Source organism: Labeo rohita, chromosome 6, assembly GCF_022985175.1.
Source record: "Labeo rohita strain BAU-BD-2019 chromosome 6, IGBB_LRoh.1.0, whole genome shotgun sequence".
NCBI classification, from domain to species: domain Eukaryota; kingdom Metazoa; phylum Chordata; class Actinopteri; order Cypriniformes; family Cyprinidae; genus Labeo; species Labeo rohita.
In genome coordinates, this window is record NC_066874.1 from 22,444,023 (window position 1) to 22,516,111 (window position 72,089).

Below are 72,089 nucleotides of genomic sequence, written 5' to 3' on the forward strand. Positions count from 1 at the left end.
TGACTAGCTATATATAGTAGCTGACATATCGCTGTGGAAAGTGCAATAAAGTGTTCGTTTACAAATAATGAAAATATAAATGGACTTTCTAAGTCGTTTTTTACTAAATATTTATGTGACGTATATTTTAAAGTTTAATTCTAATAGACCAATTATATGTTTATAAACATTTGGGATGCACGCGCATCATGGAGAATCACACAGATACGGTACAAAATAGTTAGATTTAAAAAGATTATATATTATATTGATTAGATGTCAGTTTCTAAATGTTCTCCGCATATTACAAGAACTTGTCACACAGCAATAAGCACTGTTATTCAACGAAATTGACGTTAGATAGTGGTACTGTCTTACAGATCCGAAACAGGGATGATGTTTTTTGTGGTGGCAGAAAATTTTTCAAGTAGTGACCTATTGATTTAAATGTCTGCGTCTGCAAATGGCATCTTTGACGCAAAAAATATTTTTGACAAAAATATATTTTTGACAAAAATATATTTTTTTCTCTTATTCAATAGATTTTACCCATATACCTCGACTTGTTACCAGTGTTTTTCTGCAACCACTATGCACGTGCAGCTGCAATGATGTAACTGTGACATCTACTCCAAATATTATATATTAAGCTATCAGACAACACATTCTCATCAAAAGCAGTCTGATCTGGCCGTGATTTAACTACAGAATGTTGTTCCTTGCGCCACCTGGTGGATACTGTGTAAAGCACAAGAATGTTTTTTAAAAAATCTGAAATGGAGCCTACAAGGAAGCTCCATAATCACACGTGACGAATTGCAGACTGCTGCGTGAAAAAAACATGCATTCATGCTACATCACTGCTTGTTTAGCCCTGCCCGCACACTAATTCATGCTACATCACTGCTTGTTTAGCCCCGCCCGCACACTAATTCATGCTACATCACTGCTGGTTTAGCCCCGCCCACAGATTCATGCTACATCACTGCCTGTTTAGCTCTGCACACTAATTCATGCTACGTCACTGCTGGTATAACCCTGCCCACAAATTCATGCTACATCACTGCTTATTTAGCTCCACCCAAAGATTCATGCTACATCACTGCTTGTTTAGCCCCGCCCACAAATTAATGCTACATCACTGCTGGTTTAGCCCCACCCACAGATTCATGCTACATCACTGCCTGTTTAGCTTCACACACTAATTCATGCTACATCACTGCTTGTTTAGCCCTGCCCACAAATTTACGCTACGTCACTGCTGGTTTAGCCCCACCCACAGATTCATGCTACATCACTGTCTGTTTAGCTCTGCACACTAATTCATGCTACATCACTGCTTGTTTAGCCCCGCCCACTAATTTACGCTACATCCCTGCTGGTTTAGCCCCACCCACAGATTCATGCTACATCACTGCCTGTTTAGCTCCGCACACTAATTCATGCTACATCACTGCTTGTTTAGCCCCGTCCACTAATTCATGCTACATCCCTGCTTGCTTAGCCCCGCCCACAAGTTCATGCTACATCACTGCTGGTTTAGTTCCACCCACAGATTCATGCTACATGACTGCCTGTTTAGCCCCGCCCACCGATTTGTGCAGTTAGTGTAAATTATGAGAGAGGTGAACACAGGTCTATGCAGAAACCAAACACTAAATCTGGCTCAGAAGACATGAAGACGCTGTGCAGTGCCAAGTTGTGGAAAAACACAATCTCTGCATTGCCTTCCTTCTGATTCTAACATTAGGAAAGAGTGGATGAACTTTATTTTAAATGAAGATCCAGTCCACATCAGTTAAAACTTAGTCCTTTGTTCACTTCATTTTACAGCAGGTTAATTTACAAAAAAAGCACAGTTTGACTAAGGATTTTCAGAAAGATTGAAACTAAAAGACGATGCTGTGCCGACTATGTTAGATCTGACAGTAATGTCACACCACACGTGTGAGTAACTTTTTATTACGTGGTCACTATTGCTTTGTCTGTTATAACAGGTCGTTTGATATATACTGAATATTTATGCGTTCATCTATGAAGGATGTAGGCTGTCAAACATACACAACTGTCAGCCAATCATAGCAGTGGGCATTTACTTCCGAGCCTACAATCCACCACAACTATTCAAACAGAGCGTTCACATGAGGAGGGTCAAAACAAGACAGAAAATAGCCTGTTACTTCTAAATTATTGTTTTTTGATGTAAAAATCTTGGTAACATTATAAGTGGACCTCAGAGAACAGAATAAAATAATAAAAAAAGGCAGTTCATGACCTCTTTAAGAACTAATTAAATTACAGAATTGGGAGTCGTTGCTTTTTATGAACGTCATACTAAGTAATCAAGAATGCCATTGATTGGATTCCCATTGATATTAATTTAAGAAAGCCATAGAGAACTGGTAATGCCAGCCTTAGGTAGTAAAACACACAAGCTACACACCTTTTTAATATGAGACTCAATTATTGCAGTACACTTGAGTATGGACGCTGGTAGTAGTATTTATGAAGCCTGAACAGGCAAAATCCATCAATTTCCAGCAAGTCAGAAGACTTTACATAAAAATGATCTCTGTTTGGTGTAGTTAACATGCATTTACTGTAAACATAAATGACAGTATTTGGCTAGGTGGAAATCATTGTTCTGTCTTTGCAGAAGTGCTTAAGTCTCTCCAGATGCGTCTCCGTTGTTCATCGTAAAGATTCAGTCATCATATCTGTGAACTGCATCCCTGATAACTGCTTTCTGTAATGCTCATTAGCTTGGCCCCTTCTGTCGCCCCTTTAAATGGATGTTTTTGCTGGGCCCTTTCTTGAGACATATCACAGCTGACTAATCAATAACTCATTTAACTTTTGGTTATCTCTGAATGGAAAAAAAGTTATCTAACTTTTTTCTTTCGTGGCAGTTTCACTATTTGTTCCTTAATGATGTGGCTTACTCCGTCTCAAGGTGATCTTATGAAAAAGTTGAGGAACTAGTCATCAGGTATTTATGCCAAAAAGCAGCTGAAACCGCTCCTACGTGGGCTTTCTTTTTAATGCGTTTTTTTTCCTCCAGACATGCAAGTTGTCAAAGCTTTTCTCGTAGATGAATTGGCTCTCTCAAGGAATCATTTCTTAGAGAGACTTGCCTGCCAGCTTTTTTAAAAGCAAATGTATAGGTGAGGTGATGTACTGATATTTATTAAAAACCATGTATCTTTTATATATTTTAATGGTGTATTAAAGGGATAGTTCACCCAAAAATGTAAATTCTGTCATTAATTACTCACCCTCATGTCGTTCCAAACCTATAAGATTTTCATTCATCTACGAAACACAAATTAAGATATTTTTGATGAAATCCAAGAGCTGAACCTGCATAGACAGTAATGCAACTACCACTTTTAAGGCCTAGAAAGGTAGTAAGGATATCATTAAAATAGTCCATGTGACATCAGTGGTTCAACCATAATGTTATGAAGCTACAAGAATACATTTTGTGTGCAATGGAAATCTTCCATGTCTAATGATGTCCTTACTACCTTTCTGGGCCTTGAATTGTCAGTTGCATTGCTGTCGATGCTCTCGGATTTCATCAAAAATATTTTAATTTGTGTTCTGACGATGAATGAAGGTCTTACGGGTTTGGAACGACATGAGGGTGAGTAATTAATGACAAAATTTTAATTTTTCAGTGAACTATCCCTATAAACTCTTATGACTGTACGTGTGTGTACATGATAGTTTTTCAATACAATTTAAAAGAGTAGTTCACTTCCAGAGCAAAAAATTACAGATAATGTACTCACCCTGTTGTCATCCAAGGGTGTTCATGTCTTTCTTTCTTTTGTCGTAAAGAAATTGTTTTTTGAGAAAAACATTTCAGGAATTATCTCCATATAGTGGACTTCTGTGGTGTTTTTCATCATACCCTAACTGTATTAAACCGGAATGCACAGAGTACACGCAGAGCTAGACTTTTGACATTTGAGGTTAAAAAGTATATACATTTTTATTTATTTATTTTTTATTGTTTTTAGAAAAGGACCGATCGTTTCACTAGATAAGACCCTTCTTTCTCAGCTGGGATCGTTTAGAGCCGCTGCACTGACACTGCATTTTGGAAGTTCAAACTCGTGGGCACCATAGAAATCCACTATATGGAGAAAATTCCTGAAATGTTTTCCTAAAAAAACAATTTCTTTACAGCTGAAGAAAGAAAAACATGAACATGCTGGATAACAATGAGGTGAGCACATTATCTGTAAATTTAAGATGTCAAAGCCTCTATGCAAGTTATGCGCAATTCAAGCAGTTAGAGATATTTACAGACGCCACATAAAAATGACTTTTATTTCGAATATTAACAAATTCATGTTTTATACATTTTTAATGGACATTACCTTTGTAACTTGTCACAAATAATAGTTTTTATAAAAATAAATGTACATGAAACAGCATATATACTGTAATAAGTACCTTGCTTATGGTGTTGTGATTTTTAGATTTCCTCCTACATTCATATTCCAACAAATACCGTAAAAATAGTTTGAATCCATCTATTGTTGATTAGGATACTGATATTTTTGAGAGTTACAGTGTTGACAGACAGCATAGAAAAGCCGAAAAAAATGAAAATAATTAGGAATTCTGCCCAGACACAGCAGGAACCCCTGATTACACTAACAAGGTTTGGCTCACCATGTGTTTACGGCCTCCGTTATGCTTGCAGAGAATAAAGAGGTGAAAATAAAAGTCACTTTAAAAATCAAGATACTGTTCCCGGACAAGTCCTACTGCAAACGTTGTTTATCGGGACTGGGGGTTGATGTTAAATTCTGCAGTGTGCCGTGAAACTGAAATGAGGTCATCACGCTGTGAGTTATTGTAAATTGCAGTTAAGAAAAGAAAAGGCAAAAGGTTTGGCCGTTCTTCTGAAGCGGCCCATTACATCAGTGGCTCAAACAAACACCAGACCAGAACCGAGGCATCGCCATCAACACTGTATCCCAGCAGCTGTCCGATGTTTTTCGAGATAGTAAATCAAGCCATTTAACTACAGTTACTGAAATAGCTACAAATATACTGCTACCTTGCAGTGCCTTTTTAGCTACATAGTTTGGTAGTTTCATACTCCATTGAGTTGGGCTGCTTGGCGCTGAAGGCCTGAAGAGCAGTCTGGATTCGCACCACGTCAGTGGTGGAGAGTTTGAGACGGTGGCGTAATAAGCAGGCGAACAGGTCCAGAGGTTGTTGGCCTGGCGGGGAGAGTCGGTTGACCCGGTCTCGGATCTCCAGCAGCTGGAGCAAGGCCGAGTCCTGCGAGCCCTGCGTGTACGGGTAGTCCAACTGCAGGATCAAGTCCTGAATGGCATCTGGATCAAAGTGCATACTATATCCGAACACCTGCATACTGTTGATTTTCATGTAGCCCAGGTTGCGGGACGAGTCCATGTATTCCAACGGCTCGAAATGGACGCTGCCGTTCCCCTGAGTTGACGCCGTCTTGACGCGGCTCCTCAGGTAAATGTGAACCGTCTCGAAAAAGGTCTTCCACTTGTTCCCCAGAGTCAGGGTCCAGTTATAACAGTCAAGTGGGATGTCTAACTTGGTCCTTTCCCAGTCAGGGTAACTGTTCTGGTCAATTGGCATGATCCAGCTCTCGGAATGACTACCTCCGAATGGATTGATGTAGACGGACAGCACGGGTTCCAGGGTGCTGTTTTTAGTAAGGCATATCTGCAGGGAGATCCCTAGGAGCATGTGAACGTGGTTCGATTTGAACTTGTTGCTCTTCAGCGTCAACAGCATCCTCTTCCTCCAGCTGGGATCGAACCAGTTGTTGAGTCTGACGTCATTGCTTATGAACATGGCGTGAATACTGATCCGCCCGTCTTTCTTTTGCAGCAGGTAGCGCAGCTCCATGTCCTGAAGGTCCGTCTCGAACCCGATGTAGTTGTCGGTAGAATCCGGGATGGTATTCCTACAGGTCCCTTGGCTCAGCATGTAGCCGGGGTTGCAGCTGGCACAGCGAGAGCGGTTCTCGTAGGAGCAGGAGGAGCAGTGAGAGCCGTCGCCCACGGAGCACGGGATGACACCTTGGCAGGACGGGTGCTCGTAATGACAGGAGCAGGTCCGCGTTTCCTCCATGTAGGAGCCTATCTGATTGTTCTCACTGCAGTACATGATGGAGAGGATATACCTCAGCCAGTAGCTGAGAGGCCTATGGTGAAGGAATGAATGGAATAAGTCAGAACGTCTTGAAAGTCTTAAATGAATTTCATCATAGATAAAGTCTAAAGATAAAGTACTGTAAGTAGCAATATAAAGATGTCACAAGAATTAATCAGGGTACTTGAAGCTCAAGGGAACAGGTTTTATTTTGCTCAATCTCCAATAGCTAAGAGCCTAAAAGCTTTTTTACACAGTACACACTAGGGCTGGGCGATATGGCAAAAAAAAAAAATCTCATTTTTTTTTTTCTTTCCAGAATGTTTGACTGATTTGCATTTTCTTTCATGATTTTGAACATAATTCATGTAACTTTTTCTTTATTGACCCTCTAGGAAAAATCTATTCCAAGTGCACCACACATGAAGTTGTCAACATGAATTAAATGTTAAACAAATCACTTTTTAAATATCTTTGCAGAAAAGATGCATGAACTACAACTACATCTTGTACAAACTTGTCTTATGCATATTATATGTTAAGAAATAATATAAGGAAAATGCTTTTAAATAAAACCTCAAAAGTCAAGGTAATTCAAAATGACTGAAGGTACAACACCAGTAGACTATTATTAACTATAAATATTCTTTCAAAACAATGAACAGCAGATTTCAACCTGTCATCATGATGCAAACAATAAATATCAGACATGTAGTAGTACTTGTTCACAAGTTTTTTTTTAATCCGATTACACTGCTTTTCCATTGTTTTTTCTATGTAAACATGGACCTGTTTAAATCTTGCACTTGCATCTCATGCATGAAATGGCACTAAAACGCTTAAATAAGTTCACTTATAGCTTCTTGCATTTTTCCCATTCCACTGGCGTCGCATCTTTGTCAACACAAGAGCGCAAATGGCGCCTAGCAATATAAGCGCGTCACATGTGAACGGTAGATCATGTGCACCAACATGCGGTTGGATCGTTCTTTTCTCTTTACCGTTATCATTAGCATATAATATATATATAGTGCCTAATTCTAATGTTTGGTAATATTTCTATTCAAAACCGAGATTCCTTGATTTCTAAAAAATAAAATTGTGGCAAAACATTACATTCAAATTAATTGATAAAAGTACACACATGGATTCTCACACAATCCAAAAAAAAATTGGCAAAACATATAATAATATAATATAATAAAATATAATATAATATAATATGTGACCTTGGACCCCAAGACCATTCATAAGTAGCACTGGCATATTTGTAGCAATAGCCAACAATACATTGTATTGGTCAAAATTATCGATGTTGTTTATGCTTAAGATATTAAGTAAAAGTCAAGAAGATATTTTGTACATCTCTACAGCAAATATATCAAAACTTATTTTTTGATTAACAATATACATTGCCAAGAACTTCATTTTGGACAACTTTAAAGGCAATTTTTTTGCACCCTCAGATTCCAGATTTTCAAACAGTTCTATCTCTGATAAATATTGTCCTATCCTAAGAAACCATACAAATCAATGGAAAGTGTATTTATTCAGCTTTTCAGCCCTTATGACTGGTTTTGTGGTATAATATAATATAATATAATTAATATATAATTAACTAATTATTATTTAATTATTATTATTTTTATTCTGAAATTAATCTTTACTAATCCCACCTAACATTAAAGTTTCTAAATATATAGCACTTTTATATTGCAAAAAATTGACATTTAATCTTCAAATTAATGTAGAAACAACATGAAGACAGTATATTTTTTTTAATATTTGTTCAAATCTTTATGACTGAAGGTATCACTGGTGTCTCTAGGAAAAATATTTTTTTCCTAATATTTAAAAATTGACTATAGATATTCAACATTACATTTTAAATGAGAGCTGTCAATTTTAACATTTATTAGACTTTAAAAAATAGCAACTAATTTAAGTAAAATTACTTTTCACATAACCCATTATTTACCTGTGCCCTTCAGCAAGTAGAAAATATACAGAAACTGAAAAAGTTATTGATTTCCTCTTTTTTTTTTTTTTCTTTAGTTCTTTGATTAATAGACATCACAGCAGCAGGGTTATTAGCTTATTTGACTGCTACTACTTTAAGAGCTACCACCACTGAGCATGACACGGATCTGCAACGCATACTCATAGTTTAAATCACTTTAATGTGAAATGATACAGGCTAGAGCGCACGCCACCGTATTTCTGCTTGTATTTGAAGCGCACGTGCTACAAGCACAGTATAACGGCTGACAGGACAGGCAAATTAATTTTTACCGACAACATTTCATCTGACTGCAGTTCAAAACTGTGCTACTGAAGCTCCTTCATCACCTTTACCTTTCCTGCACTTGTTTGACTAGCGCCTGGCGCTGAGGTAAAGCTGGAGCACACGTCTGAAGTCTCCCGTTTGATGTGGACGCAAAAACGTTCTGCGACTACATAAACGCACTTCTTGTCAAGAAAAAAAGAGACAGAAGCAGCAGTTGTGAGTGGGTGGCCAATAGCACCACCCCTGCGTTAACTGTGTTAAACATTTTTAACGCCATTAAACTGGAAAATGTAATCGCCTGCGTTAATGCTAATTTTGATAGCACTTGAAGCATTAAAGCACTTTATTTTTTGAAAAATACTTGTTTTTTTTCTCATAATAGATGATTTCAGAAAAAAAAATCATTGCTTAAAAAAATAATAATAACACGGCACTAAATTATTTCCAAATAATTTCATCCATTTTGTAGGCATGAAAAATGCCATCCTGCAAAAATTAACATAACATGCATATTCAGACACTGTAATGATTCTCTCTGCAGCCACTGGCAAATGAACTCAGTGGAGTGGATCAGCACGATCTGTCACATGGAGTCAAATTGTAAACATCAGCTAAAATGTACTTGTTTCCCAATTTCCACTTCACTTTGTTTTTCCAAGCATAATAACAGAGTAAAAATTCAACTCATACAGCATTTATAAAGCCTAAGTTAAAATGACATGTCTGTCGTTGCACCAAGCCTGTGAAATTAAGCCATACTGGATGTCTTTTTTGACATGTATTAATGTCACTGGTTAACAATCTTCACTGAAAGATAAATCATAGGCTGATAATATTTGTGCATATAGTTTAAATAAGGCCCAATATATTCCCCTCTGAACTGGCTTACAGATAAACAACTTATTATTTTCAAGGCTTGACTTATGTGGCAACTCTCCTTTTCACAGTTCAAAAATCTATTTCAGCAATTGCAGTCCCTTTTGTTATGCTATCCTGCGAGATAGCCCAAGATATTCATTGCCGTGGAAATTTCACTTGCGCAGAGAAAAACAGTTTACTCTGGATTAAAACATAAGTGATGGCAACAGAATGTATAAATATTCATGGCACCAGGCTGCCTGAGAGACAGTCAGTATGCAGGTGGTTGGCAATGGAGGAAATCTCAGCAGCCTGTCAGCATATTTCACTGACAGCGAAACGGAAATTCACACCAGAGACAAAACATTCGCATGCACATTTATTCCATGAGAAAACAATTTCTCAAATTTCCATATTTTTAGACCGTAAAAACATCTGATGGAAGAACAACAATAGCTTAAATACGCATTTTTGCTCTTCTTACAGAAACTGCGGCCATGAAGGAATATGCATTTGTCAGGCAGCCTAATCACTTAACACCTGCTATCAGATTCAGAAAGGTAATGTATTTGATTATTATTTTAAACCATCTATTCTAGTGGTGAATAGACAAAGTAATATGCAAACATAAAGCAAAACAAACCTTCAGATATATGGGAATGCAGTTTATGAGCAAATATATCAAGCAGTTGATAAATTCTGCTTGACAAAATGAATGGAAAAAAAGTAATTTAAAGTAAGTGTGAAAATCAAATAAATCAAGTATGACTGATGAACTGACAGAGAAAACAAAACAGTAAATCAGGAACTCAAAAGCAGTCTAATAAAATGTCTTTTCTATTTGTCTGCTTTATTTTTCTTGCTGTAACTTGAATCATATGTTATCAAAGAAGAAGGATGCTCTTGAAGATAGATCAAGGCAGATTGCAGAAACATTTCAAACACATGCTGTTATTGTTCTTCTGCCCTAGACTCCTCAGTCCTGAGATGGGAAACTTTGGAAAGTATGAGTATACTGTACGTTTGGACTTGAGAGCTGGTGTTATTCTCATATATGGAGAAGTTTGTTTTCACCAGTGCAGCAAAATAAAGTCAAGTACAGCACTTTTTCCATTTACTTCTCATTTTTAACTAATGGGTAGACTAAATGTAAGACAAGACTGAGTAATATTAAAATAATCATTAATTATACATGCTTAATACCATAATTAATCATGTAATTATTTCCTGAAATGACTTGCACATTGTTGTTGTTAGTGCAATTTGCGTTCAATATGGACACTAAAATATCTAGTGTACTGGTCAAATGTTTCAAACTGTAAATTGGTGTAATAAAAACAACTTTTTTCCTCCCACTGCTAAAATCTGCCAAAAAAAAAATCATAACAGTAACATTGTACATTGGCACAATCAATATTTGCACAATCAAATAAGCTAAAATATGAAATCATTTAAAAAGTGCCTTTTTAAAAAAAATTGTACAATTAATAAATCTATATATTGTTAAAAATTAAAAAAAAAAATATATATATATATATAAATAATAGCAACTTGCTATATCACAACTGACTTTTTTTTCTTGCAATTGTGTGTTTGAATCTCACAATTTTTTTCTCAAAATGACACACTCACAATGGCAAGCTATAAAATCAGAATTGTTTGATATAAATTTTAAAATAAAGTCAAAATTGTGAGATATAAACTGGTGTTTTAACTGCAATTTAATTTTTATTTTTCAAATCTGCCTTTTTGCGTTTCTTTTTCATAACAGTAACATTGTACATTGACAAAAGCAATATTTTAAGTAAAATCATTTAAAAAAAAAAAACAAAAACTATTTTTAGAATTTTTATTCTATTATTTTTGTTGATTAAAAAATTACCAAACAATATAATCATTAAAATGTATATAGCTGTTGCCATATGCCAAAGAAAATGTACAACTTTTTGAGAATATTACATGTTTAAAAACCTACAATGATATTTCGGGTAAAATACGCTATCATTTAAAAAAGTCTTTTTAATTTCTATTTTATAATTTTATTTTTATGCTGATCACAAATTTGACTAATTAATATGATCTATAAATTGTAGAACTGTTGCCTTACACCAAGAAAATGTAACAAGTTTTCCAATATACATATTGGAAGCTTGTTTCTGCCACTGAATAAAAAAAAAAAAAGTTTTTTTTTTTTTTTTTTTTTTAATGTAACTTTTTATATCACAATTTTGACTTTTTTTTTTTAGTTGTGAGTTTGAATCTAACCATTTATATTTTTAGAATTACATAAACTCATAATTGCAAGGTATAAAGTCAGAATTGCGAGATGTAAACTCACAATTGCGAGTTGCAAAATCAGATTTGTGTGATATAAACTTGCAGTTGAGAATTACATATAAAGTCATAATTACATATCAACTCACAATTTTAATAAACAAAGTCAGAACTGCTAGATATAAACTGGTGTAATAACTGCAATTTCTTCTTCTTCTTTTTTAATCTGCCATTTTATTTTTTATTTTTTTTTATAACCGTAGTATTGTACATTGACGAAAGCAATATTTCAGGCAAAATATGCAATAATTAAAAAAAATATCCTTTTTAAAATTTCCATTCTATTATTTTAATGCTGAAAATATAAACACATTTTCCACAGCTTTTCCAGAAACTTACAAAGATATTTCAGGTAAAATATGCCATCATTTAAAATTTCTATTTTAATATTTTATTTTTATGCTGACCAAAAATGTGACCAATTAATATGATCTGTAAATTGTATAACTTGCCATACGCCAAGAAAATATAACACACAAAATCTGATTTGTGATATAAACTTGCAGTTGTGAGTTACAGAGTCAGAATTGCGTATAAACTCAATTTTGATAAAAAAAAGTCAGAATTATGAGATACAAATTGGTGCAATAAAAACTCTTTTTTTCCTTTTTTTCAAGTCTGCCATTCCCTTTTTTTCATAACAGTAATGTTGTACATTAACCAAAATCAATATTTCGTATTATTTCATTCCATCATAAAAACAATGCATAAAACTTTCTATTGTACATTTCTATTGTATTATTATTTTATTTTTATGCCGACCAGTTATACGATCTGCAAATTCCATAACTGTTACCGTACATCAAGAAAATATAACATACATTTTCCTGTATACTAGATGCTTCTAGTGCAAAATTGCAAAGCTGAAACTCAGATGTTGAAACCCTTCCAAGGAATATCAGAGGATTCTATTGGCATCTCTATGTTGCTGCATCTGCAGCATCTGTATTACATGTCATCCCAAAGCACCCAGCCAGTTTAAGTGATAATATGGGGATATCTGAATAGTGTCTTTGAGAAGTCAATATGAATATTAATGAACCAAGAACTTTCAACTGTGAAGCTGATCATCGCTTTAGGCTTCACTTTCACCTCATCTGACTCAAGTAGTTTCCACTTGACTTGGCTGCTTGCGTGGTTTGCATAATTCTCATTTTTGCACAGCCCTGACCCACTACCATCTTTGAACACTCCGTTTCAGACCTCAGTCGTGAACTTTCTCCTTCCTCAGCCCTTACCAAAGGCACTGCATTATCATGCCAGTGCAGAGCCCATAAATTACCTGTTTTCCGTGTCTTCCATTAAAACACAACCTGCACTTTAGCCTAAAGATGGGAAGATAAAACCTATTCATCCACTAACTCCTGAAATGATTAGATGGGACAGTCTCTATCATTTCAGAGAGGCTGGGACTTCAGCCAAGATACTAGACTTAACACAATTATGCTTGCCACAATTGCCCTCAGATATGGACTGAGTAGTGTGTTAAAGGCATTTCTTAATTAATTAGCTCGGAGGACATGCATTTTAAATCTCCTATTAGTTCATCCATTTGGAAAAAGATCAAGAATAAAGATCCAGTGCAACAGCACAATGTATGTACGTGACGTCGTCACAAATAAAGATGTTACAGGAGAATTCAGGGTTTGGCCTTTATATAAAAATGGGTTTCTCAACATTTTGTGATTCTGTGAAAGAAAACACTATCAATAATATTTTACAGTAAGGTCTGCTAACATCATTTAATGCATCAGGTATCATGAACTGATAATAAACAATAATTTTACAGCATTTTATTAACAAGCAGTCTTGGTTAATGGTAATTTCTACATATATATTGATACATTTTTAATATTTCTAAATCTAAATCTTGTAATGTATTTAGATAAGAAAGTGTCCTGTTCCATTTTATTTTTTTCGGAGCAAAAATAATGACTTTCATACATTTTTACCAGGATAGAATCATAAGATGTCATTAAATGACTCTATTTGAAGAGTGCAGCCCTCAAAAAACTAATTCATTGTCATGTTAAATCTTTTCCAGTCTTTGCCACTGTCCTTCAAATCCACTAGGTTTTACCCATTTGTCAGGATTATGGTTTTAATCATTTAAAATATAATGCAATTTATGATCTCTTTTTCTTCTATACATTTTAATAATATATAAAAGTAATATATAAAGTAGAGGTCAGGAGAAGTATGCGGTTATATTATTAGATAAATCTGTTACGGTGAATGACAATGGAATTTTGATTTCATTTTCACAAAAGTTATTTGAAACATTAAAGTACATGCTTAACTTGCATTTAATATCCTTTCTATGTATTTAAAATAACTTTTAAAAATGTAATTTGATGCAGACACCAAAATGGGAGTGAACAATTGTTTATTAAATAATATCATTAATATTATAAATAATAATAATAAAAAAATTTGGTTGTTTTCATAGCCAAAATCAAACGTCAGTAATTAAAATTTAAAGATATTTAATAACCATTTTTATGGAGTCAAATCAATTGCAAAAGAAAATGAAGTATTGTGAGGAAAAAAAAAAGTTTTACAAACAAAAATGAAAAATTGCAAAAAATAAATGAAACAGAACAGAACATACCAACACTGTAAAAAAAAAAAAAAGTATTTGTTGAGTCAACTTAAAATAATTTGTTATCCGACTCAGTCAACTCAAAAAAAGTTTAGTCAAATTGAACAACTTAGATTTTTGAGTTGATTCAACTTAAAATTTTAAGGCAGCTAGGTAACTTACCCAGCTTTTCAGTTTAAGAAACCTAATTTTTTAAGTTAACTCAAATATCTAAGTTGTCACTTAGTACAACTTAACATTTCAAGTTGACTAAACTTAAAATTTTAAGGCAGCAGTGTAACAAATTATTTTAAGTTGACTCAACAAATTGTGTTTTTTACAGTGTACTAATTTATTTGCAACACTGATTTTATTTTGCGTTTCAGTCAAGCCTGAGCTTGTGATAGTTTTTTCCAATTTTTTTTAAAAAGTCTTTATTAAAAACTTGAATAAAACTCTCTAAATGGTATCAGCAGAATAAACTAGAACTGTAGCTTAATAAATGCTATAAGAACTATTTTCAATTGTTTGTTCATGATACCTAATTAATTACTGTTAACAAATGGAACCTTATTGTAAAATGTTACCAAAACAAACCCCTAAATCCTTTAGGAAGCACCGAGAAACAAGTTTTTCCTTTTTATCACTTTATAATCCCTAGAAATTAATTAAAAACCTTTTCAAAGGTATCAACAGAATAACAGTTTTTAAACTAGCTTAATAAATGCTGTAAACAAAACTGTCGTTAATGGTTCGTTTATGATACCTAATTAACTAATGTTAACAAATGGAATATTGCTGTGAAATGTTACCAAAAAGGTCTGTTCAAGCCTGAATCCTTCAGGAAGCAATTACAAACTATTTTTCATCTCTCATCACTTTACAATCAATTATAAATACGGACATTTCCATTTATAACCCGTTAGGAACATGGCTCATCTCTTACCTCTCTCTGGGCACAGATATTTTGGGCTGAGTCCGACACCTTTTGCTGAGTTTGAAGAGTTTGCCGACAATCCGCTGTGCTTTGCTGAGCAGCTGTTGAGTGCTAGTCTCCAGCAGTTGAAAGCGCTGCTGAATGCCAGGGTCCATCTTCCAAAAGTACTGCACGGCAGATGTGTTCAGAGCATAGAACGTTGGTAATCTCCTCACAAAATTTTGGAAGTCCTCTAGAAAGGCAGACAAGTGTTGAGAATAAATTACTGGAATGACTTTGCCTCATGTCGGGGAAAAAGAAATCAGTCATGTTTGATAAAAATGAGTCAACAGAGAGACTGGGGGTGGAGGGGGGAGCAGGTGGAACGTTATTTTCATTCCTTTGATGAAAATTGAAAATTGTCCTGTGTGATTGAACACTGATAGGCGAGGACAGCAGGGTATTTTCAATGAATTGCTAAGCCTGTTCTAAGAAGGACAGGCTGATTTTGAAGGAGCGCATGTGGTTCAACTTGAACGACAACAAAAAAAAAAAACCATTAAGTTTTGAAAGTATAGCAAGTCGTTAAGGCAAAGCAGAATCATCTCGGCCCCACACAAATGTCTTCCAGCGGAGGGAAGTTCATTTTCATTCGTGGCGAGAAAAATCGATAGCCGTGTTATGGTGCTCGACGCCCCAATCAATGCTACCTAACATCTAACAAGAAATGATCTCAGTGGCTATAATTAACAACACAGATCCTCATCATAGCCTGACAATTCCAGTCTGTGCAGAATTGGATTTTTCATGCAATCAAGCATTAGGTAATTGAAAATATTACAAGTTCCATTTTTAGATATCCATTGATCTGTACAAGTCGCCAAGTTTTGTTTTGATTAGGAATTTCATTTCGAAACAAAAACTGTGCGATGCCCCGACCGAACTGAGAAGAGGACTGTAGATGATCTCGCTGCAGCAGATGATTGTTGTTTATTTATTTGGTTTACAGTCATTAGGCAGTGGTTTTTTCACTCCCTGCTGTTGCTGCAGGAGGTAGAGCTCCAACATGGCTGTGATGCACACAAAAACCTGCTCTGTGCTGGCTCAGTGCCTAGCTTAGGGACAAGTAAGCCTGCCAAGTCCAAAACGCTGCTTTACCACAATGACAATGATACTAGATCCCAGGAAGCACTTCCCACTATTTCCTTGTCAGCCATCAAATGTAACAAGGTGACAACAATCACTGTGTAATGTCACCCCACTATGCGTCAGGGATGTTCGCAGATCTACGGAATTAACTTGGTGCTGGCACACCTCGGGCCTTTCTGCATTAAGACTAATTTCCAAAAAAAAAAAAAAAAAAAAAAGTTGCAACCATAAAACCTCATTCAAGGTAAAATAATGCGTACATTTATTTCTTACGTTTTTACTCACCCCAATATGACAGATTTTTTAAAGAATTGTACTTTTTGCTTCTTTCTATGCAATTATTCACCATGGGGACTAATAGTTTTAACTCCAAAAGGAATAAAAGAATCATAAAAGTGGTCCATATGACTCTGTATGTTATTAAGTTACACAAAAGCTTACAAAAGACTGAAATTTAAGTCACTATTCACAGTCAAGAATCATAAAACCATTCAGCCTGTTTTTTTTGACGAACCAATCCATTCAGAGTTCAATCAAATAAATGATGTGTTCATAAACGGCTAATTTTCTCATGAACGTGACAATCTAAAGCAATTTTTCGATGAATAACTCTATAAATCGGTGTAGGTTTAAAAGACTTAGATTACAACACAATAGATTTTATGAATCTAATGCACTTCGAGATTTCAAAAATAAAGAGTTTCAACCCATGCACTTAACTAAGAAAACTTAAGTCAGAAAAAAAGTCAGTGAATTGACTTGTACCTGAACTTTAATGGGGACTCAACCCTCTTTTTATTTGTGCTATACTGTGTCAGTCTATATTACATCCACACTGGTGTTTTAGAAGCCAAACAAATTAGAATATAATAATAATAACAATTATAAATATAGCCATGTATTGTAATACAATTGCATTGCAAAATAAATGAAAATGAATATTTCAAAGGTATTATTTTTGCTTTACACTACAGCAGGGAAATTACAATACCTATTTCCTAATTTCTACACTTGAAAGAGATATTTAGAATTTGCACTGCAGTAACATTATCCATTTAAACCGTTAGCTGTCAGCAATTCATACTGCACTTTTAAGCTTTTATTTTGGTGGAAACTGCAGTGGAGCATTTATTTGAAAGAAAAAACAGGCTTACAAAAACGCATCTCACTGCAAATCTAGCGAAATGCTCAATCATCTGCCACAAAAATAAAGCATAACTGGTGGCTGTTGCATTCCCAAGTGCATGCTAAATTCACAGTACATGCAATGAACAAGTACAGTGCATTCACTGCGAATGGAGCCGTTGTGTGACACGAAAACATCGGATCACGAGCTGATCACCTAAATGAAGTGTGCGTTTCTCTTTGAAAAACGACTTGATGACGGGACTAAGCCATATGGTGCTTTCGCTTGTAGTTCGTTTGACAGATGTGATAAAGCATAATGGCCCAAAACACAACTTTAAAGACCTTTTATGTTAGAACTTTTTAAAAAAATCTACACTTTTTGCCTGGAAGACCTATATCTTTTCATATCGTCATGTGACCACAATAAAATCAAGACACTTTTGTTATCGCCCTACCACAATATTGATAATACGGTTACATCCCTATTCATGGCTGAAATGGTTCTCAGTGTTATCCGTGAATAATGACTTAAATTTCAGTCTTTTGTATGCTTTTGTATATCTTAATAACATATAGAGTCGTATGGACCACTTTTATAATACATTTATGGTGTGCTTGTGTCTTTTTAGAAGTCTTCCCGCTATTTTCAATTGCATGGAACACCTGTAATACATTCTTTAAAATGTATCTTTTATGTCTTACTGAAGAAAATAAGTAAAAGCAGAACTTCTTTGGCCTTGAACAATTAATTTAAATTATTCACCATGTTCCTTGAAAAATAAAACAAAACTTTCAAATAACTTCAAATCTTACCAGACTCTTCAAACTCTTGGTTGGCTTGCATCCATGATTCTCTGATGAGTTTCAGACTGTCCTGCATAGCCTTCAGGTCTTCACTGGGACAGTTGCACTGGGGATAATCAACACTGCATTTGCACCAGCAGTCATTATCCCGGCACACAAACTCGCCCTCAGAGTGGCAGCCAATATAACTGAGAGCTGCCTCCACGAATCTGCTTCTTAGGTATTCTGGCAGAATGGCCTGAAGCCCTAGAAGAAAACAACATTGATTATATAACAATACATGGATTACAAAAATGAAACCAGTATACACCACCATGTGAAAGTTTGCGATAAGGGTTTTTTTTAATTAAATTGATCAAAAGTAAGAGTAAAGACATCTACAATGTTACAATAGGCTATCTAATAATCAAATAACACAAAAAAAGTATCAGTTTTCGCAAAAATATTAAGGAGAACAACTGTTCTCAACATTGATGATAAGGAAATTTTATTGAGCAATAAATGAGCATATTAGAACGATTTCTGAAGGTTCATGTGACATGATGCTGCTGAAAATTCAGCATTGCCATCACAGGATTCAATTACAATACAATACAATACAAAACATATGTGTTTTAACTATTTTTTACCAAATAATTCAGCCTTGGTGAGCATAAGAGACTTCTTTTAAAAACATTTACAAATCATACCAACCTTAAAACTATTGAACTGTATAATAAAATACTATTTTACCTTTAAATGTTTTAAGTATCATAAGTAAGTATTTATAAATATTTTTTCATAAACTTAATTTCCTTGAAACCTTCACAGACTAAGTGGAACATTTATTTTATAAGTCTACTTTTACAACAAAAGATGGTTGTGGAACATTTCTGTGAACACTCTGCTGCCTCTTTCAATATCGACATAAAAGAATGAAATTAAAAAAGTGATAATATCATTGGAAAGTCTGGGACATAGTTAAATAATAAATGCTCTACCTTGTAGATGAATCTTGTTTTCAGGACTCTGAACCAAAACGGAACTGACAGAATCGAGGTTGTCATAGTTACTGCATCCAAGAGGGCCTGTCCTTGTTTCGGTCACCTTAAGGGAAGACAAGAGAAAGCGCATGACAATACTCTGTGCAAAACAGAGACAGAAATGACACAGAGGCCATTAAATATGCAAAGCAGGCAGATGACTGTCCTGTGAAATCAGAGTAACACAGATTTATCCAGTGTTTCAACAAGCTCAAAAATGCTGTATTGTTTTATAGACTACACAGAACTATATAATGATAATGTTGCATGACTATGTTGTGAAGGTTCTTAAACGTCCATCCAGAATATTACGATTGCATCTTTACACCAAGGACATGACTGTGGTGTTATTTAGACCAAATTCAGGAGTGAAGGACAATATTTCACAATGAACGTAATGCACTTTCAGTGTGTGTAAATAGTGAAGGTTAATGGACCTGTGGCTGAATGCGTCTTGAATTTTACAATCAATTTGGTACGTATCAACATGGATATTTCAAATCAAACATAGCTGTATGTATTATATTAGAAGGCAGAAGTACATACTGAAAAAATGCGGCTGTTAGAAGAAAAGGTTGTAAGTCAAATGAATCAATGTTCCAGAGCAGACAAACAGGTATACGTAAGAGAAGAATATCCATATCACTGACACCTCACTGACAAAACTATCGACACGGTATCTTTGTTCCCATCCAAGATTTGTGTTAAAATGGCACGCAATCGCAGCTCAATCATTCTTGACAAAAGCTTCAGTTTTTTCCCTGACAAAAGTCACTGTATATCAAGGCTCGTTTGACACATGGGAAGAAAACTCACTGCCTGTGGGCAAATATATCTTCCTAGCTGTCACTTACAAATTGTTCTCTGTTCTACATTGTCTTCTTTAATATTTCCCCCGGTGAGTGAATAAAAGTCTCCATGTCGTGTTTGTAGATTAATGGTGACCCGAGATTTCCGTCAGGCGAAACTAACTTTTCTTCTTCTGTGTTGGAAGAAAAGTTGCCTTTGTTCGACATCTACTCGAGGGTCACTGGATAAACGGTGGAGCGGATAAAATGAGACAAAGTAAACACTATAGTGAACCCTCCAAGCAGAACGCAGTTGTTGTCATGCAAGTGAACCACTGAAAATGACTGAGGACCTGGAAAAGCCAAGGAAGCATTTCTAATGTGTTACACAAGCAGCAAATCCCCATTATCGAGAGCTGCTTTATTTAATTTCCATTCAGCGTGTTGAAATAACTTTCAAGCCAGCGAGAGTGGTGAAAGCCGAATCAGGAGGAAAAGCACAAGTTCAGCAAGCCTACCGCTGGCATTTCCATTCCTCTTATTGACGCGTCCACGCAATTAATTAAAATCCAAGGAGCCTCTACAGGGATCAGCAGATTAATTTCTAACAAAGACAGATGTCCGACTTAAAGGGAAAATTGACCAATTGCAAGTATAAAGATGGGTTTTTCTATGCATAGCAATGAGCCGGCCCTCAACAAGGGCCCGATGGAGCGGAGCATGTGCAGAACTTAGGCTTTCTATAATGAAAAAGAGAAAAATGGAGAACTGTTGCTGGCGCTAGTGCATCTGAATTGGAAATTCGAAATTTACCTGAGTGTGCACTATGTGCCATCCATTATAGATGCTGAGTACAAAACGTGGACTGAAAATTGTGTATTTTTTTTTTTTTCAAATTATCTGCTGTTTTTTATTTGTGCTGACCTCATCAGAACTTGCAGCAGCAGGCTTTAATGAGATCAGTAACTGGTATAAGGGTCGCTTTCAGTGTGGCTGAGACTGAAGGGATGTATTCAAGGAAATGGGTCAGTTGTGACTTCTAACATTCGCTCTCAATCACTCGGAAGTTCATAAGACTGTTCCCTCTGTCTTTATTAAAGAAGACCTGGTGCCCATGATCCTTGACGTCTCATTCTATACATAGTTCCTGTGTCTTTCTTCTGTCTCTTACTGCCATGCTAAGAGACTGAAAATAGAATGGATATTAATCACAGCACGTACACTTTACTTTTAAAGCTCATTTAAAAATGAAAAATCTTGCATTATTTATACATCTTTGTGTGTGAAAAAGCTAAATTAATTAGGTCATTTCCAGAATAAAAAAATCCTAAAATTTACTGACCCCCATGTCATCCAAGATGTTTATGTCTTTCTTTCTTTATTCAAAAAGAAATTAAGGTTTTTGAGGAAGACATTTCAGGTTTTTTCTCCATATGATAGACTTCAATGGGAGCCAGTGGGTTGAAGGTCCGAAATGCAGTTTCAATGCAGCTGTATGTAAGCAGAAGTACGGACCCAGTGTTTACAAAGTAAATGGAGAGAAAATGAGATGGAGTTTTTCACCGTACCCTAACTTTTTGAACCAGAGCACATACAGTGCTTTGCAAAAGTATTCATACCCCTTCTTTTTATTTATTTTATTTTATTTATTTATTTATTTATTTTCACATTTTATGTTGCTGCCTTATGTTAAACTGCTTTAAATTATTTTTTTTCCACATCAATCTAATAATGGCAAAGCACAAAACAGGTTTTTAACAACTTTGCAAATTTATTAAAAATAAAAAACTTGTCATACCCTTGTCTGGGGAAGCTGAAATTTAGCTCAAGAGCATTCATATTGCTTGTAGATGTTACTACAAATTAACCTGTGGCAAATTCAATTGAATGGGTATGATTTGGAAAGGCACACACCTCTTAATAAAAGGTCTAACAGCTGAAAATGCATTTCAGAGCAAAAACCAAGACCTGAGGTAAAAAAAAGAAAGAAAGAAAAAAAAAAAGCTCAGAGACAGGATTGCATCAAGCCACACATCTGGGGAAAAGTTCTGAAAAAGGTTTTGCTGTATTGAAGGTTCACAGAAGCATGTAGTCTCCATTAGCCTTAATGAAAGAAGTCTGAAAAAACCATGACTCTTCCTAGAGCTGGCCTTCTGGCCAAACTGAGCAATTGATGGAAAAGGGCCTTTGTTAGAGTGGTGACCACGATCCTGATGGTCACTCTAGTTGAGCTCCATCATGCTCATATTTCGAGATAGGAGAAACCTACAGAAGGACAAACATCACTGCAACATTCCACTGACCTGGGCTTTATTGCAGTGTGACAAGGCTCCAACCCTCTCCTCAGTGAAGACACAAGAAAAAACACTTGGAATAAAAAAAAGCATCTAAAGGACCCTCAGCCTGTGAGAAACAAGATTCTGTGGTCTGATGAACCTTAATTCCAAGTGTGGCCCAGCCAGAGCCTGTGTTATGGGTATGAATACTTATGCAATGTACTTATTTCAGATTTTTTATTTTTAATACATTTATGAAGTATTTTGACAATTTTGTTTTTGCTTTGTCATTATGGTGCATTGAGTGCAGACTGATGTTGGATATTGATATTGAAATAATTTAAAACAGTTTAACATAAGGCAGCAACAAAAAATGTGAAGAAAAAAAAAGGGGGTATGAATACTTTTCGCAAGGCTCTGTAGATGAAGAACTAATCCCACTTGACCTTTCTAATGTGATGACTTAATGCGTAAAGTCACAGAGCTAGTGCAAGGCGAGGATTTGTGGTTAAAAAGTATATCGATTTTCAATTTTTTTTTTTTTTAGAAATGACAGATCGCCAGATCGTTTTGCTAGACACAAGACCCTTATTCCGCGGCTGGAATCATGTAGAGCCCTTAGAAGCTGCATTGAAACAGCAATTTGCACATTCAACCCGCTGACTCTCACTGAAGTCCTCTATATGGAGAAAAATACTGGAATGTTTCCCTCAAAAACCTTAAATTATCAGGACATTTGTATTCTGGAAGTGAACGAATCCTTTAAAAAAGGTTCTTAAACAAACATTCCACAGGAAAAAAAAAAAAGTACAAAACAACATGACAGTAAGATGGTAAAAATCCTCTAAAAGTGACTACAATGACTTGCTAAATAAATATTAGACATCCATTGCATTTCTCACCCAGTAAATGAGGATAAACAGACAGTTCTGTAATTCCCACCTGTGATTAATCCAACGAAGACTGCAGAAAATATCACTCAGTGGGCCTGCGTAGCCACATATTTGAATAATAATGGATTTTAAGATGCCGATCCCAGCTTTTTGATACGCTAGAAATGTCATTAATGTTTCATAAGCACTGGTGCTTATTATACAATTGCTTTATACAAAGTTCCGGCTAGAATGGGGTCTGTATTTAATCAGAGAGAATTAGTCAATAGGCGTTTTCCTATTTGCATCAGGCATGTTTTTACACTGCATTGAAACAATCTTTGAGATATCGGAGCAGCTGTTTTCATAAAAAGGCCCTTTCCGGTGGGTTAGCATGCCCTTCGTTTCAGTGGGCGCAATGGGGGAAGCTTATCATTGGAGGAAAGTGTGCATTAGAATGGAATTATACCCTTCTCTACAGAAAATAGGACTTTATTGAAAGCAGCGGGGAATCCTCGGCGAGGCTAGTAGTGGTTAATGCTCTCAGCTTCAGCTTGTGAAATCTTAGAATGAAACACAAAGGCATGCTCTCTACAAGAGAGCTTCATCTGCGTGCATTAGCTGGAAATTCTTTTTGATTTTTCAAGCGTTCTTTCCTCACAGCCGGATTCGGAAGTTCTCGCTCTGGTTTATGGCAGTTAAGAGGGAGAGACTGGGGGAGGTGTAGAGGTGCTGGCAGAGTTTTCATGCCTCCCAGCTTGTGCTCGGGATGCTTGACTGATGACCCAGGCAAACGTCAAAGCACTACCAGTGGCAAAATGCCCAACTCTTTCTCCGAATCATAATCTTTCATAAAGTTTTCTACAGTTCATATACTCTGACACAGAGCTGGTGAAAGAATTCATAACATGCAAAATGTATTCCATTGCTTAACAGAGAAAAATGTGGTGCGAGTACACAGTACAAAGGAGAATGGAGAATACAAATGTAAAAAAGAAAAAATGTTTTAATGCATTTGTCTTATTTTAAGAGAGAGAGTTCACCCAAAAATAAAAATTCTGTCATCACATACTTGCCATTAAGTTGTTCCAAACCTGTATGGCTGCCTTTCATCTTTGGAACATAGAATATATATATATATATATATATATATAATTAGGTCAGTTTAACGCGTTAACTTTATGTAGTAATAATAGTAATTTAAGTAGTTATGAAAAAGTAATGCTATTAAAATATTTTAACACAGTTCACGCGCTGGCCCCCACACCTTTACATCATCTTTCATATTTCATAAGGTTGACTGGTGACAAATATGATGCAGGGCAACAACTCCATAAATACAGTTATGCCCTAAAATTCAATTAATTGGTGCAAAAAAACAAAAATGCCCCTGTATGTGTTTTGTCTAATATTTATATTTATCACATATCACATGGGCAGCAAGAGCAATATGACACAAGTCGTGTGTTTTGTCCCGATCTGTCATGAGCTTAAATGTGATTTTATACAACAGTTCAGTAAACAAGTTGATATTGTGTTACATTTTAAACACAATATTATGCTTTTGCTCAATTTTGCAGAGAATATCTTACCTTTGAAGCCACAACAGAATTGTTGCACGTCTCCAAGCAACACAGCGATGTCTAGTTTCTGAATGAATCCACGTTTTGAACGAATCGATTACGTCCGATTATGAAAATATGTCAATTGGCATGGAAAGCGTCGACGCTGCGCACCTTTAGCCACGCCCATTATGTGAGCCTGCAGTTATCCCGACTGTTTTTCTGCCTTATTTAACACAACACAAGACTTTAGAGCAGAAAGTAAAGGCTATTTAAAGTCTTTGTTTGTATTTAAAGTCATTGTTAGTTATTTAACTGTGTGATGGATCGGACAAGCCTCGACTGGGCTCAATTATTTAAAAATGGGCTGTCAACTGTGATAAAACCTCTCTGTGTTATGACGCCATTTTTAATTTGCTATAGTGTCCTGAATGTGACTTCAGCTGTTCATTCGAGTCCGGTCTCCTGAAAATGCTTATAAATAGTACGCCAAATAAAAACTAAAACTCCCTGATCCTATCCATCGCGTAGCATACACACGCTAAAGTTCATTTTTTTCTTGTTATTATTTCTTTCTTGCTTCCTTGCTTTTTTTTTTTATTTTTAAAATTATTTATTGTTGTTATTTTTTTCTCTCTTCTTTCTTTCTTTCATTTTTATTTTTTATTAATTATCCATTGTCTATTTCTTTCTTTTCCTCTCTTATTATTTTCTTTGTTGTTATAATTTTTTGTAAAGTATTAATTTATAAGAAAATGTCTGAATAAAGTATCAAAAGATTAATAGCAGAAGTTAGTTATTATTTATTGATAGTTTAACTAAAGAATTAATTAACTGATCAGAAAATAATATATAGATTAATTGAAAAATAAACGATAGATTAGTCGACTAATCTATAAAAATAATCAATAGATTAGTCGACAATAAAAATAATCGCTAGCTGCAGCTCTATAAATGATAACAATTTTCATTTCTGGACGGACTTCAACAAATCAGGGTATACTATATCATCACCCTAATATGTTAAATAAACCAAATATATACAAAATTCCTTACTTTTTATATCAAATCTGTCTATACTAAATTTGGTTACAATTTAAGTTTGACTAAATTAACCCTGGCACATTTAAATCTCTGGACAGATTACAGAAAGAAAAAAAAAATAGAGTGGGTGAGGATGAGGTACGTATTGCACAGTGAGTTCAATACTCATTAGGACATAATATATTTCCAATAAGAGCAGGAAACTGTCACAGAATTTAGATTAGAATAGAAAACTGTTGCAGATGAGTAGTATATAAAAAGGAGTGTGTCTGTTTAGGCGGCTGCCTGGGGAACTGCCTCTGTGACATCTGCAACACGGGGGTATGATTAATCAATCAATATCGGATTGTTCAAATGAAGATCACGATTAATCAGAAAACAGATATTTTTACTGATCCCCATTCATTAGAAAATCAAAGTTCTAATGAGTCCTTGACTTATTGCCTGGAGTTCATCCAAACCTCTTCAGAGAAATAAATTCTGGCCACTTAAGATGACGGCTTGCAGAAGGCACGTCAGCCGATCATGCAGTCAGACATTAAAATGCACAGACTTGAATACTCCAACCACCCTTAAGTACCTAAACATGCTCTGATTATTCTAAACCTCAAGTATCATTCCTCCCTTCCGTAAATCAAAGTGAAATGCCGTTGATGTCAACTGGCACTCACCGCATTTCCTGTCCACCATCGTCTCTGACTAGAGGTTAAAGATTCATTTATTATTGGCGGTGCAGAAAATCCTCCTCATAAGTCTCTTATTCATTAGAGCCTGACACCTCACTTATATTCAAAACGGCTGACAAATGGGCTGGACTCTCAAAGAAATTATTGAAATGGAACAGATGATTTGTCAAACTGATGCATAATTCCACCAGCACCTTCGTATTTATTTATTTATTTGCTATATTCCTTCTACACCCTCCCCAAAGAAAACAGCTCTTCCATTTGAGCAAACGTTGTATGTTTGCCACCAAAAGAATCGCCAGTTCGGTATAGAGAGCCTTTGTATTCACATCCGTCTTTATCCATGTGAGGTAAAAATCCATGGGCTGAATTAAAGACTGCTGATCCTGAGAATATTTCACATCAATCACCTCAAATGGCAGGCAAATAAAGGCATCTAAAAGGACCTCCATCTGCTCATTTCCATCAAGATAGCTTACAAGCTCTTAAGCTAAGACACTTGCTGTCAGGAGGCAATGTGTCTTGCTCCCTGTAAATACAAATCAACTACAATGAAGTAGGGTTGGGAACTGAGTCACATTCTTTTAGATACCGGAAGCAACTGATGTCGAGCATTTTTCCACCGATGCTGACTAAATATAATACTAACAGTGTTTACCGCACTACTAACAGCACTATCACAACACAGAGAAGCAAGTGTAGTCCAGTTACAGAAGAACTCATTCTCATCATTCTTGAACGAAAGACTTTTATGAAGCAGTTCTATTTAGTAAATCAAATATGTACAGACTATGAAACTTAGTTCATCCAAAAATGAAAACTCTGTCAATAATTATTCACCCTCATGTTGTTCCAAACCTGCAAGACCTTCGATCATCTTCAGAACACAAATTAAGATATTTTTGATGAAATCCGCAGCAAAGACTGACATGGAAGAGAAGAAATTGTTGAATAAAGTCGTTATTTTTGTTTTTGTTTATTTCACAAATAGTATTCTCAAAGCTTCATAACATTACGATTGAACCACTGATTTCACATGGAGTATTTTAACAATATCCTTACTCCTTTTTGGGGTCTTGAATGTGTCAGTTGCATTGCTGTTTATGCAGGGTCAGAAAGCTTTCGGATTTCAGCAAAAATATCTTAATTTGTGTTCCCGAAGATGAGCGAAGAACGACACGACCGTGAATAATTATCCCTTTGAATTAATGCAGTTACTAACTGGTTGTTCATATGACAATGTTGAGTTTTGTCAGCAGTATTTTAAAAATAATAATAAATTAAATATCTAACCACAGTTTTTGTTTAGTAGAATTTTATTATATAGCCAATTATTAAATTTAATTTATGCTGGCACTAAATTTGACTTACGCTACCATTCAAAATTTTGAGGTTTTTTTTTTTTTTGTTAAAGTAATTAATACTTTTGCTCAGAAAAGCTACATTCAAATAATCAAAAGTGACAGTAAAGACATTTATAATGTTACAAAACATTTAACATTTTTTTTAAACTTTGTTGTAGTCACCAAAGAATCCTATAAATGTATAAGTGGCAAAAATGTTTTCGACATTAATAATAATAATAAATGTTTCTTGAGCACCAAATCAGCATATTAGAATGATTTCTAAAGGATCATGTGATGTTGAAGGCTGCGTTGCTACTACATCACAAAAATAAATTTTAAAATAGATTTAAAAAGACACATCTTAAATTCATTTAAAAAAAACGTCAATTTTTAAAAATCATTTTAAATTGTAATAATATTTCACAATATTACTGTTTCACTGATCAAATAAATGCAGCGTTGGTAAGCATAAGTGCCCCCCCAAAAAAAAAAAAAAAAAAAACATAGATGTACACAAAATGTTTTTAAAAGACTTTTGAACGGTAGTGTAATTTTATTTCTCCAAATATCACTTCTTTAAAAGTAATAAAAGAATACGTCATGGAATCATTAAGTAACAGGAATCATTAAGATGAATCTGAATCATGACATTATCACGATAATTTTTTTTTCATATCAGTCGATATCAATAATTATCACAATGAATGTCAATTTTTTATTTTTTAGTCAATTTTAACGGCAGATTTTTGCTACATTGTAAAAGTTGTAAAAACAGTTAAACGTGGCTTTAAAATATTCTTTATGGTCAGAATATGACAAACACTTTGTTTTTTAATTCTTCACACTCTTTCCAATCATTTTCCCTTAACTTCCCTTATCTTAATAGAAAAAAATTCTTAGTCTTGCATGTTTTAATGAGTAATATTGTTTCAAATCAAGAAACAGGTGTGTGTTACCTGATATTAATAATATAAAAAAATGTCTCTTAGAAATACACATTTGATAGTAGCTTGAGTTAGGATGCAAATGTAGATGTTCATTATCAAAATCAGTAATATCTGTAAAAATTGTAGCAACCTCAGTTTTATATGGTAAAATGTAATTATTCTGACTGTTTCAGGTTTTTTTTTTTAATTAACCACTGCTCTTCCATAGTATCTGCCATAGATCATGATAATAACAGTTAAAACCACAAATATAGCACCTCGATACCACGGTAAAAATGTAATATGGTTCCTACGTATTTGTATGAAAGACAGCAGTCTAAATACACTTAGTATAAATGCATAAATGCCAGCTTAATCACAAAAAAAAACAAATTCTGTAATTATATTCCATTACTCATCCTTCAGTACATTTAATACATGTCTACCTTAATAATATAATAAAATTTGACACAGATACACCCACACTTTTGAGACAATACCACTGTGCAGGTAGTGCTACTACAGTAAATCTATGGTAAATTATGGCGATTTGTAGATTTTAAAAGCCTTCTGACTGTATCGTTGCGCACAGTGTTTCTCCTGTTTGTCAGTGCTGTTTCATCTGGGTATAAACTGAGTCATTTGTGCTCTTTACTGAATTCAAGACTCCTCAGCAAGTGAATGCATCTGCGCCATGCCGCTGTTTGAACTTTGATCCGAGCGGATAAACGGTCCGAGTGGCATGCTTTAATTAGCGCTCTTTTGTTCCGCCTTTGCCGCATAAACATTATATCGTACATTTATCAAACGCTTGTTATCGTTTATTGAGGAAATTCATATAGAGTGATAATTATCGTTATCGATTTATCGCTCAGCCCTACTGCACCATGCTGCAGATAGCATTTAATTCATTTGGTGCAGCGTACGTAGGTTACTGTTTCAAGCACAATCATTGACCTGACACATATTGCTTGCTACGGGTAACTTGTTTTGGATTAAGTGATGTATGATGTGTCAAAGAGCCAAGGGCTGAATATGTGCATTTAAACAGTGCCATTCAAACACAATTTCACTTAATCAACGTACACACGTCATTTTGTTCAAACCTGTGTTTCATTAATCCCTCATAATTTTCACAACCACGAACGAAAATGAAAGGAAATCGGCTGTGCTTCTCTAAAATTTAACCCACTTCTTTTGATCTCCAAATGATGCAGCTGCAAAACAATAGAAACAGCCGCGCTCAAGTCAAACCGCTTTCCAAAAATAAGCACTCAAACTGGGGGTCAGGTCCCCAGGTCTGTGCGCATCTAGGCCACAGGGTTACCTTGATGGCAGTGGAAGCAATCTGGAGGTGGTGCAGTTTGCGCAGAGTACTCTCTCTGTCTATGAAGTAGGAGGCAGCCAGCTGGTGCAGGGCCTCCAGAGTCACAGCCGTGCCATTTGAGTCAGTCAGGTCTGCCGTCCGGCTTAGCCTCCTCTTGTCCACAAATATAGTCAACGCCTCCTCACCTGCAACAGGGTCAAAGCAACACAAGAGTGAGGAGCACTGGGGAACATAAAGAATGTTCTTTATGTTTGTGTTAGGAAGAGTTATACAGTGAAGGCAATAGAAAATGGATGATTTATCAAATGAAACATATTCTATAAATTACTATGGCAACACTTCGAAATAATGAGAACATAAACTGTCATTAAAAGACCGTTTTCATTTTACATAATCTAGAACAGATGTATAGGTTCAGGAATATGAGTATATATGAAAATGCGTCAATTAAAGAAAGTTTCATGTTAAAGTTTTTAATGTAATCTTAATAATATGGCTTTCAATTGACTGAAGTATTTGATCGCAAAAAAACATTGTGTAATTATCAAGTGTGGCAGGTTGTGTGGATGATGCACGTGGAAGAAAATATAGATATTATATAAAGAAACGAGGAAGCAGATTTATACAACAGATGTCCTTCTAATTAATGTTTGCGCAAATGACCATGTGTTACAACTGTTGGGATTTTTTTTTTTTTAACTTTTTTTGTACTTTTTTTTAAATTCACAGATATCAAAAACAAATGTCTGAGCTCTGGACTTTCATGTGTTTGCATTTGCAGATATTAGGTCATGTAAAATGGTTTTGGTGAATGGGGTTTTGAAAAATGGATGTGTGGTTAAAGAAAGAAACAGAATAAAAGCAGTAATTATGTCAAATTAAATAAATGCATTAAAAATAGCACACTTATTTTGACAGCCCTAGTTATTAATGAAGAATTTATTCTCTAAAAATAACAGAATTGTTTAGTTAACTGTTTTCACATTTTGTACAATAATTAACTGATTATGATATATATATCATGACCCTATATATATATATATATAATTAACAATCTTGTCAGGCATGTTTACAACAAAAATCAATTTATGACATATTAAAAGACAAATTACTTTCACCCCAAATATTAATTAGTTGTAATTCTACATTTTTTAAATTTGCCATTATCCTTGGTTTTGCCCATTTGTCAGTAAGATTTTTTTACTCATTTAAAACACAACAAAATTTAATATGCTCCCTTATTCTTTTATATATTTTAACATGTACAAGTCAGAATAAGCATGTTTTGAATTTTTACATAAATATTGTGTTACACTGAATGACAATGTAACATTATTTCAACCAAATTTTGACATTTCATTATCCAAAAACTTATTTAAAACCTTAAATGTAGACATTTTACTTACATTTAATGTGCTTTCTATGGACATATATGTATGTGTGAGTGTATATATATATATATATAGCCAAAATGCATATATATATATATATATATATATATATATAGATAGATAGATAGATAGATATAGATAGATATATAGATATAGATATAGATATAGATAGATAGATAGATAGATAGATTCTTTTATTTTATTTTATTTTATTTATTTATTTATTTTTTCTGTGAAAATGATGACATTCCGTATAATTACTTTTGGCAAAAAATAAAAATTGGCTAATATATATCTGCTAAAATGCATAAATGTAAATGAACAGTCAGCTTTGTTTGAGTACCTCCGAGTGTAGCTGAAAGCAGAAAGTGTGTGCCATATTTCCTGATGATGTTCTCGGTAATGGCACCGAGGGTGGGTCTGCGGCCCAACTGTCTGATGGTCTGCATGAACTCTGGATCGAGGGGTAGAGCCACGCCATTGTCCTCTCTCTCCAGAGCCAGGCTGTTCACCTTCCAGCGCCCAAACTCTCTGCAAGGTCACGCAAAAACACACACACATACACTCTATTTGGAAATGTCCTTCATTTGAGCCACAATGGACACAGGAGGGTGAAATCCTGAACATCATTCTTTCAACAGCTGGGAGACTTTTTGTTTTAGTATCTTTTTCAGTGTGAACCACAGTACAGTTTAAGCTTTTCCGAAATTGCCGTTCTGTATATTCCCCAAACGAAAAAAAAAAAAAAAAACAACATTTAAAGAGAGGTCTGAGAAACCTTCACGCAGCTTGAGTACAACGCATATTCAGTTAAGACCTGCTGAGGAGAAAATGCGATGACTGCGTGACCCCCGTGCCTGCAATTCAAATCATATTATGCATTCTCTTTATTTATTTTTTTTTCCAACTTCAGCTTTAGGATTGCTCTGGCCCGCTTTAAAAGCTGTTGTCCTCTACATAATGGTGCAATTTGTTTTTGTTTTTTTCCCGGTGACTTTTGCACTGAAAAGGGCTGACTGGGACTAATCTGTAACAATGGCAAGCTTCTTTCTTTCACGGATAAAAGGCAAGAGGAGACTGTTAGATGAAAACAGCTGGAATTTTGTTTGAGAAAATCAGCTGCCAGTATCCTTTTTCTGTAATCCATTTACAGCAAAAGCAGCCCAGCACAATACAGTAAAATCTTACTAATGTAACTTATACCGCTGCAATGAGGTTATATGTTATTTAATACCTCAGAACATAGAGTATACTTTAAAAGAAGGATCATCACTATATTGAGTTGACAGTAAGATGCTTCCACTATGCTAATATTAATTTGATACACTACCAGTCAAAAGTTTTAGAACAGTAGGATTTTTAATGGTTTTTAAAGATGTCTCTTCTGCTCACCAAGCTTGCATTTATTTGATTTAAAGTACAGCAAAAACAGTAACAAATTTTTAAATATTTTTACTAAAATAACTGTTTTCTATTTGAATATATTTTAAAATGTAATTTATTCCTGTGATTTCAAAGCTGAATTTTTAGCATACTTCATTCACATGATCCTTAAGAAATCGTTCTAATATTCTGATTTGCTGCTCAAAAAACATTTAGTGTTATTATTACGTTGAAAACAACAGAAGTTCAGAAGACCAGCATTTATCTGAAACAGAAATATTTTGTAACATTATAAATGTCTTTATCATCAATTTAAAATATTCTTGCTAAGTAACAATTTTAATTAAAAGTATTAATAAAAAAGTTTTTGGATGATATACTGTATAATGTTACAAAAGCTTTTTATTCCAGATAAATCCTGATCTTTGGATCATTCTGTTCATCAAAGAATTCTGAAAAAATGTACTCAACTGATTTAAATATTGATAAAAATAATAATAAATAAATAATAAAAGCAAATCAGCATATTTTAATGATTTCTGAAAGTTCATGTGACACTGAAGATTGGAGTAATGAAGCCAAAAATGTAGCTTTGATCACAGGAATAAATTACATTTTAAAATATATTCTAATAGAGAGCAGTTATTTTAAATAGTAAAAATATTTCACAACATTACTGCTTTTGCTGAATTGAATAAATGCAAGCTTGTTGAGCAGAAGAGAATTCTTTAAAAAAACATTAAAATTCCTACTGTTCAAAAACTTTTGACCGGTAATGTGTGGTGAAAGAAAATACTAGCTAAGAAATGCAGAACACAATTTTTTTTTCCTTTTTTCCAATGTTAATATTATATAATACTATTTAATATACTGCATTTTACCCTCTACATACCGTTCCAAGGTTGCACTTTATTTTACAGTACATGCAATTATGTGTACTTAAAGTGTACTTACCAAAGAAAGTACTGCATAATATAAGGAAACTACATGAGTTAAGGTTAGAATTAGGGGGAGGATTTTGGGTTAGTACCTAGTTATTACCCAGTTATTATAAAAATATAATAAGTACATTTACAGAAGCTGGGGAAAGACATGTAAGAACAATGTGTATTTAATTTAATATTTATACAGTATGAAGATTTATCATTCAATATATTATTACGGGAAATATTTTGAGACATTTGCTTGTTTTTAACAATTATGTTTTACTATTTTTATATTACTATAAACATCAAAGTTTCATCAATGTAAAACACCAAATCAAAGATTTTATTTAAAATTAGATGCATTTTATCAATTTTATTGACTGGATATGTGCAGATCTCCAACCTGAAAACTGATCTGACGAATAAATCTCAGTCAAATGTTGTCACGAATGTCAAAATTTCAGCAGAGCATACCCTAGGGGTCATCTTGCCTCATTATACACTATATATTATATTACAGAATATGGCTTGCTAAGTGCGTGTATCTAAACAATAACAGATGACACTTATTGACAGCAGAAAACAAGAGCAGCAAAGACAATGAGACAGAGAAAGACAAATGGAGGGGAAGAGGCACAGAAAGAGACGAAATGGAGAGAGAAAATATGATCGACACTGTGTCAGAACAAAAGTTCTTGATGGACAGTTATGGATGGAGCTGGAGGCTAATCCACCACTGAGCCCACGCTACAGCCTCACAGCAGGAGAAGGCATATTGAAGAACTACCTGCCAGCCTTCCCCACTGAGACCCACAGCTACACGAACTCAACGGTGAGAACATGCTCCAGAGGAAGCAGTCTGAAGCCAAAGGGGGGTCGAGAATGTCACAGTACAAGCAAATGAGACCAGCTTGTTATAATGTCATAGGCAGCGCTATGTTTGAAACATCCGGATGACTGGTACGTTTAGTCTTTATTAAGAGGATTGAGTCGGATTTATGCAACATTTTTACAATTTTATGCAACACACTCTAAATGAGATTTGTGGATAGGCAAAAAAGGTTTTGTCTTTTGTTAAATTACATTCAATTATTGTACAAATTAATTTCAAGTTGGCTGCAAATTAAAAGATTAATTATAAAAAAATTAGCAAATTCATGCAAAAAAAAAAGAACCAGAATCCATTAGATCTACTTCAGTTTGAACTATGACATTAATGTTTTTGCGAGTTCACAGCCGGCACAGCCCAGCTGCAACGAAAGGCATCACGCCTCACCAAACCACATTTACAGAAAGTACAAAATGAGTAAAAACCTGTGCACACAGAACACATTTTCAAGATTAAAAACTGTTAAAAGGAGTGCAATGGAATGAAACCAAAGAGAAACCAAAGAAATCAAAGAGTCTCAAGACCCGTTTTTAAAAAAATTGGATTATTTTTGACATAGCAGAGGTCACATCTCACCAGTTTTGATTTTTTTTTATTATTAATTAATTAATTAATTTATTTATTAATGAAGCCTAAAAAACGTATCAGGCTTACACAAAACTATTAAGCCACACAACTGCTTGCAATCTTTATTAAAAAAAAAAAAGAGAAACTCACTAAAGACTGAAAATTCAGATTTAGCACAGGCATATATTACCATTTAATATGCTTCCACAATATTACTGTTTTATTGTATTTTTGATCAAATAAGTGCAGCCTTGAGAATAAGAGACTTTTAAAAAATCTTCCCGACATCAAACTTCTAAACCGTAGTATTTATTCTCTAAGCTCGCAATACATATTTGTAAAGGCAAATCATCTGAATTTGTGCTCTGCATTGAAAATATACGTGCATGTTCTGTTGCATTTTTAATAACGTTTGAGGCTGTTATTTCGCTACGTTGACCTACAAATCGGTTAACACACTCACAGCAAGGATGGATGGCATTTGTATCCAAGACTATCTGTGTCAGACTACAACTCAAACAGTCTATAAATCTAGAAACTCTCACATAATAAATGCTTGCCGCAAAGAAACATGTCAAAAGGTGTCAGGCGCTGATTGAGAGCCTGTTAGTCTGTCAGCATTCACGGCGGAAGCCACGTACAGTACATGCACAACACGGCAACACTCATACTGTAGATAAAATGCATTACTTGTGGATTACTGTGATGTTTTTTTATCAGCTGTTTGAACTCTCATTCTGACAGCACTTATTCACTGCAGAGGATCCATTAGTGAGCAAGAGATGTAATGCTGAATTTCTCCAAATCTGTTCTGGAAACAAACTTATCTACACCTTGGCCTGAGGTGTGTACATTTTTAGCAAATTTTCATTTTTGGGTGAACTGTTCCTTTAAAGATTCTTCCAATGTTTTCAAAATAAGTCTAGTAGTTACCAAGGCTGCATTTATTTGATCACACTAGTAAAACAGCAATACTGTTAGATGTTTACACAGTTTAAATACTTACATTTTAAACAAACTGGTCCTGTGATGGCAAAGCTGCATTTTCAGAAGTCATTACTCTAGGCTTCAGTGTCATTTTTTTTCAGGATTCTTTGATGAATAGAAAGTTCAAAAGAGCAGCATTTTTTGAAGTAGAAATCTTTTTTTAACTTTCCTTTAAAGGAATAGTTCATCCAAAATTAAACTTCTGTCATTAATTACTCACCCTCATGTCATTCCAAACACATCAGACCTTCGTTCATCTTCAGTACACAAATTAAGATATTTTTGATTACATTTGAGAGCTTTCTGGCCCTGCATAGACAGCAACGCAACTGACACATTCAAGGCCCAGAAAGGTAGTAAGAACATTGTTAAAATAGTCCATGTGACTTGTGTTCCGAAGATGAACAACGGTCTTACGAGTTTAGAACGAAATAAGGGTTCCTAATTAATGACAGAATTTTCATTTTTGGGTGAACTATCCCTTTAAAAAATCTGTTAGTCATCGTCTTCCATCATGAACAATATCTACATCTTTTAAAAGGTCAATTCACCTTCAGAACAAAAATTTACAGATAATCCCCCTTGCAATCCAAGATGTTCATTTCTTTCTTTTTTTAGGTGTAAAGAAATTGCGTTTTTGAGGAAAACATTTCAGGAATTTTCTCTATATAGTGAACTTCTATGGTGCCTGCGATTTGGAACGTCCAAAATGCAGTTTATATGCAGCTTCAAAGGGTTCTAAATGATCCCAGCAAAGGAAGAAGAGTCTTGTCTACCGAAACAATTGTTTTTTTTTCTAAAAGAAAAAAATTCAGTTTATATACTTTTTAACCTCATATACTCATCTTGTCTAGCTCTGCGATGCATATGCGTACTCCAATCTCATTTTCTCCTCCAACTTCAAAATCGCCCTACATCGCCGCAGAAGTACCGCCCCAGTGTTTATAAAGTGAACGTGCAAAAAAAGGTCAAATGCCCTTTACAAAACAAGGTAAAACAGCATTGTAGAATGATTTTGAAGTTGGAGGAAAAAATGGGAGTTTTTCGACTGTCTTGAACTGGAGTTCGCATGTGCATCTCAGAGCTAGACAAGATGAGCATGTGTGGTTAAAAAGTGTATAAATTCTCTTTTTTTATAAAAAAAATAAATAAATAACTAATCGTTTCGCTAGATAAGACCCTTCTTAGAGCCTTTTGAAGCTGCATTTAAACTGCATTTTGGAAGTTCAAATTCATATGCACCATAGAAGTCCACTATATGAAGAGAATTCCTGAAATGTTTTCCTCAGAAAACGTTATTTCTTTACGACTGAAGAAAGAAAAACATGAACGTCTTGAATGACAAGGGGGTAAATTATCTGTACAATTTTGTTCTGGAAGTAAACTAATTCTGTAACATCGTTAAAACCAGGTGTTTTCTTGTTTTGTGTTAAAAAAATTCAATGAAACCTTTTTAATAGCTTAGAGCCATATGTGCCATATGTGCATCAAGCTACTACTACATATATTGTAAAAATGTCAATTTGGTGTAAAGCTGCTTTGCAACGATATGTATCGTGAAAAGCGCTATACAAATAAATTTGAATTGAATTGAATTGAATTGAATTAATAGCTCTATGTCATACAAAAAACATTTTTAATGTTTTTCAGTAAAGTGCCTTTTATTGCCAACTACCAGCTGTGTTAATATTATGGTCTTAACGTGATTTTCGTTTCAAGACTAACCTGAGGCAAATTGAGAGCTCAGGCTACACCTCATTAGTTGTGTTTATCAAACACTTTTTCATGCTAACATTAATCTGATGTAAACACGCTCATTAAGGCCTCACTCATTTCACAACATAAGTCATTTAGGACTTTAGAAACTTTTTTGCACCTAAATTTAGAGCTAATTGGTCAACAAAGGACATTTGCTATTTATTCAAAGAGTATTTCTTCATACTGAAATATTGAGTCATCAAAGCCACAGTCATCATCACTCCTGTCAGTTGTGAGATATGACTTAACATACGCACCTCAGTACGCTTCCATCATTCAATTCCCATAAGGGAAGTCCAACAGCTCATCTCTCTCAGTCGAGCTCTGGCCCTGATAAACTGAACTAGGAAAACAATCTACCATAGCAATGACCGAGCAGCCAGTAGGTGTTTTGTCCTTGATTGTGTTTCCAATGCAAGTGCAAGCATACTCAGGGGATATACATGTCTTGAAACATAAATAATGAGACGATTAGCTAGGGCCTGACGCTACTAGCCTGATATCTCTCTCTCCCTCTCCCGCTCCTTCTGTCGATCTCTCTTTCTCACTCCCACCCACCTTCTCTTGTTCTCTTATATAGGGTGAATTAGGGGTATTCTGGGGCACCCTATCTCTACACTTCTGGTCTATGTTAGCTTTAGCATATTTAGTAACACTCTGCTTAGAGTTTTTATATATAATGCATTAAAAAGTATTTCAGCCTTCTGGGTGTTTCTGGGGGCCTGGAGATGTTTTGACATCCCTGATGTTTGTATTTATTTAAGCTACTTATAAATATTAATGACTGAAGTCTGATTACACTATATTCAGCACAAACTCTGCTGTAAGCAGCATGTGTGTACATGTTTGCATTTTTAAAACACCTTATAATGCATTGTATGATTTCATGAGTAATATAATTGAGTTATAACTCATTGTAATATTTATCTTTGCATTGTTACACTTTTAGACAGTATAATGCAGTAAAATACATGGCAGACAAACAATTTCAGATGTTACAAGAATATCTTCAAATATCGTAGTGCATTTTAACTTCTATTTAGTGCTGTCAAATCGATTAATCGCGATTATTTGCATCCAAAATATTTTTTTTTACATAATATATGTGTGTGTACTGTGTATACTGTATTTACATGCATGTATAAATACACACACATACATGTTTCTATATTAAAAGAAATATTTACATGTATATTTTTCATATAATTTATATTACAGTAGTCAACATTTGAAGAGGATCAAAAAAGTAAATCAGAGTTGTCCTAAGACAAGAATGGGTATTGTTTTGGTTTTAGGTCAACTTTGATGAAAGGGTTTGATCCACTTCAAATGTTGACTACTGTATATATAATTATAAATATCACATATAATGCATTGTATGATTTCATGAATACTTATAACCAGTTATAATATATTGTAATACTTCTCTATGCATTGTTATGTTTTTAGAAAGTATAATGCAGTAAAACACATGGCAAACAACCAATTTCAGATGTAACAAGAATATCTGCAAATATTGTAGTGCATTTTAACTTTCATTTAGTGCTGTCAAATCGATTAATCGCATCCAAAATAAATGTTTGTGTTTATATATGTGTGTGTACTGTGTATATTTACATGTATATATAAATACACACACAAATAAAAATATTTACATGTAAATATTGTAGTGCATTTTTTTTTTTAAATTTATTTTATTTAGTGCTGTCAAATCGATTAATCATGATTAATCACATCCAAAATAAAAGTTTGTGTTTACATAATATATGTGTGTACTGTGTATAAGTACACACACATACATGTATATATTTAAGAAATATATATATATACACATACATATCAAGTAAAAAGTTACTGCATATTCTAGTTGGGTTGTCATATGCTAAGTCCTATTTGTTGGTATAAAGGTTAAAAATGCAAACAGCGCAAAAGAATGGCATAATTCACACAGTGTTGCTCTAGACTGCTAGCTGATTTGATTGCTTTTTTTAACTATTTCTCTTGCCGATGCAAAAATAAACAAAATAACTGACCATCTTGTGTCTAAAATGTGAGTTATTCGAAATTAACTTCTTGTTCAAATAACTTTTGTATCAAAGCAATATCATGCTCACAGTCGTGCTGCTGGATTTAAATTAAATTCTCCTTAACTTGTGTAACATATAGCTGGTGCAGGAAAATATAATAAGGACAAAATAAATCCAACAGTAAAGAAGAGGTGTGCAGTGCAACTATTTCATTCCATGAATGAAAAAAAAAAAAAGTCAAATATGCCATACCGGAAGCCCTTCATGTGTTTAATTTGAAATTCCACACCAGTGAACATCACAGTCTTTGCTCAGGTTTGATTTCCAGGACAACACCGAGATATTCGTTTGATAAGAGCAGTTCAAAGAAATTCAACAGAACCCAGCTGTCAGTAATGTCCTGTACACAGTACACACACACGACTGCATTAAGTTAAATATCCCTCTAAAATCGCACAAAGTAGAGCCACTAATTGAGCAATCAATGATCTGAGGCTTTTATGGAAAATCTTCAGACATTATTGTCGTTAGGCTAAACATTTTCCATCTAAATCTATTTGAATGCTGAAAAAGCCGGAGGCTAATAGACCCCTAATGCTTCAAGCATTAATAACACTTATGACTTGTACATTTTTTTAGAACGTATAATAATTCAATTATATTTATTCCTCGTAAACCCTTTCAGGCGCTTTCTTAATTGGAAATCTTGATTTATTCAACATCATCTTTATTTAGAGCTTTTCCTTGTGCGGGATAAGCAGCGGTCTGGGTGTTCGCTATGCTTATATGTTTTTAATTAAGTATTTTACAATTTCACTCTAAGATTAATGACATTAATCTTAACAATGTGAGTCCTAAGTCTCTTAATTATCAAAAAAAGCATATTCTTTTGTTTACAGGTTTACATATGCATACTTATATACTAAAGTAATGACTTACTAATCAAAAGGTAATAAAACTGTAGCACCATCATCATAGAGGCAGACGCTAAACCCATACAGCTCAACTCAGCTCAGCATACATAATTCAACATATTTAAATATCATAAGGCCATTCAGCATCTGACAACAACAGGAAACTTGAAGGTGGTAGAGTATCTCTAATGTATGACTAAGATGCACTTAAATCAAAAGGCTTTTAATTCCAGTAAAGGATTGAAAGTGCACATGTCCTGTCTAATTCGGATGTAAAAAGCTTCACAGACTCATACATCAAGTCCCGTTCCAGAGTGCTGGAAAACTTCGGCAAGACAGTGTTTGCGTGGGAGAATTACTGCTTATCCTCATTGTTGCTCACACAGCTCTGGCTAAGCCGACAATTGCTGTCACCTTGTGCTCGTGGAGCTTCGCTATTAGCATCCCTGGGAGGAACAAGTGAGCACGTATCTGCTCCGGCAACCTTTTCCGCCGGCATCGGCTTGTCCGCCTCACCCACCCATCCTCCCGTGCAGAACCTCCCATCATACACTTGTCAGGCAGCATACGTCTAGTGTTTTATGAGATCCCTTTCATGCATCTGACAGGAAGGATAGACACTGCTGACTCTTTACTGTACCCTTGGGCTCTGTTCAACCTTTGGTGGAAGGTAAATGGGGAGAATGAGAATATAACATCTGACACAAATTTACCTTCAATCTATGTCACCGCGCACCTACCTATGTTAAGCAAGTTTTTATCAGCCTAGGTGTGTATTCACAAACACAAACAGATGCTGATGTTACAATTTTGAGGTGGGGATTTATTATCCAGAAGATTTAGAAATTAAAGTTTTTGTTAGTTTGTTTTATTTACAGTGATCATGTAATGACTTTAAAAAAATAGTATTTTACAAGAAAGCACTATTTCAGTCTTTCTACTTCAAAAGTTGTTCAAAAACTGTTTCTTTGTGATTATTTATGAATTTTACAAGCAATTTCTGATTTAAACTTGCTTCTACACTAAATTTTTCTTAGAGTACAAACAAATACAACGCTGCATTTCAAAGCAGTCTATAAAAAGACCAAAGAAGACATGATAGAATGCCTGACACATGAACACACGCATATAGGCTTATAAAACTGTTCCAATGTCACACATCATCTTTCCTCAAATGTCTCATACAAGACAAAGAGTGTTAAGAGGCTAGGAAGCAGAATTGATTCTCTCTCAACTCAGATCTGTGGCAGATGCAAACCTGTCCCTCTCTGTACTGCCAGTGTGAGAGCAAGGTACTTAAAAGTCATTCAGGCACAAGGGATGTTGGGATGGGAGTCCTGTCTAGCATGCAGAGTAAAATCAGGTAGCTACGCGCACGCCAGCGCTTACACACACACATGCGCACACAAGCTGCTGGTTTTCACCAGCAGGGGGAGATCTGACATTGAGAAAGCACAACTGTACTTTTGTTGACTCCTATAGTCTGTCTCTACCCAAAAAAAAAAAAAAAACCAGTGGAGCATTCACAGATACACACGTATGTTGAGGAGAGAACGTCTGACAAGCCCCAATGTTGCCATCTCCATCTGCGCCTGGCAGTGCGGTCCAACGTCCCTGCCAAATGAGCGTGTCAGTCAGGTTCAGTTCAGCCAACTCTTTTCCCGCTTTTTTTTTTTCTCCCCTTTTGGGCTGTTTATCACTTCATCTAATCCTCAGCTCTAAATCAGCACAAGTTCCCGCAACACCTCACCTCACATCAGTTGCAACTAATAATCTGGCGTTAAAAGTTTCGAACCACACTTGGAACTTGAAAACAACTGTCTGCTTTCTTAAGAAAAACTCGTAAAGTAACTCCTCATGAAACACAACATTCACCCAGCATATCAGTAACATTCAAGCGTATTTGAAACATTTTAATTACCACCTAATTACTACCGAACCCCTATGTCATACATACTTGTGTATGCCGTATATATACTGTTTAAGTACAACATTATATGTGACCTTGGGCCATGAAACCAACCGTAAGTAGCATGGACATATTTGTAGCAATAGCCAAAAATACATTGTATGGGTCAAAATTATCAATTTTTCTTTTATGCCAAAAATCATTAGGATGTTAAGTAAAGATCATGTTCCATAAAGATATTTTGTAAATTTCCTACAGTAAATATATCAAAACTTGATTTTTGATTAGTAATATGCATTCCTAAGAATTTCATTTGGACAACTTTAAAGGCGATTTTCTCAATATTTCGATTTTTTTTGCACCCTCAGATTCCAAATATTGACATAACAAACCATACATCAATGAAAAAAAGCTTATTTATTCAGCTTTCAGATGATCTATAAATCTCAATTTAAAAAATTTGACTCTTACAACTGGTTTTGTGTTCCATGGTCACATATATGTGTACATATATTTAATTACTCAATGTAATTTGTATAAATATTATAATACATATAACATGTTCTATATTGTATTACTTTATTTGTACATTGTCGCATTTATGTTGCATAGCAAACCCCACAATTTCCACTAGTCCAGTCTTGTTTTGCATATGGGCATTTCTTCTCTATTCTATTCTATTCTAATCTAAAGTTTACACACCAGTAAACAAAATAAGCTAGCCTCCATCAAAGTTTCTTGTTAACTTCATTATGTGATAATATGTGTACAAATGCAAAGCACCATATAATTCTGCATATCATGAAAAACTCTGACACATTTTACACACCAGTGGCAATAAATAACAGAAGTAATTATCCAACTCACCTGTAAATCTTATATTTGGTTGTGAAGCCCTGTTGATAACGCTCCACAAATTCTGCGAATTCCTGTGAGTGATGAAAAGGCCCTTTATCTGAAAGGAGCCACCCAAATGGACCAGCGGCATCATGGGAGGCTGCCACAGGGGCAAGAACCCAGCAGTGAAGGCTTAGTACAACACACACCCATAGACTCATCAGATACGCCAGTCTAAAATCAGTACACTGGCAGCTCATGCTTCACCCTGCGACTCGACATTCTCTCCAAACTTTCCTCGCCTTCTGAAACAACAAAGACAGTACAGTGAATTCCAGTGTGTTTTGCTGTTTCCTGACACCACCTTTTTTTCTAACAGACAGTTAAAGTCCAGGGTTTGTAATCTGGGTTCTTTAAAGTCCAGGAGGTATTTGGAGACGATGTGTGATGCTTAAATTCTTATGACATTTCTAATTATTAACTCAGCTGTTTTAACATTACATAATGTAGGAAGAATATTTATTGCTTTTAATGAATGTATTATAACATGTTACCAAAAAAAAAAAAAATCCATCTTTTAGATGGAGGTCCCTGGGTTGTCTGACAGTTTGACCGAGGGTCCCAGGGTGCTAAAAAATTTAAAACCCCTAATATAAGGTATAAAAAAAGACTTAGGCTATTCAAATATATTTCCAGACATAGGCTTATATATAATAGATATTATTGTCATTTTCAGACATACTGTGTTTCACAAACATTCTTCTCATCAACAGAGTAAAATTAAGAAACATGCATTTCTCTAATACAAATAAAGGATTAGGATTGGAATTATAATTCGTTTTTCTAATATTATTTAAATTACTGCATCATATTTATACTTAATTATATGTATTATAGTTATAATAAGTTTACCTTCTCCAGGTGTCCGATGTTTTCAACCACTGAAGTCAACAACCTCTACAGTTTTACAGTTAAAAGCAACTGATTGTAAAAGCAAAGCATAGGGAGATTGTTGAGGGTGACCTTTGCAAATTTGGCTCAGTTCAACTTGTTTTAAACACCATCGCAAAGCGAGAAGAGCCCTGGAAAGCCAGCATCCAACTCACTGCTTCCACTACCGAGTATATTTCCAACGTCTTGTGCCGTATAATCCGGGTGAAGAGGAGAAAAAACTATCGTGAGGAGAAGCGGTCGCTCTGTCTTCACTCTTCTCTCTCCAGGTAGAGAGGTCTCTTATGAATTGGAAGTTACGGTGAAGCAATCCCATAACCATTAACGACTGACGCGATTAAAGTCTACTGTTTCCTCTCGGTCGACACATTAAGTTAACCTGGTGTCCAAGAAGCACTAAATAAATGTAGACTCCGGAGGTCCACTCTGTGCAACTGCGCGTATGTCGGATGCTCAAACCCGACGCTTCCCATGCACACCATGAAAATATCCAATTTATTTCAGAGACAAGCCTCCTCCACTCCTCATTGGCTGCGAGCGGGCGGGAGGGGCGGGGTTTCGGCGCTGAGAGAATGTACTTTGTCAGGGTCACAATGAGTTTGAACATAATGTGCTTGTTATGAAAATAATATTTTACTTATTTATGAATGGGATCTATATGATACGCAGTAATAGCCTGCTCAAGCTGCAGGATCGACATTATAGTCAGTCAAGTCGTTATCAGGCTCACAACACTGACAGTGGCAGACTATTAGAACATGGCTTATATGGGCTTGAATTGAGATGTATTGGGTTTATTGTCACATTACTGTTATGCAGCATATCTGAGCTCAAAAATGCATACATATTTAAAATATTATTTAAATTTGTATGTATTTTAAATGGGTTGCAGGGTAAAAAAAACAGGATGCTATGATGCAAAAAGAGCATCGCTTACAGGAACATGGAAAAAATCTCCATCAACCAAAGTGAAGATTATTTTTATTTATATTTAATTATATTTTGATCTTTTCAACTTATTAACAATTCACAGATATGCTTACTTTATTGTGATATTGGAAAAATATGATTTTCATAAGATGTGTGGGTTTCATATTTTCTATGAATATATTAACACATATATCAAAGGAAAAATGTACTGCGAAACAGGAATCATAAAATGTTGTCCTGACTTTTTTGGATTATTATGCACAAATCAACATTACTAACAAAAATAGTTGTACTTAATGATTTTATTTATTTTTATTATTATTATTATTTCCCAAAACTTCATACTTACCTATAAGGTTGCACTGTTATTTTTTTAAATTAAATAAAATAAAATAAAATAAAATACAAAAGTCTATCCAGACGGACTGTTTACAATATTTTTTCCAAGAAGTTGTACTTAACTATAAGGTTGCACTGGTTATTTAAAATAAAACAAAAAATAATACAAAAAATAATAATAATAATAATAATAATAATAATAATAATAATAATAAAATAATAAAAATGACAAATCTCTATTCAGACGGACTTTTTCTTTGTCCAAAACATCATACTTAGTAAGTTTGCACTGGTTATTTAAAATATAATAAAGTAAAATAAAAATGACAAAACTCTATCCAGACAGACATTACAGTATTTTTCCCCCCAAGACTACATACTTAACCATAAGGTTGCACTGGTTATAAAATATATATATATATATATATATATATATATATATATATATATATAAAATAAAATAAAATCTCTATCCAGACAGACCCACCCCCACCCCCCCAAAAAACATTATACTTAACTATAAGGTTGCACTGGTTATTTAAACAATAAAATAAAATAAAATAAAAATTACAAAAGTCTATCCAGACAGACTGTTTACAATATTTTTTTTCCAAGATGTCATGCTTAACTATAAGGTTGCACTGGTTATTTAAAATAAAACAAAAAAATAATGAAAAAATAAATAAATAAATAAATAAATTATAATAAAATAAATAATAAAAATGACAAATCTCTATCCAGACAGACCCACCCCAACCCCCAAAAATGTCATACTTAACTATAAGGTTGCATTGGTTATGTAAAACAATAAAACAAAATAAAATAAAATAAAATAAAATAAAATAAAATAAAATAAAATAAAATAAAATAATCATGACAAATCTTGATCCAGACAGACCCCACCCCCCCAAAACCTCATGCTTAACTATAAGGTTGCACTGGTTGTTTAAAGCAATAAAGAAAAATAAAATAAAATAAAATAAAATAAAATAAAATAAAATAAAATAAAATAAAATAGAATAAGCTCTATCCAGATGAATAAGTATATTGTATATTATCATATCTCAAACAGTGTCCATGATTATGTTCTTAATAAGATGTTTACCATTAGAGAAGTTATTAAAGGAGTGCACTGGACTGTCCATGCTGACAACTGTTTTAAACACAGGAATGAGCAGAAACAGTCAGACATTGGCTTCCAATTGATTCGCCGTGATCGACCGTGAGAGGAAATGAGCAATCTTGGGAGGAAAGGAAGGGAAAGAAATCAAAGACAAAATCAAATCAAGTCCTCACAGTGAGCGAGAGAGAGAAATATCAGCACCATTTTTTGCGAGATGTTTTCAGATGATGCGGATAGTGAAAAGACATCCACAGGACCAGCGGCAGATCAGTGGATAGTGCAGAAAACAGCTGTTTGACAAAGCTGAGACAGCACTCTTTAAAACTAAAGGCAGAGTTGAGATCTAGATCACAAAGCAGGGACATTTATCAATGCACAGACAGGAAGTCATTACAACAGGTAAATATTCACTTAAAATACAGCCTTGATGGAGTCAGTGATGTGTTGTTTAGGTGAAGAGTAATCAAGAAAGCAAAGTAAAGATAATATTTTAATTAGCTAGCATATTGACAGCTGAGGCAATGTATTTTTGCATATCTCATCGGGTGCATTATGCTTATTCGCTTTTTTCCTCATTTCTCTCTCACACTCTCCCCCACAATGGCTTCTGTAAATAGGTTAGTCTGTGAAAACGTAAGAAGTCTTTGGACAATATAATTGCAGGCAAGAGAAATTCACTCCTGCAAACAGTTCGGCACCTGCTTGCATAATTAGCCCGAAGACGCCCAACACATATTAACTAACTATGTGCAACCAGCTAAAAGTGATGTTTATCAATGTAGCATGAGGTTTCACAGGCTATTAATTGTCATAAGCATCGTGTGAAGCTTTAGTCTCAGTCACTGCATGTTAGCTGAAGTGTCAGACTCTCTTCTGGCTGTATGAATCACCCGAATAGTGATGAGGCCAAGCCAGTGTCATGCTCTCCTTCTCTAATGACTCTGACATATGAGCTTTGTTCCACAGTAACAAGCACCATTGCTACAGCTAGAAATGTCTAATGATGATGTCTGAAAAAACATTAACCCTCCCTTCTCAATGCCACGTGGTCAACATGCAGGCCCATAAATCAATCTGCAGTGTTGCGGGTTTGTAAGTGGCTTTGTTTAACAGCTTGCTCGCAACATCAGATTCCTATAAAGATACAATGAGCATATAAACGCCAGTATGCCTCAAAAAAATGAGTGAAAAGCATAAAGGCTTAATTTTCCTAGCTCAGTGTACAAATGCACTGCAAATAAGGGTTGCACACAATAAAAGCCAAAGATATGAGTTATTATTCTAATATTTTCTGCTTCATTCTGTTCTTCGGGTTGAAGAAATAGTTCATCCAAAAATGAAAATTTGCTGAAAATATACTCACCCCCAGGCTATCAAAGATGCAGATGAGCTTGTTTCTTCATTGGAACAGATCTGGAGTAATTTAGCAGCATCACTTGCTTACAAACGAACCCTCTGCGGTGAATGGGTGCCGTCAGATTGAGTCAAACAGATGATTAAAGCATCACAATAATCCTCAAGTATAATCCACATGGTATAAATGAATGCCTTGTCATGTGAAAAGCTGTGTTTCTAAGATATACAGCGCCTTGCGAAAGTATTCATACTCCTTCATACTCATTATTTTTATGTTGCAGCCTTATGTTAAACTGCTTTAAATGACTTTTTTTCACATCAATCTTCAGTACATACACCATTATGAAAAAGCAAAAACAGAATTGTTACAACTTCGTAAATTTATTAAAAATAAAAAACCTGACACCAGTACATTGCATAAGTATTCATACCCTTAACTCAGTACTTTGCTGAGGCACCTTTACAGCCTCAAGTCTTTTTGGGTTTGGTGCGACAAGCTGCAAAGAACATGAGCATTTGGCAATTATCTGCCAAGCTCTGTCAGATTGGATGGGGACAGGCGCACATTTTCGGGTTTCTCCAAAAATGTTTGATTGGGTTTAAGCCCAGACTCTGGCTGGACCACTCAAGGACATCTACAGAGTTGTCTATAAGCCACTCTTTCTGTGTGCTTAGGGTCATTGTCCCGTTGGAACATGAACATTCTGCCCAGTCTGAGGTTCTGAATGCCCAGGACTGGGTTTTCATTAAGGCCATCTTTATATTTTGCTGTGTTAAACTTTTCTTCTGACAAGTCCCTTAGTCCCTGTCATTGAAAAACCGCTCCACATCATGAGGCTGCACCACCACACTTTACTTTTGGGATGGTACTCTGCAGGTGATGAGCAGTGCCTAGTTCCTCCATACATAATGCTGGGAATTGAGGTTCATCAAACCTTGTTTCTCACAGTCTGAGGGTGATGCTTTAGATGCTTTTTTTGCAAATTCCAATTGTGTTTTCATGTGTCTTCACTGAGGAGAGGATTGAGTCTTGCCACCATACCATAAATCCCAGATCGGTGGAGTATTACAGTGATGTTTGTCCTTCTGTAGGTTTCTCCTATCTCCACATATGATCATGGAGCTCAACTAGAGTGACCATCAGGATCTTGGTCACCACTCTAACCAAAGCACTTGTCCATCAATTGCTCAGTTTGGCCAGGAAGCCAGCTCTAGGAAGAGTCCTAGTTGTTTCAAACTTCTTCCATTAAGAGTACATGCTTTCGTGAACCTTCAGTGCAGCAGATTTTTTTTCTGAACTTCTCTGATCTTCCCCGGATCTGTGGCTCCTGTTTCTGAGCAGATTTTTTTTTTTATCCTCTGGGCTTGGTTTTTGCTCTGATATGCATTTTCAGCTGTTAAACATTTATATTAATATGTTTGTCTTTCCAAATCATACCCATTCAACTGAATTTGTCACAGGTTAACTTCGCTTGAAGTGTAGTAACATCAACAAGCTCCTGAGCTAAATTTCAACTGTCCAAGATAAGGGTATGAATACTTATGCAATGTACTTATTTCAGTTTTTTTACTTTTTTTTTTTTTTAATAAATGTACAAAGTTGTGACAATTTCCTTTTTTTCTTTGTCATTATGGTGTATGGAGTGCAGACTGATGTGAAAAAAAAGTAATTTAAAGCAGTTTAACATGAGGCTGCGACATGACATAAAAGCTGAAAAAATGAAGGGGTATGAATACTTTTGCAAGGCACTGTAAATCCATGATTAAGGTGTTTTAGCTTTAAATGTTCATTTCAAAATACCTGTCCATAATCAACAATTATGCTTCCTCCAGTAAAAGTCCGTCCACTGTTGTCCTCTCGCACTGAAATCCACTGACATACTTGTTTAGAACTGGATTACCGTGTTGTTTTTATCAGCTGTTTGGACTCTCATTCTGACTGCACCCATTCACGTTTGTCTCCATCTGCCTTTATTGTGTTTGACGATACAGTATCTGACATACTGTATGTTGAAAACGATAGCTAAATAGAAAGCAATATTATTAAAGAAAAAAATCCAAAGCATTCAGAAATAACAAGTCAACCTATTGTTGGACAAAAATACGGATAAAAGGAAAAATGACAGAGAGAGTCTTTCCAGACCTCAGGTCATTTGCTAATGGATTTTTTTTAATAAACCATTGAAGAGATGCATTATTTGTGTGATGTTCTGCCCTCAAAATAGATCCATCTTGATATTAGATTCTGTCATGCTTGAGAGGCAACACAATTTTCCCTTCTTACTCGTGGCGTGACTTTTTGCTTGAATAAGGTGGACTAAAAAGGACTTGGTGGCATTTGTCTGGGGAATGAACAGATTGTACAGGTCATTGATAGAAAATGGCATATCGCAGCACAATGAATTGTAGTAGTTGCTTGATGAATGGCACAGTCCATAGGGTGAGCCTGGTGGACATCAGTCTAGAAATATCAAATAGCACAAGCATTTCCTTTTTGTTTTATCCATAATACTGTATGTTCATATAATAGCTCCATTATTAACATGAATAGAAAGAAATTGAGATATGTATAGTTAGGCGTACAGCACACTAGAACAGTAGTTCTTAACTGGTGGCTTAGTGTCATGCAAATTTTTATTTAATTGTTTATTTTTTACAATAAATAACTTGGTACTGCTGGGTCCCTATTTGGTACATCTTGTAACAAAACCATTTGAGAACCACTTCATTACATCAAGTGTGTGTCATTTTCATAAGCAATATGCACACTGAAGTAGCAACCTTTCTTTTGTATATTTATTTGCATATTTGTTGATTTCGAGTGGTAACATGCAAATAAATATTCTAATAAGATAATGAAACACTAGTGACATCTAATAACATCATAGATGTGACATAATTACTGCTTTTTTTTTTTTTTTTTTTTTTTTTTTGCTTAAATAGCTGATTAAATGTTTCTCTTGGAATAAAGATCAAAATAATAACACCATAATCTTCTCAAACAATCGTTAAATCTTGCCAAAACAGAGGCTTAGTTAGTAAAGGACCGTTTAATAAAGATCTCGGTTTGAACATCGTCTTTCGTTGCCATCTGTCTTTAAGTAATCTCTGTCAATGAAAATGCTGGCAGCATTCTTGGATTGGCTCGCCATCCTTTACCATGCAGCCAAAAAAAATTAGAAAAACAATCGAGTCCTTAACAGACTAGCACTGCACATATTGTGACTAGAAAACACACAATATTGTGTGAGTGATCCGATGCTTCTCTAGCACTCAGCCTTATTAGAATTCAGTTCTGTAGCACAAAATGCCTCATTAGCCACATCAATAACATTGGGATGACGTAGTGCGGTAATATTCCGGGTTCAGTACAAGTTAACGGAATAGTTCACCCCAAAATGAAAATTTGCTGAATTTACTCACCCTTAGGCGATCCAAGATGTAGATAGTTTAGATTTGGTGTAATTTAGCAGTACATCACTTTCTGGATCCTCTGCAGCGAATTGGTGCTGTCAGAATGAGAGTCCAAACAGCTGATAAAAACATTGCAGTAATCCCTCAAGTAATCAAAATTAATTCGTCTATCTTGTGAAGTGAAAAGCTGCTTGTTTGCAAGAAACAAATCCATTATTAAGACCTATTATGCTCCTTTTTACAATATGTAATATAAGTTTCCCTAGAATGTGTCTGTGAAGTTTCAGCTCAAAATACCCCACAGATCATTTATCATATAATTTTGAAAATGCCTATTTTATGTGAAAGCAGAAACACGCTGTTTCGTGTATGTCTTTAAATGCAAATGAGCTGCTGCTCCCCGCCCCCTTTTCCAGAATAGGGCTGTGCCCTTACAGCTCCTACCTCAGATATTCTGCCAAAAAATCATCTGTTTGGTTTTGATTATCATGTCTATCGTGCTGAAATCATGCGATTTTATAGTCATATTAGTTTAAACTTCTAATATACGGTTTTCTGAGCACACATCTGAATCAAGCGCACGGCATGCGAGTGCTAAACTAAGCTCTCTTTCATGCGCTTAAACGGTCAAATACACAAGTTTATATTAAAACACACATGAGTTACAAAACCAGTCAGTTATGTCTGTGAAGGTAAACAGCTGGGAAAGAAATTGAATGTTTATATTAGATCTGTGTGGCAGTAGTGTAATATACAGTAAATAAATCAATATACCCACTGCTCTCTTGTCTCCTTTGAGGCTAGGAAATAGTTTGCTGTGCAATCAAAGACAGAACAGTAAGCATGCTTGAACATTTACCATTGTGTTAGAACTGGTACAACGCTATCGCTTGCAAAAACACAGTGGCGGTGCCGTGGGTGGAAACGTGCTGATTAGGGGGTGATAATATTCTAATAAGATCTTCTTCCTATACATCACTGAGAAAGCAAAATATGAGTGGCTTGTTTTTTCAGAAGCCTGCATAGAAAGGCTTACCAAAACAAAGTTACTCGGTTGTCCTTTTTCACATTTTCCAGGTTGGCAGATGCACCCGAGACCCGGTTATAGCACTTAAACACAGAAAAACTCATATTTTCATGATATGTCTACTTTAGCTTCACATTAAATTCTGTTGATTGGGCTTAACCTGTATTGAATCTGGAGACTAGACCTTGAATAAACTTCAGAGCCTTCAAGCTATTTTGTACCAAGTGCTCATTTTACATGCAGATAATAACTATCCAACGGAAGCCTTTAACAGTTTGCTGTCATTAAGATTTTGATTTATTAAAAGAGGAAAGGACTCATCATTACTCTACGAGGAGAGGCAAATTATCTGTCATTTATCCATCCACTATGTCAGTTTTGTTTTTAAAGAGGTAATTCCAAATGTTTACAACGGTCTCAGGGCAGAATGTACTCTTGAAGTTCTGTTAACTCACCCTTAATCGAATGGTTGATCTCACTCACTTCCTGAGATATCGGAGTAATTGAATGGCAGTTAGGATAGCAGTGGGGATTCGCTTCACTCAAGGGGAATAGCCGAGGCAGAGTCAACAAGGAAGTGTTCAAATGACTTACTGAAACAGGGCCAAGGTCTTGCTGCTCCCTATGAAACTGCTTAGTTACGTAGTACTTGCTTCACTTTCTTTCAAAGTTGTTTGAGATATTTTGTATTTTCTATAGCAAGTATGCCTGAATTAAACAATTGACTTGGTAAACATTATCAGTTTAATCACAGTAATTTAACTTGGAATAGCGTCTGTGGCAACATCAAGGACAGAAGTCAAGGCTGCTGATTTAAATTAAGCTTTTATCTAATGTGCCCATCACCTTTGGCAAAAGGAGAAGTCTTATAGGACATACTTCATTCACTGAACGATGGCGCAGTAAATTAACCAAATCCCACCGCTGAAGTGTCAGGTAATGATTTCCCTAATTACTCTTTAATTCAATTTCAGAATATATTGACACCCTTCAGTGGCTTTTGCATCTCTTTTCCCCCTCTCTGTCTCGCGCTCTATCTCTCTCTCACACACACACTCACAAACATACAACTCCCGTTCTTTCTCTGGAGAGACACTAGACTCCTTTCATGCATGACTTGTGACTGTTATAACTCTCTTTATTTCTTTTATGGTTCATGACCTCTTGCCAGCTTTTTGCTGCGTTGCAACAATATCTTTATTGCAACAAGTTTTTTAAACAATTGTCACGTTGACACTAGGAAGATGACAAATCATTCTTTACTGTGCACTTTGTGTGTATTCCGGTATACATGTGAATGCAAGTGTATCAGGGTTGGGCAAAATTTTTTTTTTAGGAATTGAATAGTCAGTTGAATTGGTCAAACCTCACAGGATGTTGAACTGAAATTTGAATTAGAATGAGAGGAAGAGAAAATTAGAGAATTGCAATTCAACAGTCACAAAAGATTCATTTAATTTCCATTTCATTAGTTAGTGGGATTTTATTTAATTAATTATGACTAATTATGCCTGTTTATTCTGCAATATGCAGAATATTTCTCAACTAATTAGGCACAGAAATAAAAGTACTCTCTTAGTTTTAGTTGCTACTAGTTTTAAGTTTGCAATACAGCACCAAATTGTCCACCAGCAAAACTGTGAATGTTGCTGTAAATTTGCATCTCTTGATTGTGTATTATTTATCATGCTAATTCATTAATGAATTCAAACCATTAATTCATGCTGACTCATGTCGTTCCAAACCTGTAATACCTTCGTTCACCTTCGGAACACAAATTAAGATATTTTGATGAAATCCGAGAGCTTTCTGTTTCTGCATTGACAGCAATGTAACTACCACTTTCAAGGCCCAGAAAGGTAGTAATGACATTGTTAAAATAGTCCAACCTTAACTGAATGAAGCTACAAGAATACTTTTTTGTGCCGAAAAGAAAAAAAAAGACTTTGTTCAACAATTTCTTCTCTTCCGTGTAGCTTCATAACATTACAGTTGAAGCACTGATGTCACATGGACTATTTTAACCATTTCCTTACTAACTTTCTAGGTCTTGAACATGGTAGTTGCATTGCTGTCTATGCAGGGTCAGAAAGCTCTCGGATTTCATCAAAAATATCTTCATTTGTGTTCTGAAGATGAGCGAAGGTCTTACGGGTTTGGAATGACATGAAGGTGAGTGATTAATGACAGAATTTACGTTTGTGGGTGAGCTCGGTTAATATTTCAGTAAAGCTTTAAATAAGTATTATCACATGAGTAGATGTTAGATATGGCTGTGTATCGGCACGGCTGTGATTTGTAATCACAGCGTGCCAATATCCAGCAATATCTGACGTCTACGAGTGTGATATTGCATTTATACAACAGTTCAACGGCACGAGTGTGTAAATACATAAACAAAATAACAAAGGAGTGTCTTTAAAAGTCCTCTTTTGTGCAGAACTACCTCCTTCCACCACAGATTCAAATCAAAGTTTGACCGTTGAATATCTGAGCCCAAGCCTCCGTTACTAATTCCAAAACAACACTTTAGAACTAGTAACGAAGGAATGTTAAGATGCTTTATTGAAAGCTTATTGTATTACTGTATTAAAAGCTGTGTGTTATATTTAGCATTGAGAGAGATTGACTGAGCGATTGTGATTACCTGCATCTGATACAGTATTCATTCTTCAGGCTCGTACTATCTTTTCATCTGTTATGGGGGATTCCTGATGACAGTGCTGCTCGGTGCATTTGTTTGGCTGCGTTTTGGAAAGCTGGTTTTGAAATAAAAAATAAGTTCCTTGCTAAAAACTGTGTTTTTTTCAATTTAAAACTCCTTATCGTTGACACATAAAACAGTCTTTTGTCACCATCTAATGGCAGAACTAAAATCACCATCACGAAAACACACACACACATACAAACACACTGTTATTTAATAAACAACAACAGCCATCATAAAAGTTCAGGCAATTCAGTCTAAAGTACACAGGCAGCACTTTGATATACAGCATTAAATTTACATAAAAATGATGAGATTTTGCCAAAACTATCTGCTCTGGAATAAATAATAGATAAACGAGACATTAGATAGTCTGTTAGATTTACCCAAAACTAATTACATCTCATGTTTAACCACTATGGAGACATCTGAGCCAGCTGTAAATTCCCGGAGATCTGGGCAAGTTAAGGGCCCGTTCATACAGAACGAATCTTTGGGTTTTTAAAAAAGTGCAGCGTAGAACGCGAGGGTCTTGAGACACGCTTTTGAGAGATGATGCAATAACGACAATATTCAGTGACAGAGATATTTCTGGGATATTTTTATAAGGAGCAAGTTGTGATAATTGCTTGAATAAAGGTTATATAATTCAGGTTATCCGAACACAGCCACTATGAGCGCCTCCTCCACCATGTTTTCATGCCAACTTGCTACTGTAAACAGAAGCTCGCAACGCTTGCCCCGCCTCCAATTTCTTCTGATTGGTCCACTGCTTTGGAACTGACATTGATGAAGCGGCGCTGTGTGTAAAAGTTGAAATTCTTTTAACTTGACACGTCGTCTTAAAAACGGGGCGCTCATGTGAGAGGCGCTGCAAAAGACTCAAGTTATGACCGTAACGGTCATGCACGTCCATTAAGTGAGTGTTTACATAGAAAAACAATAGACTGCATTGTAACAGAAAAACGCGTTCTGTGTGAATGGCCCCTTAAGGCGCTCTCGGGCGGGTTGTTGAACATCCGTGGAAACTCTGGAGCTTACATGTCCGAAAACGTTGACGCAAATTTTGGACGTTTTGGAATTAGTAACAGAGGCTTGGGCTCAGCTGTTCAACCGTCAAACTTTGATTTAAATTCATGACGGAAGGAAGAAGTTTGAGATCAGATTCGAGAAACAGACAGAACTGTTGTATAAAATACATTTACAGCAGTTATAGGAATTTCTTTGAATTTCATTCCACACTAGTTCTACTTTTTTAATGAATAAATGTGAATTATAATGCACCCTGTGTGCAACCTTAATTCAAATTCAGGAACAGAAAGGCATTCTCAATTTAATTCTTCATGGCGCACAATGCTGATGATACCTTCCCCTGATTAGGAACAAATGTCCCTGCAAGGAACACACCACACAACGGGAGAAGTTGCTGTTAGCCGCAGGGTACATTAGCATGGAAGTGAGATAGAGAGAGAGAAGTCATTGTTAGGATAGCACGCAATATGTTTTCCTCACCTAAACTATTGTGGGGGAAATTAGCATAATGCTGGCCTGGCGAGGATTTTTCTAAAAAAAGGGGGAAGGCGCTGCAGTGAGAAGGAACAGAGGAACAGATCAGGACTTAGAGCTGGAACAGGTGCAAATGCACAGCACAAAGAAGGCAAACAGAGGAGTCAGTGTTCAGCTCTGTCAGAGGAGTGAAATATTTAAGGGATTTGGAAACAGTGAGCGTTCTTAGGCCCCCCCGGCCATCACTGTAGACTGCTGTGCTTGGCCAGAAAAAAAGAGCTACTGAGGGAATGGCAAAGTCTGTGTGATTCTGTGTCCCTCCTACACCCAAGCGTCCCTTAAACCAACACAGATGATTGAACTTTTATGCTTTTGCAAGTAAGCTGTTATCTTCCATGCAGGGTCAGATGAAATGTCAAATTCTTTAAGACAGGTTCATGTAAAATGCATTTTCTTAACATCGCTGCTTTTTTGCAAGCATTGCGTGTCTTGGCTTCCCACAGTCCACTTTGTATGGCCTTCAAGTATGTAGCACTAAAAAAGCTTTGCCCTTAAAGAAATAAATATAATTTAGAAGATGCTAGTCATATGAGTGGACTAATACAAGCTTAAATTGAGAAAGCCATCCATTAGCATTTCCATTCATCTCAATTGCAGTTGAGACTCCCTGAAAATACACTGAAAAAAAGGATTTATTTTGAAATACATTTCGCTCAGAAGTTGCTAATAAGTTAAAAAGAAAGTGGCACATTGAATTAACATTTTGAAGTACAAAGATGGTATTTTATTATAAAATACTGAAATAATCTTTGTTGTATTTGCAACTTTGAAAAATCATTTTATACAGTGTATGATGCAATTGTTTTAGAAGGAATTGGGATTTAAAAAGATTTGTTTAATTTAATTTAATTTAATTGTATTTTTTGTTTTATTTTATTTTATTATTATATTTATTTTATTTAAAGCACATTTCACTCAGAAATTAATAGTAAGTTAAAAAGAAAGAAGCATATTGAATTAACGAAGACTGTATTTTATTATACATTTTTTATTTTATTTTATTTAACTGGTTTTTAACATTTATTTATTTATTTATTTATTTATTTATTTTTACTCATTGATCATGTTTTGTTTCATACCTGTTGATCACTTGAATGAATGCATATTCATGAAGTCTTGTTTGTCATTTATATAGCAAAATACTTCTTAATAAAACTGTAACACAAATAGTGATTAAAGCAAATTTAATAGGAGAAAATAAAGGGGTGAGTTAATTCTGATTTTATTATTGGCTCTTAATGATTAAGTTCATCATATTTCTCTTCGCACTGCAGCATTGTTTACAGCACTGATGCTCTTTACTAGTCTCCTTCAGCTCTGTAATTTGTGTTTCAAGCTGATTTGTATAGTGAAATGGCCTCATATTGCTTACCAGCCACTGCTTTCTCAGACTAGCTTGGGTTGGATTAAATGTTGACAATTTAATGTTCCAATGAGTTTAGAAAATGCTGTACTCAGTAATACAGTGAGTATATTCTACTGTCTCAAAAAAGTCTGAATTTCAAAATCTTTTTGAGGATACATTGGGGTTTCAAGGTCTAGGTGGCTTTAGCGTATTGTAAAGATACAAATTTGAAAACTAGAAAGCAAGATTATTTCAAAAGGGCTAGATTATGAGAACATTCAGTATGAATATAGGCCTTCATTTCTACCCAATAGTTACATGATTTCATATAGTGTTTTTTCCCCCACAGTCATTCATTATCAGTGTTGATCCAGATCATTTATTTTTCAGCACTGGCAAACAAGACAGATTTTCGGAAGGTTTTCAATATACTAAAGGTAAATATTCATCTTTATAAAGCGTATTTGGTACTTTAATGTGTTTGGATCTCATAATAGTTTTACCGTGCCTAATGATTCAGTGCGTGCATGCACTGTCTAAATTATTCAGAATGAATTGTGAACTGATTTACACTGTTTTACTTACTGGTTTGACTGATTCTTTGAAAGACTCAAGTGACTCACCATTAAGGCACTGATAGTTAGTCTAAACAGCCGCTGAGGGCTGAGCTGATAAATGGTCCAGGCAGCAGCATTCAAATGAGTAGCACTGTTTGGTTCTACATTAAGCAAGTTGGACAACTTTATAGTGGCAGAGTTGCGAGTCCTTATCAAATTTCAGTTACATCGGCATTAAAAAAGTCTAGAGCCATGAAAACATAAGTAGTTGTGTGTAGACAAGTTCTGCTCATATAATCCATTATTGAAAATGTCCCTCACAGAATTAAACGTGGCTGACATAGCTAGAAAGAAGCAATAGTATCTGTAAACGAAAACAATCAATTGTGAATAATTCTGCATCCACACCATTAGGTATACGTGGAAGATAACTGACATATCTATCATGGCAGTAACCAGGTTTTGAAAATTAGTGAGGTCTGGGGTGGGGTTAAGAATTGAGCTTTAATAACCACTACAAATACAGCTAATTATATACACTAGACACTTAGAGACAGATAGGTAGATATTTGTGAAAGATGTTTTCTCTGTTTTGAAGGGATGAGCATTGTTAAATTATATCATATAGAAGGTTTGCATTTATGTCACGGTTTGGTTAGTTACCCGGATGCAGGGCCATATTGGAGATAAACAAATGTAAACAACAGCATGGATTTCACGGTTAATATACTACTGAATATGTTGTTCTGCTTATTTATGCTGTCTAAACCATGGACAAGACATGTGGAAGCTACCGAACCATATGGAGAAGGACTTAGTAAGCAGGAAAGGGTGCAATATTTTGAAAACTAAAGTTAATGGATGGTAAATATACATACAAGCAGTATTATTAATTAAGATATTAAGCTAATATTACCAGAAATGATAAGAACAAAGACGAATTTTGTCAAGATTCTTGCCTTGGAAATTGTGATTCAGTTTTCAACCACAAACACCTTTTGTTCCTCAGACAGGTTTTTGCACTCTTCTCCTTGATTTGTTATATCTTTTGGCAGTCTATAATACTGCAAATGTTTTTCCCAGTCCGACCTATTAGTACAGCCCAAAACATGACAATAATTGACCATTTTTCAGCAGCAATAATCAACAAAATTTGCAAGTTCTGTTTGGTTCAGTGGCATTGTTTACTTTCTTTACCGCCACTATGTCCGATTGATGACGTGTCATGAAAACGCTCTACTGCATCAAAATGTATTCATACTTTAATATATGTTAAGGGTGGATAATTTTATCAGTTGTTTATTATTCATGCAACAATACATACTACTACTATAGTTTTTATTAATAACCATTGCTAACTTTGTCTAGCGCTTTTATGAATGTTTTTAGCATGACTTTATGAAAACTAGGGCTGCCCTCGACTAAAGACTTTCTGGTAGACTCGTAGTTGTTCATTTTAAGCATTAGTCGACTATTAGTCGCACATTTATTAATAAACTATATAAATCATAATGAGCCTTTAATTGCCTACATAGCCCTAAAAAGTGCTCAAGCACATGCATAAAGCTTGCTTGGGCCGTGATTTTGCCAAGTAAGACATGCTCCTGGATCAACGTCTTTTGTTGATCCTGGATCAACATTACTGTCCAAAAATATAGACTTAACCTAATCCATACCCCTAAACCTAAACCTAACCGTAATTTATTCCTAATATCAGAGGGAAATGATAGCTGATTAACAAGGGTGTAGAAGAATCTGACTCTGATCATAAGCCTAAAACTGACATTTCATAAAAAGTTATCCCTCAATTCTGATTGGTTGAGTGAAATGTTGTTCCAGGATCAACAAGGATGTTCATCGAGGAACATGTTGTACTTGGTGAAATCACATTCACCAGCTTGCCACAGCACTCCGACAGAAGTGAAAAATCTTCAGAAGTGAAGGAAAAAACAGTAAGGAGGCTGCATTAAAATTTTAACAATTTATTGATAAAGAGAGTTTTTTTCGGCTTAAGCAATCAAATCGGCGAAACTGACTCGTCATCTCGCACTAGTGATGCGCCTGTATGCATGTTTCATATGCGTTACATAATCTGAGAATATTTGTTTTCCATTTGAATTGGTTCATTTAAAAGCAGACATTTAGTTCTCTATAGATATATTTTTCATATCTGTAAGGCAATGGAGTTTAGAAGTTTCGCGCTCAAGTTCACAGAGAGGACAGCAAACTTGCTTTCATTATTTTACAAAAGCGCAACATTTTGTTGTTATTGTGAGTGCACACAAATAAACATAGAGTCTTTACAGGTCGAAAGATGTATTACTTTTATCTGTATGACCAAAAATGGAGAATTTAAAGAGCAAGTGAACGCACCAGCGTCTCCATCTCTCATGCAGTGAGTGCGCTACCATTCAGCTTCCACACTTCGCACAGACATTTCAATATAGCGCACATTTTTGTAGGTTAACATTAGATTGAGCGGCCATGTAAAGTTGCTACATGGCCATATTTGAGTTCGATAAATGATAGGTGAGCGTTTGGATGTCCTGCCCGATGTACTAAATTATAACGTAGACCAGCCGTTTAGTGATCTTTCTGTCACGGACTGCATGACTTTGACACATACTGCAGAGTTTTTTTTCTGCGACTAATAAAAGCCTCTTCTCGTCGACTAACAGTTAGTGGACTATTAAGGGGAAGCTCTAGTGAAAACTTAACTACTGTACTGAATGAAATGACATAGACTTTTTCATGGCTAGTGTTTGAATATTTCATTTCATTCTGTAACCTAGCTACTTCTACAGATCTGTGTACTAGTGCTAAATGCTAGCCTACTGTTTTTGATAACGTTTCTGACAGATAACATGATGTTTTTTACGTTTGCCTTACCGAATGTGGTATTCTGTCAGCAATAACCTTTCCGTAGGCTTTCTTGATTCCTGTCGGTTTAAGTGCCGGTGATCGCAATGTTGCCAGATATTGCTATGAAAATAAATAAAAACTGAGAAAAAAATCTAAATGAATTCAAATCTTTTGTAAATAAGGTAAGATAACGATATCACTAACCCTAAACTGCAACTTCACACTTTATTAACTTTCTGAAGATTCAAATTAAGTGGAAAAGACATTTCTCAAAGACGCTTATAATAGCTGGACCTGGCAACTCTCTCAAACCTTGTTCACTCTGTCAGCATGTTACAGCAATCATTTTCACACCACGGATGCTAAGCATTTTTGCAAACATAATTATACATGCAGACACTCATGAGGAGTTTTAAACAGCAAATTAGTCATTCAGAAAACTGATTTTATTTTTGAACATGAAACATTTACCGAGGTCCTGTCCTCGGTGACGCTATGGCCATGCTACCAGGACAACATCAACAACCACAATTAATAAGTAATCACATTACTTCTCAGAATTTCTTCATGTTTCTGCTCTTTGAAATTCTCTACAGCACCTAGTCTATACTGTCCTTAGGTTTGTTGTCCAGCTGTATGCTAGTGTTAAATGACTGATGAGATACAGTGCCTGAGGTCGCTATTGTTTAGATGGCGAGGCTCATTGAGTTCCTCCACAAAAACCGTGAGAAGTCAAAATGGCTCTCTTGATTTTTTTTTTTTTTTTGGCTTTGTTTTTGATGGTGCGGCCTGTGCTGTACTGCTGCTGGCAAGAGTACAAGCACATGACATCTCAAGTACTGTTTTTGTTCTCCAGGCACAGTTGTACATTTTACTGTTGGACAATATGAATGGGAGAAGAATTCATGCTTTGGTCTGCAATGAAGGGTCCAGTATGTGAGTACAGTTTGTAGTGTGATAATAAATATTTCAGAAATGTTTAGCAGAAGTCTAAAATATTTCAGAAATATTTTTGAAATAGTAGATGGGCCCACATCTGCAGCCACAGAAAGAATAGCAGATTTCCACATATTTTAAACTTCTGCCATTCACAAGATCCTACAAATCCCTTGCCACATATGTGTTCATTTATGAAATATTTTGGAAAGTTTCAGCTCCATTTAACACATTTTACCATGTTTAAATTCAGTAAATCAACAAAATTCAACACAGAAAATGCAGAATGAGGCAGCAGATTCCCTCTGGGCCTACTAATAGCTCTTTTGCATTTAAATGCAAACATTATGTTCAAGTACACACACACCTTGTTCTGATGCTTTGCTGTTTTGTTATTGCTTATATTCTGTATTAGAATCAACAAAACACACACTAGTGGAGCACCATTGGGCCCGTTGTAGTTATTTACTTAGACATTCAGTGTAAAAATGATGAGTACATTATGCACTGCCTTTTAAATCTCCTGTCCTGCTGCCCATACCTGATCCCCCCTCTCTCTCTTTCTCTCTCACATACACCTTTCCTCCTTCTTTTGGCTGCAGGTTTCTGGGAGAAGCCGGTGAACGGGATGCAGCTCTTGGCTGCAGTTATCTTTGCAGAGCAGGTTGCATTCTTGATGTGAGTTCCTGTGATGAAGTACTCCTGAAGAGGAGGTTCATCTGTTCTCTTCATTATTAGTTATGTCAGACAGTCGTTTAGACATCATTTGCCATGCTTGGCATTTCCTTATCTAGTTTTTAGCATTCCAGTTGGTGGAGGCCTATTGTCACTGAATGCCAAAGGGACATTCCAGGGAAATGAGCAGTTTGGAGAGTATTAGAACATTAGTTGAGTAACCAAATTAGGTCTTTGGTGAAAAACAGATCAACCGTATGCATTATCAAATTACTGTTGGTACACATGGGATATATTAAAACACAAGCATGCATACAACAACAGCTCATATAGAAAAGAGTCCCACAATGCCTTGTTTACACTTTCTGTTTCATTAAGTTAGTGTTACTCACACTGTGATGTTTAAAGCCATCATATGATACTTAATCTAATGGAGTTTGAATGTAAAAATAGACCACAAAATCACAGCTTTTTGCCTCAGAAAAGTATTGATGAAGTACAGATTCTTCAACTGAGATTCTAACTCACCTTTTCTTTTTATTTTTTATTTATTTATTTTCATTAATATTTTATACATATAAGAGTGAACTCATATATCAATAATGTGCAGTGGTGTTCACATAACAGCTCGATAAATATTGGTCACAGACAGAGATTTACTTTAAATTTCACCAAGCTGATTATTACTCAATAAAAATTAGCAAAGATCATGTTTTCATGCCATTTCAAGTCTTATTTTGATGTAATAAAGTGGTTATTTCTGTAAGTTGTTTACCTACTTTTTCAAATTAGTCTTCCTATTAATTTCTACTGATTCGGGAACGCCGAACGCACACGAACACAAGAGGTGGGGTTTATCGCATGAACCAATAACAGCCGAATAACCAGTCATATCCAATCAGGGGTCTGTTAAAACTCAATAGGCTCAGAGGAGGCGAGAAAGACGCAGACTCTCGCTGTAACTTTACCTGTGGATGTTGCTGTTGGACAATGTTTCTTTAGAAAACAAGTTATTTATACACTTTTTAATGTTAGGTCTATATTTTGTAATATTGGCATTGTTTTATTTTTATACTATGATTTTTTTTCTCATACAGTACTTTGAGAAGACACTGCCTTCCTTGCCTCTTCTGAGGAAACGCCCCTGATGGTAATATATGCCAGTGTATCATAATTTGTTAAAGGAGAATTCCACTTCCAAAACAAAGATTCACTTTGTCATCCAATATGTTCATGTCTTTCGGGGAACCATAGCAGTCTATTATATGGAGAAAAATGCTGAAATGTTTTCCTCAAAAAACATAATTTTTTTTACGACTGAAGTAAGAAAGACATGAACATCTTGGATGACAAGGGGGTGAGTACATTATATGTTTATATCTTTGTTTTGGAAGTGGACTTCTCCTTTAATTTCTTCAGTTCTCATTGTACGTTAAAGCACTAAAAGCACATTAGATGTTTTGTCATGCATGTACAGATATTTAGACATTTGGTAATAATTCCAAACAAAGATGGGTCACCAGACTTTGTCCTCTGCTCCAGCAGGTCTTTCTTTGGATGCTTTGGAGACAGGAGGAACAATATTGAATATCACTGTTATTATGTTGCAGCCTGGTGGTATTATATTGGGACAGATTTCCAATGATGGCTTTGTTTTTTTCCACAGTGGAAAGGTAATAAACTACTGTTGTTATTGTAGTGTTATGACCTCCGTCCTCTCACAAAACCCTCTACCATTTTATTATCTATATCTATTTATCAACTGAAAGAAAATGTCAAACTTGTGGCAAACTTCTGAATTTGCTCCTCAGAACTTTTACTGACAGAGCCGTCAGCAGTTTTCTACGGAAGACCAGAAGGGAATATGTTTTTTCACAGTCAATGAGTTAGAAACAGCATACAAAATATGGTTTATAGCAGTATGTTTTTCAGTAATTAGCAGTTCACAATAGCTGTTCTTAGTAACTAGCAATTTACAGTATATACAGTGAATAGGTACCATCAGAATGAGAGACTTCAGTCCATCAATTAACATATTATGAAGTAAAAAGCTGTGAGTTAAAAGGAACTAATCCATCATTAAGAGGTTTAACTTTGAACCGTTGCTTCTGGCCAGAATACAAGTGTGTAATCCATAATAATGCTTCCTCCATACAGAAAAAGTCCGTCCTCTGTTGTCCTCTCACATCTCACATCTGCTTGGCTGTTCATATGTCATATTCTGTGTACACTTGTATATTTCTGTGTTTATGTTTCTATTTGACTTATGTAAAGTGTCTTTGGGTTTTTGAAAGGCGCTATATAAATAAAATGTATTATTATTATTATTATTATCTAAATCCACTGAAATATTTGCTTGTAAACGGTGCTTGATCTGTGCATATTTCTGTGCATAATCATTTATGGATAGAGGACTCGTATTTTAGCTGGATGCAACAATTATATATAAAAAAGAAGGTTAATTATGGATTTGTTTATAAGACACAATTTTTCGCTTAATAAGATGTTTTGATGGACTGGATTTATATAGATTATTTGTGGATTATTGTGATATTTTATCAGTGGTTTGAACTCTCTGACGGCACCCATTCACTGCAGAGGATGCACTGATGAGCAAGTGATGCCAAATTTCTCTAAATCTGTTCTGACGAAAACAAAGGTGAGTATGTTTTCATTACATTTTCATTTTGGGGTGAACTGTTTCTTTAAATCAATCAGTTAATAAATAAATAATATTGCTTTTGGGTTTCAAAGTATCATAGTTTGAGAAAGACTTTTTTTAAATTAAAAAAGTTTCTGCAAAGTCTTTTATCATTCTGCGTTTAATATATGGAAAGCACCAACTGTGACTATCATAATCTATGATGGTTTTACTGATGGAAAGAAATATTTCTGCTACTATATATTGCAGTCTAATTCTCTCTATCCACCCCCGTGACATAAAAGTTATCATTTGATTCACCTTCTCTAAAAAGATGTGTGTGATTTTCAGACTCTGAGTAGCCATGTGTGTGCAGGAACTTCTCCAAAGGCCGTGAACCTGTGGCCAGCCAGCGTCATCTGGGTGAGCATGTAGTTCAGGGTGACTGGCATTGCCTTGGAGCTTGCCAGTGGCCAATCCCTGATTCCCCAACACTCAGTTTCCCTCACTTCACCATCTCCATGTGCCTCCATGGTAACAAGGCAGTGGTATGTGGGGAAAGTGTGTTCTGCTGATGTGTAATTACCCTGAAGGTAAGTTGTCTATTTTTTATCCAACCTTACCCCAATCAGGCCTGATGAGCCAATTTAGCTATGAGCATTTCACAAGCCAGCCACAACAAAAGAATACTTTAAAGATGGATGATAAAACAAGGTATCCTGATGAAATAATTATCAGATGGGTGCGATTAATTTCTGCACTCTGTAGTGATGAATAGAGTGTCACTGTAATTTCAGGAGCATCTTAGCATATCCGTTAGAACACGCATGCTTTTGGTGTTTGAATTTTTCATTAATGCTCTGCTGTATGCTCATAATTAATGCCTCCCTTATTGAGTTGTTTATTTTCTCCCACTGTACGGGTGAATCATCTTAACAGAATGTTGCACCACATGCATTCACGCAATATCTGCTGAAGAGCACTTATTTACAGCGGCGGAAAGCCGAAAGCACATCTTGAGATGTTGTACGTAAGATTGGACTTTTAAAAAATGAGTCCTGATAAATTGGATTTATGAATCTTAAAGGGATAGGCCACCTAAATATGAAAATTCAGTGATTAAAGGAGAAGTCCGCTTCCAGAACAGCAATTTACAGATAATGTACTCACCCCCTTGTCATCCAAGATGTTCATGTCTTTCTTTCTTCAGTCGTAAAGAAATTGTGTTTTTTGAGGAAAACATTTCAGGATTTTTCTCCATATAATGGACTGATATGGTGCCCCAAGATTGAACTTCCAAAATGCAGTGTAAATGCGGCTTCAAACGAACCCAAATGCAGCTCTAAACAATCCCAGCTGAGGAAGAAGGATCTTATATGTGACCCTGGACCACAAAACCAGTCTTAAGTCGCTGGGGTATATTTGTAGCAATAGCAAAAAATACATTGTATGGGTCAAAATTATAGATTTTTCTTTTATGCCAAAAATCATTAGGAAATTAAGTATGTTCCATGAAGATATTTTGTAAATTTCCTACTGTAAATATATCAAAACTTAATTTTTGATTTGTAATATGCATTGCAAAGAACTTAATTTGGTCAACTTTAAAGGCGATTTTCTCAATATTTTGATTTTTTCCACCCTCAGATTCCATATACTGAAATAGTTGTATCTCGGCCAAATATTGTTCTATCCTAACAAACCATACATCAATTGAAAGCTTATTTATTCAGCTTTCAGATGATGTATAAAGCTCAATTTCGATAAAAATTGACACTTCTGACTGGTTTTGTGGTCCAGGGTCATATATAGTGAAATAATTGATTATTTTCATTAAAAAATACAATACAGCAAATATAGCATATCAGTTCATTATATGGAGAAAAATGCTGAAATGTTTTCCTCAAAAAACATAATTTCTTTATGACTAAAGAAAGAAAGACATGAACATCTTGGATGATAAGGGGTGAGTACATTATCTCTAAATTGTTGTTCTGGAAGTGGACTTCTCCTTTAATTAATCATCCTCATGCCGTTCCAAACCTGTAACCCGTTGTTCATTTTCAGAACACAAATTAAGATATTTTTGATTAAATCCAAGAGCTTTCTGACCCTGCAGCAATGCAAATACCATGCTCAAGGCACAAAAAGGTAGTAAGGACATTGTTAAAACAGTCTGTATGACATCAGTTGTTCAACCTTAATTTTTTAAACCTACGAGAATACTTTTTGTCCACAAAGAACAAAAATAACGACTTTATTCAAGAATTTCAGTCTTTACTCTTTGTGGTAGTCACGGTACTCTCATGAATGCATGTCGACTGACACGGAAGAGAAGAAATTCTCTATGGAGGCTCAGAAAGCTTTCAGGTTTCATCCAAAATATCTTAATTCATGTTCCAAAGATGAACGAAGGTCTTATAGGTTTGGAACAACATGAGGGTGAGTAATTAATTAAATAATTAAAATCTTTGGGTGACATTTTTCTGACAAAGAATATGAAAGTTTAGAAAAATACACCAGACTTGTGGCTACATTCATTGTGTCACGGTAAATGAATATGCCAGAGTAATATTCTAAAATACATGTTCCTCATTTCATTTTTGCCGTTCTTTATTCATAAGTCCTCATTTTATTTCATTTATGAGACTCTATAATGTATCCTGCCGTACTGGGGACACAAAACGAAGCAGCACGTTGCTGAAGATCTGCCGGTCCTGGTTCTTTCGAGCAGAAAGCTCTGCTGATGTTTTTGCATAATGATGCATGAAATAATGTGTAACTTATCTCGTCTGCAATTTTCCTATCTGCATCTTTTTAAATGTGTGAAGTTATCAATGTGGTGCAAATTAAAGCAATTGTTCATCCAAAAATGAAAATTCTGTCATTAGCATCTCTATGTCTTCGTAAATCTTTATGACCTTCTTCCATGAGGTATAAAAGGTCAATTTCTGAAGAATATACTGGCCGCTCTTTTAATATGAAAAAAAGTTAATGTGGACTGGAGCCGACAATCTCCGAAGTGACACAAAAGTTTCTGAAATCAGTACTTCAAATTTTGATATCCACCTTGATATCTCTCCTTCACTGTTAAAAATAAAGGTTCTTTATTGGCATTAATGGTTTTATGAAGAACCTTGAACATCCATGGAACATTTCAAATGCAGAAAAGGTTCTTTATAGTGGATAAAGGTTCCTTAGATTTTTAAAATGTTCTTCAAAATGGTTCTTTAAAGAATAAAAATACGAACCTTTATTTGTAAGAGTGTTGGCCGACTGGTGAGAGCTCATAAAGAAATCTGTCCAAATTATGAATTAAACAATCCTTTCAGTTGGAGCTTTTTTGGATCACAAAACTGGTTTGAATGGTTTGTTCGTGAATATCACTGAGCTGATCTGACTGATTCTTGAATTCAACTCACTGTCTCAGTTATTCCGTTTCAATGGTTTGATAGCTCATAGAGGGTAAGATTACCAGTGGATAATGATTTAAATTGTGGGGTGTGTTGTCACATAAATTATACTTTTTAATAAAACTTTTATGATATGTTTGAGTTCAAAGCTTGAAAGACTCCCAATTCATAGACCAGTAGACCAGCGACCAGTAAATTATTTAAAAAAAATACAAATAATTCATTATTCATATCCTTTAATTTTCTACATAAGATGGAAAATCATAAGGGAACTTTGGAAGACACACTGATGACAGAACTTTCACTTTTACTCCTTAGATATATATATGAATCTTTTTGATGAAGTTTTGATAATCTAGTTTTAAAAACAAGACACTTTATCACCACTGTACTGTATCTCTTTATTGTTTTCTGGCCTGGCTGCCCCTCAATATAGTGCGTGATAAATACATCAGTCCCTTGATACAGTATAGTACTACACCATATTTTAGGGATACAATAAATACAAAAGAAGTACAAACTATTATTCACCCAAGCCTTTTAATAGAAGCATTTCTTCTGCCTGCCAGCAAATAGAATAGATGATGGGATTGGGGCTTTTTCTTATGGTTTACATCTTTTACTTCAAAACTATTTTTGGCAATCTTTTATCCATTAAACATGTACCATTTGTCAAAGTTATTGCATTCAAAAATCTATGGCTAGAAAACTCTAGAAACTATAAATGAGTAGGCACTGGAGAAGCCCAGCAATTTATGTAGAAAAAATGTGCTCTTGTCCTGTTGTATAATCAGCGTTAAATCATTTTCTTGGTACAGAAAGTTATTTCAGTCAATTACAGATTCAGCCAGATGATGAGATGCAGTTTCATAAACAAGTTTGCTCTGCAAAATTCATCTTCAATTGACAAGGGTGAAGTGTTTTCTGACTGGGCAGCCAAATTTTTGCTCTTATTGGCCACTTCTGTGTCTTACATGTTTAAGCATATCATAACTCGCACAGACAAATTGGATTTCAGAATAAACCCTGGTGCTTCTGAGAAGCCCTGTAAATATAATGATTACTCACTAAACCGCTTGCATCAGTGTTGTCTGTCTCTTGCCACTTAACCTCACAAAATATATTCACTTTATCGGGATATTTTATATACAACAGGGCAAGCAGACATCATTCATTTTGCCCAGAGAGAGTAATTATTTCCAGCGACCACAGTGAGCTACAGATCTGTGACATTTTGCTCCATTATCATAGAAAGCCAATGTCAACACATGCCCACACACACACACAGGAGGAGAAAACTAATATCAAGGCAATTTTGACGTAATTACCTGTAAGGGAAGAAAACAATTTAGTAGTGGGGTTTATCCATTCACTTACTGTGCAGGAAGACGTAACTGCGGTAAACTCTATTAAAAAAGCCGTTTTGGTATTTTCTTTATTCCTTACGCCGTTCTCTTAAAACCGTCATTACTCTTTACCCAGAGTTACTCTGTGACCATTATTACTGGAAATAATTCAGCAAGGGTACAATTTAGTGGAATCTATGCTCTGTGCTTTATTAAAAGGTCTGCCTGCATTGCATCTCTATCTACCAGCATTTTTTGTCCCTGCATGGCCCAACTGGGCAGCAGCTGGCCTTTTAAGATGTGATTTTACTTTGAAAGACATCATGTCGCGTCTAAAAATTAGTTTTAAAGACGCTCACATGAAAGAACCGTAGCCGTTCTAAATTCACATCGCTTGTAATCCACTGATGATATCCTTATGTTGATGTGCAAATGCTTCTCTGATTGGCCTTCTCACAGTCAGTCTCTAATGCGAAAACCAATTTGCATCAAACATCATTTGCATTGTGTGAATATAATTATGAATCATAGAATTGTCAGACCACCATATTTCACAAGTACAATCAAACTGCAGAAAACACCCACTGCAGTCTGTGCACAGGTTTGATCCCAAGTTCATCAGCGAAGACAGAATTATCCAGTACTAATACTGAATTTGCTCTCATTGTTTTGACACTGCTCATCTCCTGACTTATTGTAATGTGTCAAGCTTGGAAAAAAAAAAAAAGATTACATGAATATGAATGGGAAAGCAATCAGCCTGTCAGGCATTGTCCATCGGGAGCAAGTGTGGGAGAAAGGTGCAAATGAACTGTGATGGCTTTGGAATATGTAAATACTGCTTACAGTTGAATGACGTTATTGTGTTTGTCTACTTAAACTATAACAAACTGCTTGACTGTAATAGTGTAATTATATATAATTTTTCCTTGGATTAATCTGTACATCACACGTAACAGTGCATTCCTATCAGATTGATAAAATTCTGGGTGCGTGCACAATAACAGACTTCTATGTGGGATTTCATCTGAGGGGACATAACGAAACCTGACCACGCAAAGAAGTACACACTTATTGTGTGCAGGGTTACCAGGAAAAACTGGAAAACAACACCGTAACATTCAGTCCACCTTTTTTTCAAACCTGGCTCATGTGCTGTATTTCACTGTGCTGCTTCTGTGGGTTTCTCGATTAGCAGCATTCTATTGATGCTGTGTCCTTCTTTTACCAGACCATGTGATGACTGTAGATTAGAGTCCTCCTCAGCATTAC

General features: G+C 35.2%; 1 protein-coding gene across 2 annotated transcripts; it reads right to left on the reverse strand.

The window, feature by feature from the left end:
• Positions 1-4,304: 4,304 nt before the first annotated feature.
• Positions 4,305-45,039, reverse strand: brinp3a.1 (bone morphogenetic protein/retinoic acid inducible neural-specific 3a, tandem duplicate 1). 2 transcript variants are annotated; one of them, XM_051111826.1, is made up of 8 exons: positions 44,542-45,039; positions 43,660-43,931; positions 31,776-31,963; positions 30,042-30,226; positions 19,173-19,278; positions 18,202-18,438; positions 15,142-15,364; positions 4,305-6,187 (listed from the first exon to the last, which is right to left on the reverse strand). In XM_051111826.1, exons 2-8 carry the CDS (start codon positions 43,887-43,889, stop codon positions 5,071-5,073), a joined length of 2,286 nt encoding a protein of 761 aa, XP_050967783.1. In that variant the 5' UTR covers positions 43,890-43,931; positions 44,542-45,039; the 3' UTR covers positions 4,305-5,070. The 2 variants fall into 2 exon arrangements, with proteins under 2 accessions (XP_050967783.1, XP_050967782.1); XM_051111825.1 differs by having other exon boundaries at positions 43,660-43,934.
• Positions 45,040-72,089: the final 27,050 nt, after the last annotated feature.

Excerpts from the sequence above, each read along its gene's own strand:
- brinp3a.1 (XM_051111826.1), bottom strand. The coding sequence starts at position 43,889 with ATGAGCTGCCAGTGTACTGATTTTAGACTGGCGTATCTGATGAGTCTA. Across the intron at positions 30,227-31,775 it reads GCTTTCAGCTACACTCGGAG|GTGAGGAGGCGTTGACTATA; the intron begins GTACTCAAACAA and ends ACCCTGTTGCAG. Across the intron at positions 18,439-19,172 it reads AAACAAGATTCATCTACAAG|GGCTTCAGGCCATTCTGCCA; the intron begins GTAGAGCATTTA and ends GTTTTCTTCTAG.